Raw genomic sequence first — 60,948 nt, forward strand, 5'->3', positions numbered from 1 at the left:
GTCAGCTGTTTGATTTCAGTCCACTATAGGAATTCAAGTTTTTTTGTCTTATGAATCATGACTTCCTTATTTCCAAACTTATTCCCATTTCTTATTATAAAAAATTCTTCTAGGTTTCTAGGACTTGCTCTGGAATTTGGATTTCCATTTCTCCAGCACTACTGAGCATCACTTCTCTCTTTCACAGCTCATAAGCCTAGGAAAGAGAATGACATATGCAGAAGTATAAGGGCATAGCAGTTATGTGTTGGCAGGGAAATGGGAAAATCTCTATTGGCTGGGATGTCAGAAAACAGATGTGTGCACCTCTGCCCCTCGCACACCTCAAACCTGTGAAGCAGCTTGTGTGGTTTTGTGATGCTAAGGCTGTGAGGCTTGCCAGAAAGGAAAGAAGTGAAATCTACCCTTTTAAGATGGCCTACTCGCAATCTGCATTCTATTGAAGTACTTCAAAGAGGAAAAAAAAGTTTGGTGGTTCTTGCAGCAGTTGCATGGACATCTCTCTGATCACCTGTGAGGAGGCAGAGGCAAGTCCAAGGGCAGGATTTCTGGTTTGACTCTGGATTGGCTTTTCTGCAGCAGGTGAGTGGGAACCTGTTCTTGGGCTGGAGGTGAAGAACTGCAGGTAGTGGAATGCAGACTGGGGAGGAGGCTGCCCCTGCTTCCTGCTTCCTGCTGGCACTGCCTCTGGAACAAGAAGGAGCATGTTTACTAAGGGAGCATAGAGCTGCTCCAGCAGCCCAGGTTGCCCACCACAGAGTTAGGAATAAAAGAGCTGGATATCGGTGGCCACGTGTATGGTACACTGCACAGAGCCTGTAATTACTTACCTGACACCCACCCCCAGAGCAGGACATAAACATGTAACAGAGCAACTGGGGTCAGTGTCTCAGTTACTTTTCCCATCCCTCAGCCAGGGATCTCGTGGCAGTTTCACCTGCAGCATGTATCTCAAGTGCTCATGAAGCCAGTCATCGGGCTGGCTGCTGGGAACGAGTGGCAAGCTGCAGCAAGCCTTGTGGAGTGCAGCCAGCTTCTCCTTTCAGTGTTGTTATTTTAGCCCTGGCTGCTTGTACTCAGGAACTTTCCTATTATACATATGCCTGAGATGTGATGAACAAATGTTTCAGCAGCAAAGCACATACTTAGGCTTACACTGATCAGAAGATGTCTGAGTCAGAGTTATGTAGTAAATATTTTCTAGCCATTTTCTGCTTAAATTAGAAGTGTCCGGGTACAGATTTTCCTCTTCACCTTATCAAATCTTCTTTTGCAAAAGTAACTACATCTCGTATCAGACTGTTTCACCTAGCTCTGTGGTTTCCTTGGCATTGGCTATAAACAGTATCTTCCAGAGATTGTGTATCAAGAACTTATGTTATGAAAGCATTAATCAGAACCCAGAGTGTAACCTGGTATTTCCAGGGGTGTCTAGGTTTCAGGGAGATCACTTTACTTTGCAGGCAGAAAGCAACAGTTTAAAAAAAAAAACAAACTGGGACAGTCAGATGCCCCATACCACCGCCTCTCACACCAGAACTCCTGAACCAGAAAGTTTGCTTGGGCCAGTCCTGTAGGTTCCCAGGTCTACTTCTTTCTAATAATAATCCTACATCAGGTTTTGGAATATATCTGCAGAAGTTTTGTGTCAAGTGAGGCTGTGAACTACGACAAAAAAAAAAAAAAACAAAAAACAGGAACTCTGTAGAAGAGTGCCCTGTGTAGCTGCTAGGCTGAAAGTCCCAATGGGCCTCTTCCTGTCCTCCTGCCCCTTTCCCATGCTAATCAGGACATCCCAGTTGCCCACACACGGGCACTGAGCAAGCACTGAGACATGGCTTTAGAGCAATGCCTGGCTTACTCCAACCCTGCTTTCCTAGCACAAGTAAAGGTAGGTTTTCAACTTTGCAGAAGAGACTGGATGGTACTACTAAAGTAGCTTGGGGATGAGCAGTAACATACACTGATTGATACCCTGTTTTCTTTCTTTAGAGTCTATTTGCAATGTGAGTAGCTCTAACAATCTAAGTAAGCTCTCATTCATGTTCTTATTTAAGGACATAAAACTATTAAAAATGGGGAACAAAGATGGTGAAGAATCTGGAAAGGAATGTGAGTGAGGAGCAGGTGAGATTCCTAGGTTTGTTCAGCCCAGAGGAGCTGAGGGAAGGCCTCAGGGGGGCCAGAAGCTCCTCACAGGCAGTGGAAGGGCAGCACTGAGCTCTACTTTTAGGTGACAGTGACAGAACCCGAGTGAATGGCTTGCAACTGTGACAGAGAAGGGACAGGGAGGTGTTAGGGAAGGGTTCTTCACCAGAGGGTCGTGGGCATAGAGGACATAGCCCTGGTCATTGACTCACACTTCCTCACCAGATGATGCTGAAGCCTGCACACAATTCTTTCTTCTGGTATCTTACTGAGAATTTACCATCCAGCTTGGAAATGTGCCCGATGACATCACAGTCACCTCCTCTTCCAGACATGTGCCTAGGATACATGAGTGAGGAATCTTGCCCTGTCCCAAGCCTGCCAAAGGGAATATAGACCAGAGCCTTCAAGATCCATTTCAGTGGCCTATGAAGACACTGGGACAGGACCATGCCCACCACCATTTAGGAATGGGTCATTCGCTCAGTTTACATCTCCTGCATTTTGTCTATAGCTGTAGCAGGGAGTGGGAGAGGCTCCAGCAATGTGCCCATCAGTACCTTCATTGGGATCTATGGTTGGACCCTTTGCAAAGGCTCAGCAGATAGGCTCAGAGGTGATCTTTTAATGTCAGGTTTAGATAACAGCAAAAAAAAAAAAAAAAAAAAAAAAAGGTGGGAACTTGAAATAACTGGATTTTATTTTTATGAGCACAAGTAAAGGGATATTTCATAAGTCAGTATGGTGCACACATTACATTAACTTTGCAGATGCTTCATTCCCTAGATTTCAGATTTTGTTCTTGTTGGGAAAGTGAGAATTCCAACTTTGCATATCAAATAGAAATATGCATATGAAATGAACAACAAGCTTCAAGAGAACAAAATAGCATCTCAGTAAATACTCAGCAAGATTTCTTAAAGCAGTTATTTGTGGTGCTTCTTTCTGCCCATTGGAGACCAACAGTTTTCTAGAAGGAAGATGCACCTGGACATCTGATTTTTTTATTTCGCCATCAATCTGCCATAGAAATACAGGACTAACCTAAAGTGAAATTACTTCTAATGTTTCCAGCAGAAAAGAAAACCTGGGTGAAGAGGGAAAAAAAAAATCTGATCCCATACAAATCTATCATGGTTGATTGGGGAATTTCTAATTGAGAGCACATTAGTAGAAATCAGGCATAATTCACAAAAGCAGCACAGGGCTGGCAGCTCCTGTGTCCCCCAGTGAATACTCTTCTCAGTATATATTATGATGTGTGGTCTTCAGGAAGCTTGTTCCGTCAAATTCCAATTTCTCCAGCATACAATTCTTACAGCCAAGTGCTGTTTTCTAAACAAAACCTTATTTACTAAGGTACATAGTGTTTCAGGATTGCAACACAGTACTGGTTACAAATCAACAATCCCCCTACATAATGGGTATTTTTTGTTACTCATTTGATCCAGTGATTATTAGAAGAATTTAGAAAGATACTGCTTTGAAAGATTGATATTATTGCAACAAATTGCTGGCAGAAAATGCAGATCAGAGATCAGACATTGAAGACAGTCTAGACAGTGAGGACACTTGAGTGAAGACTGATTAAAAGTTTCATTAAATGAGCTCAATCAGTATAGCCCACTGTCTATCGGCAACTACATGCAGTACACCCAGAGCAGAGCATCCAGGCTGGTCTGCAGCAGAAGTGCATTTTCTTCTAGGCTTTGCTGCTGTTTAGCTCTGGCAGTATGATGAGCATCACTGGCTTCACTGGTGTTCTCACACACAGAGAAGTATTTGCAGGATTAGAACTTTAAACCTCAGTCACAGTACCACACATGCCTACATCCAGTAGACTCACAAACCTCAGTAGCTCCTGTTGCTCCATTACTCAAAGTAAGAAAATCTAAATATGTGTATACTTATCTGTAAGCTATCTGTAAGGCCTTCTTTAAATAACTAATTGAGGTGAGGGATGTGTCCTACACTATATTTAATAAAAAGAGGCATTTATAGTGCTGGACTGATTTTCAGAGTACAGAGCAGTGTATTCTGGTTTTGACTGGGATAATATTACTATTGCTTTATATCATGAGAGCTGGCATAAAATATATAGGTTGCTCTGAAAATAATGCCTCCTATTTATTCCCATGGAAACTAAAGCAGCTACAGCAATCATAAAAACACCACTTGATAGAGCAAATTCTCACCTACAAAATGCTATTTTTCACTATAGTCACCACCATTACCTATGCATTTTCACCAGTAATGGACAAGAGCTTGCGTGCCGTGCTTGTTATTGTGTAGCTATATCAAAAGCTTGTCCTTTGTGTTGCTGTCACCACAGCTGACCACCACCACCACCTCACTGTGCTCACACTTGCTGTTTGGGCTCTGTAAATATTCAGTAAATATTGGTGAATGTCGATGGGAGGTATTTTTTATGCATGGAGTGTGTAATGTTTTCCTCTGTATATAACTTCTTTTAAAGTTCTGAATGCAGATTTGGCTAATATACTCCTTCAATGACTTAAGCTCACTGGTTATACAAATGTCCATTCCAGCTGAGTAGCCCATTGAGGTGGCTCCATGAGGTGAGATACAACAGGCAGGCAAATGCTCCCTTGCTTGTATGAGTGGTGTGGATCTCATTGGGAGCCATTCCCTGGCCTCTGCCACAAGCTGGTATACCATCATCTCAGTTTAGGTTTTCCGGTCTCTGCGGTGCCGTAAGTGGTAGTTCATGGAGTGTTTTCCATGTTGGCTTTCCTGCAAGGTCAGTTTATTGCCAACAAAGCTTTCAGGATGATTAAATCTGAGATGCTAGCAGTACAGAGCACACCCCACTCAATAAAGCTTACTATTATAAAAGGGAATTTCCCTAGATCTCTTCCATTGAGAAGGAAACCGAAGTATGTGGAGCTAGTTCTTTGCTATCAGCTTACATATGTGAGATGACTTAAATATTGCCTGGCAGTAGCTATAATTTTGTCCTGTAGTCACCATGAAGCCTGAAATAAAGAGGCTTCAGCCTGCAGTGTTTTCAGCCATTCAGACTAGGTAAATTTATTAGCTTTGTTTCTCTTTTTTCTTCTTGGCACTATGCTACTTCTTGTTTTCATGATTTTATATTCTGGAGTGGAGAGCAATACAAGCTGATTTCTAAAAAAAGCATCTTTCCAATTTTTCTATTGCATTATCTAGTTTCACCTGAGATTTGTAGCATCACTGCTTGAAAAAAAAAAATTAAAAAATAATTAAACAAGTCTTTATCAGTTGTTTTAAATCCCCCAAGTTGTCAAGAACCAAGTAACGATGATCAATTATGTGAATAAGCAGTGTTTATGTCTTACACACATGATATGCTATACAAGTACTGCACAATGTTTATTTAGAAGTAGATAAAGCAGGCACAAACTGTTTCAGCTTTTTTTTTTAATTTGAGCAATATCCTTACATTACTTCTTTCCCCACCTTTGCTGCTTTACTTCATGGAGCCCATAGCTACTGTGCAGTTTGCTGCCAACATAGAGATCATTATTTTGTGAACAGCATTCACTTTTCACATGAGGGGTAGGTTTCAAAGTTCTTCATCTTCCCTGTGGTTTTACTATGAGAATTGTTGTAGGATACCAGTGAACAATCTACCCAGCAGCTGGGTAACAAAGTATGCAGCTAGATAAGATGGGTACGTTCTCATTAGCCTGCACCTCATATTCTGATGTTGGCACTGGCAATTCTTTAACATGTACTGGTAACTGTGTTAATTATACTAAGGGCAAAGCAGGCCCTTTCTTTCCTCAGCTTGCATTTTGTCACCTTCTTGCAGCAAATAGTTCCAGCTCTGGAGACCTGCCTTTTCAAGTAGCCAGTGCATGTTGCAGATGCTGCCACCACACACAAGAATGCGTGGGGAGCTGAGAGATGGAAACTGCATGCTGTGTGAATCAGGTCATACGTCTGTTATGGAGCCTGGTAAGTGAAGGAATCCACCAGTAGCTGATGCTTTTCAGATAAAACACTGACGATGGCAAGAAACTGCCCCTGTCCCCCAGCCCAGTATCAGGCTTACATGCCTTAGCAGTATACTCCTATCGTCCATACATGAGTGCTGTAGCTACATGGGGAGGAACATTAGCAAACCGCTCTGCAGTGTGTGGGACCAAGGCTGCTTTTTCCATCGTGTAACCATTCCTGTAATCTCCACAGCTATTACCTGACTCTGAAGGCAGCAGACCATTTGTTATGTGTACAACTTGTCCTTTGCTAAGTCTGGTAAAGAACAATGTGCCCACTTCTGCTAGGAGGATTTTTCTCTTGAGGCATGTTTTATTGTTGCTGAGGAACAGACCATTGTTGTAACTTGCATTTTGTACACTTAAGGAACATTTTTTCAAGTGACAGAAAAGCAAGCCTGTCCAAGTGATCTCTTGGCAAAGGAAGCCTAAATTGTGCCTACTTAAAGAGGCAAAACAGCATTTCCCATGTAAATAAGTACCTTCTTACAGGTCATGAAAATCCTACTGGTTAGCAAAATTAGGTGAGTGACTCTTCCCACCATCAAACAAATGTTATTGTACTTCTGCTGCCACTGCCTCACTGACTGTCTCACACTGCTGCCACTGCTGGGTGCTGGATTTATCTTGTTGTGGGCTAGCTGGAAGGTAAGAGTGTCCCTGATGACTAATTTGCTTTGAATGAGACTAAATGGCAGCCTGTGGAGAATGACAATGGAGCACTGGCTGCCAGCTTGCACAGGAACATCGCTGTTCCCTTACGTCCTTGTGGCTACGGCAAGCCTGGGTGCTCTGCTTGCAACCACCTAGTAGGGACTGTCTGCACATGGGAGAGGCACTACTTCAGCGCAGGCATGAAGCATAGCCAGCAGAAAAGGGAGAGAGAGCCGTTTTGGGTGGGGGAGGCAGCTGGACACTAGAGTCACACACACCTTAGAAAATAAAGGTAGATGTGCCATAAGCCAAAGATAGTCAGAGAAGAAAGAGGAACAGGAAAAGGACTGTTCTGTATCCATTGCTTGGCATGATCATCATTCCACATTGGAATGGAGAAGGTGAAAATAACAAGAAAACTACACAATAAAGGGATTCAAATATTTTTTTAAACATCAATAGTTATGTTAGTTTACAATGCAAGCAGTCAGTATAAAAAGTGGATGTAGTTTCAGTGAACAGAGCTAATCCAACCAAGAAAAGAACAGCATTGACTCAAATGCAGTGACCATGCATATTCACAGGATTATTTCCCATTGTCATGAGAGTGGAGCTGAGAGCAGCATCAACACTCCAGCATGATTCCAGGGGAGAACACTTCTTCCTGTTTCTGCAGCATAAAAATCTCAAGCTTTGCCCTGCTGGCCTAAAGGGAAGTGTGTAATGCACTGTTGGCTTCTTCCTGTCCTCAGATCCCTACACATACGAGGCAGTTGGCCGAGGTGTGCTGGGCACAGATGCAGCCACACCAAGCTGCCCGCCTTTCCAGCATCCAACGGCCTTGTCCAATTTGTGTAGCAGTTTTCACACTTCTTGTCCCTGGGTGCAGGCTGTGAGCCGCAGGACAGCTGGTCACTCAAGAGCAACTGTATACAAGTAGAAATGCCCTAACTCAGCACTGACTGGTAATGCTAGTTTCCACTCTCGCTTTTATTGACACAGAGAAGATACAGCTTTACAGGGGTTAAGGTTGTTACACTATCTACGATATCAGAGCCTACTCATATCACCTTAGAGCTTCCTTTTGATTTGGCCTATATGTCTTTATCATAGGTTGGAGACAGGGGAAAAGACTGATGCAGAGAAGGGATTATCACACCAGATTGACTTGCCAGGGTTAGTAAAGAAAAGATGAGGCATGACTGCCTGGTTGGCTGAGGGTGTCTTTCCTGTGCAGTGTTGAGAAAGACATCTTGGGTGCTTTCTCCTCCTGCTTTTCTGTCTTGGGCACAGGTCAGTGCTTCAGACTAATCTTGCAGTCAGCCCTTTGTGAAAGGTTATGCTCTTTATTTATTTTTTCCTATCAGCAAAGGGCAGAGCTTACCTTTTTTTAATCTTCCCTCCCCTCTACCCCCCACTAGCTTCCTGCTCTTTCAGTGTTGCATTCTGCACTTCTGGCAGAACATTTTGTTACTGCTACAGCAGATTGAATGAAAGCTCCCGGACATTGCCAATCTGCAGGGTGCTTGCAGCACGTGTGCAGGACTCTAAGAAATTGTATTACACTTATGGGAGGCCTCAGCTGATTTGGGAAAGGTTGGAGGGGGAGGCATGGAGGTGGAAGGAGGGGCAAAGCTAAGTCAAGATGGAATCCCAATAACCAGAGGACAGTGATCTTTCCAAAAACAGCTTCTGATTCCTTGGTACGAAGTGCTTATAAGCAAACTACCAACAGCAAAAGTGCATGCAGGCAGAAAACAACCTACCAGCTCCCACTAATTGATAACTGGGGCAGCATTTACTTACGAAATTTGGCTGGGCTTTTGCTTCTCTAAGGCTGCACAGTCCTGTTTATGTACAACCTGTCCCATGCTATTGCTTTCTCTCCAGTGAAAAAGAAGTTTTGGGCAGCTGAGGGGAATGATGGAATACTGTGAAAATTGCACAATTTGCATTGTTGTTTGTCCCTTTACTTAAGATCTCTGTGAAAACAGTGTCTGCCGATGATCTTGAGAAAATAAATCTTTTCTCTTAGCAGGAACCCAAGGAAGATGGAGTTTATTTTGTAACACGGTCTCTGCAAAACAACTCTGTAGTTACAGCAAGCATTGGCCGCCGACGCTCTCCAGCTTGGGGTGCTATGTCAATAGGCCCATGGTTATTCACTTTCCAATAATTGTTTTCAGTGCTGAATTATCTAGCTCAAAATGAACTGCTAGAGCCAGAATTTAGTATGTAGAGAACTATTTCTGAGTATTTGTTTTCTGCTTTAAATTCTTCACAGTTTAGCACCCTGTCATTTGCAGTAAGTGCTGAATCTACTGTTACGTGACCAGCATGTGCCATGGAGCTGCTTGTAATGGGAATTTTGCAGGTAATCCCTTCATAGCTGCCATAACACATTGCTGCAGTTTTGCAGTATTAGCTACAAAGCTGCACTCGTCGAAAAGCCCAGTTAACTCCTTGTTAGGCTGCATCTGTTTGCATGTGGTCCTTGTCAATCCAAGCCCATTCAAGGCTGACTGACCACATCCAACCCCTGGCTCACCTGGGCCTGGGGTGAGCTGCTGCAAACAAAGGCAGAGAGGAAAGCAGAAGTAGTTCCAAGAAACTCTAAACAGATAAAAGTCTTTTAATGTTGAATGCACTGACCTTGTATTTACCAGCTACAATAAAAAACAAAAACAAAAACAAAAATGACCAGATACAAGTTGTAATGTGACATTCAATTTAACCAGTGTTAAATTGGTTAAATCTATCAAATTTGGATAGACAGTAGACCAGCTTCTCAGACCCCTGCTGTGATCAGTATTTCTCCTGCAAAAAATCCATTTCACAAGGAATCTTCATTAATTGCATTGTGATGTTCATTAGTGTGTAGGCGCACATGTTGGTATTGCATGCATACGCATGTTTTAAGCCATAAGATTATTTAAAGGTTGCCTGCAGATGCTTGCTCAAATTGCAAAAGTGTGCATGCACGTGCCACTTTCGAATGTGCATGTGAAAACCTTTCTAAAAAGGTACAAATTTTGAAAACATACAGATGTACATCTGCTATGTGCAAATTGCATCAGAATTATGGGCAGATTCTGTTCTCAGTTATGCTTTTTCCTCTTTGATCCACGGGCTGACGTCCTACAGAAAATTCTAAGTAGAAAGCTTTTAGAAAAATTGATTCCTGCGAACTGTTTAGATTTGAAGGGTCTCCTTTTCCTGGAAATGGGTAGGCTATTCATCCTGGGAACTAGTGGGTTGAGAGTACATATGATTTTTCTCCTGGAAGATGACTGCAGTACTTTGAGTCACAGGGTAACAATATACATACAGATATCCTTTCCTTTTATTTGTTTTAAGGGAATGAAAAACAAGAACAAATCAACAAACTACCTTAGAGGAGATTTTGCGTCGAAAGGTTATATTTCTGGCCCAATTATTTTCTGACCTAATTACTACAGGCAGAAATTAAATGGAACGTCATTTCCCCTGCAAAGAGCCACATGAAAAAACATTTACAGGATTGATGATTGTGTTGATCTTGTTGCTCTGTTATCAATCATGGTGGGTCAAGGCAACCTTTTAAACAATGTGCTGTAAAGCCCTGCGCAGTGGCTACTCTCCTAAACTGCAGTGACCTAGGACTACATTTTCAGGATGGAATGCAAAGTCCTGTAAACAAAAGCACATGTGAGAGGTATGCCTTCATTTGCAGCCTCTGTTCCAAAGACACAACTGCAACTGATTTATATACACAAATAATTAGGACTGCCAACAGGCATTTGCCTGCACAAACACTTCATTTACACATAAGGTCATGCTACTTGAGTGGATGGTTTTCTATAGGGTGGATAAAACTTGACGTCAGCTTTCTCAGGCTGAGTGCAGGCTCATTTCAGACTCTTCTGAGGTGTTTTGTAAGGTATGCTCTGTGTGTATGTGCACAAACACATGTGCATGCAGCCCTTGACCTCATTCAAGGTTTTCAAAGTGGAATTTCATAGCTGTAATATGGAGCTTCTTTCATACCCAGCCAGGACTTCTGCCCTCTGCTCTTCACAGCAGTGAAGCACAGTGTACTACACAACTGTGGCATGGCACCCCTGGCAGCCAGCACCTCAGGGGGAAATATCAGTCTAAAGTTTGCCCAGCAGAAGAGCGGCAAAGCCTTGTAGCCCATGTTTACACCACAGCCATGTGCTTTGATTTTGTCCTGCCTCTTTTGTTTGCTAGCATTTGGGAATCTGCTGCAGGGTCAGAGGGCAAAGCTGCTGTCATCTACACTGTGCACTTGTCTCAGCTGAAAGACAACAATCTCCATGCTGGGAACACAGCATGAGAGCTGGGTGGGTTTTTTTTTCCACTGTTCTTCACATTCTGCAAGTTTCCACTGGCAAATGAAGTGTTTGACTTTTGGGCATTCCAGTCACACTGTTCAGAGAATTAATGTTGACATCAGGTGATAAGATGGGGGAACATGGGTACAAGGCTGCTAACTGGGCAGCTTATGGAGCCTGCAGCTCCTGGTGGTGGTTTGACTTACTGGGTTACTGTGAGCAGCAGCAAACGTTTTGGTTTCACAACAGAAAGGTGGGAAGATCTTCAGGGATCCATATCAAAAGCACTCAGACTCAACACAGTGGGCTATTGCACAGTAGAATATTCTCCTGTGGAAGAAGTATGACCATTTCTGATTCTCCATTTGCAAAACTACTCAGATTTCAGGAGGAGATTTGACTACCATTGGCAGATTTGTTGCAGAAACTTCTCATTTTGTTCAGAAACTTGCAGACACTGTGTCTAGTGTGTCAGCCAGTTGCAAAGACAGTCTTTTTACTGCTTTTACATTTTTTTCCTCTTGATCCTCTCACATGCTGTGCATACGTGTGTCATAATCTTCTCAAAAATCAAACATCCAATTTTTTCAGTGACTCTCTACTCACTGTATCTTTCATCCTCCTTATCATTTTGATGGTTCTTTGCAGGAGGACATGTAAGGTAGCATTGCCATCAGAGGTTAAACAACTGTGCACATACCTGTCTCAACAATTTCTCAGCAGCTGACATGGCCCTCTCCACACAATTGGGACAGTTTTTTCTATCAAGAAGCCCATAGACATGCATGTGATTCATAGACATGGTGCCCAAGGGGCTTCATTTGGTATTTCGGTGTTAACTGTGGGCTTCCTTTTAAGTTCATCATCTTTGGAATTGAAGGCCCATATATGTCTGCATCAAGCAGACAGAACTCTGCTGATCTTGGTGGAGGGAAAACCGCTTGCTTTGCTGTACTTTCACACAATGCCTTCAATGCTGGAATTAATTCTGGCTGTTTTCAGAGGTACTTAACATTTTTTTAGCCTTTGGATTATTTATTTATTTATTTATTTATTTATTTATTTATTTATTTTTTAATCTGAGGATTAGCTAATAATGGGATTGCATTGATAACAAGAAAGGTTTTTTGTCTTTCCTTGGAAGAGGTACCACGTCTGTCAACAGTTTCATGTGCAACCAGGTCTCCAAGCCCCCACAAGTTCATGTTGGAGGATCAGGTCTCTCCATCCATTTTCTGCTTCTTTAAATGAAGAGTAATTTTGTTTCTAGGTGGAAGGTTAGATACAACCATCCCTGTGTTTGTACAAATACATTTGACTCAGATATATGTGATACACAATAAAGATAATAATGAAAAAATCAGGTAAGATAAAAGAAAATCAGATGCAAGCACTATAGTGCAGAGAGGGAAAAGCTGTCTAAAGAAAGCCTGAACAGTGCTGCTTATAACAATGAGACCTTTTCCTGCATGCTTCACTGTAGCTGTCACCTTTAATAACCCTGCTGCCCCCAAAGAGTGTGTTGTGGAAAGCGTGTGCCCCACAGTGTGCCTGCTGATGTCTGCACACAATGATCTGATCAAAGGGTCCTGGCTCCTTCTCCTTCTTTCCACCTCTGTGTCTAAAAATACACTCCCCAGTTTCCTAAAATTATTTTTTCCATGGAAGCAAAGGCTCTTTGATAAGTGATTACATTCATGACCATGAACTGGAGGGAACACAGACCATGAAACAAGGGGAAGTTGGCCTGTGTAAGGCAGGGTGCCTGCTCTATGTGTCTGCGGTTGCCTGGGACTATGCCAAGCTGCTCATACAGAAGCTTGCTTTCAGGTCGTTCCTCTTCCAAAGAATATTGCACAACAGTGAAGTAAATGAGTTTGAGAAATCCAACCATAAAATTACACCTGCTTTAAACTATTTCAACTTCTGCTGGGATGTTCACCAGCACCTTCTGGCTGATCATTCCTGGAATGTCTAGGAAACTACTTTCCCAAATCCTGGCAGGTTTTTCAATCCAGCTGCCCAGGGCCACACGTGGGGAGAGGGAATGGTGCATACCTCTCCTGGCAGCTGTCAGTGTGTTGGCCAGAAGCCTCGATTGCCAGAACTGTTTCTAAGAGTCGAAATAATAGCAAAACTAGGAGGGTAAAATGGCTTTTTTTTTCGCCAAATTAGTAAAGAAAAAAAGAAATTGAAGAAAAATGGTCTGTGGCGCTGAGGTGCTTTTCAAGGACTGTGATAGGGCTAGACTGTGCCCAGCGGCCCTCCCGTCGAGGGAGTGACGTGACTCCACCTGCGGGCCGGGGATTCTACCTGCTTGTGTGGCGCTGCAGCACTGCCCCATGGCTCGGCTGCGCTTCTGCGCGGTGAGGGATTTCCTTATGCTAAAAGCCCACCGCGGCACAGAGGCCACTCCCTTCCCCCGCTGCCCTCCCGGCCCGTGTCTCGGCCCAGGCCGCTGTATCCCCGCCGAGCGCGGGTGGCCCGACCGCGACCCGCCAGCTGCCCGCCCACTCTGCCCGGCAACCCGGCTACTCCATCTGCTGCTTCCCAGCGCGCCGCGCCGGCTCCGGCACAAGCCAACTTTCTCCTATTCACCCGCGCTCTCCTTTCAGCGTCCGATTGTTCTTCCTTAATGGCCTTACAAAAGCCCTGCCTGTTGCCTTTGCAGCCGCAGTGAGGCCAGCCGGGGAAAGTCTTAATCTCTTCTTCAAATTAAAGGGACTCCTCTGAATTAATAATGCTGCCAGGAATGCGCTGGCTGATACAAGAGGATGTATACCACTCTTCAGCCCTTGGCAGCTGTGATTAGCTGGGGCTTGAAGTGTCCTGTCACAATATTTCATTCTGCTCCCCCGCCACCCCTCCCTTTGCAGGATTGCCACATGGCCTCTCTTGTGTGCTGCCTTTTCAAGCCTCCTGCCAATCATGCGGCAAAGATGCCTCAGATAGGGTGACAGATGGGACTGGAGTAGTTCGAGTCGAGGCTGGGGCCCCGGGGCACTGGCTGACGGTCCCATGGCCACGGATGGCCATGGGAGGAGAAAAGTAGGGCAGAAAGAGGATCCCAGGCTCGTGGGACCCATCTGCCTGGGTCTGCACCCCCTGCTCAAGATGCCAGAGCTGGGACTGGGCACACCTCGCTGCACCCCACAGCCTGAAGGGCTGGCTAAAAGCTCTGGGACAGGAATAGGCGTTGTGCAATGAAGAGAACCCACTGGCAGCATACAGTTCTGCAGCTGGGTTCTCTGCAGGGGCACACTTCAGATCTGGCGGGCCCAGTACGTTTGCAGCCGGGTTGGAGAAACACACACTGGTTTCACAATGATGGGGCACCCAGGCATGGGCAGCCACAGGGTCCTGTTGGCAATGAGGATGAAGGCATTTCCAGTCTGGCAGGCAGCTTCCATCCGTAGAATTTTTCTTTTCCGTAGCAGGAACTACAAATGTATAAAGGGAATAGCTATGTTTCTGTCAGTAATGTTCCCCTGTTTTCACCGTATGGTAAGTCAGCTGGCCAGTGTATTTCCTGCTGGAAAGTCTTTTGCAAATGCCAACATGAGGGCAAAAAGATCACTGCAAAATTTATTTCCTTTTATCTTGATGTGTGTTGAGAAGGAGTACCAGCAGGAAAAGGAAACCCTTTAAGCTAGGCAATTTCAAAGCCTGTGTCAGAGAATATCTGTAAAAGCAGTGCTAATGTCCTCTTCAGTGACGGTGGCATCATGACTGGCAGCAGCACTGTACAGGGTCTCATGCTGGCTCTGCTACAAAAGCAGGTCTGTTCCAGCCTGCCCACCACTCTTCAGAACATCAGCCAAGGGCCTGCTGCCCTCTCTGTCCCAAGCTCCCCTTTGCTGATCACATGTGGTACATTTTTCCTTAGTGAGCCCTATGAGGGGCAGATTCCTTGGCTGTCCTACTTTGTGTGTTTGCCCAACTACCTGGTAGTAGAGGCCAGGGCTCCCACATGAGTCTCTGACATGTCCCCTGAATTTTCCAGATACCTAGACTACCTCCTTGGCAGAGGGAATAAAAAGTCTCCCGAAGATAGCATCTTTTAACACTTCTGATTTCTGTTCCTCCTCCATGAACCCCACAGAGCTTTAAACCACAAACACAGGGCTACCAGCTCTATTTTGCACATAAGGAAAATGAAGTCATGGCAGACCAAATGCTACGGGAAATGCCTGGGCACATGTTTCCTAAACCCTCATGATTCTTAAAGTTTTATACAGTTTCTTTGTATTTAGTGCCTAATATTATTATTTCAAAGCACCTGCTTTTGACTGCATGTCACTTCCTGACTGTGCCTTTGGTGGCTTTGCAGTGGGTTAAGCCAGAACTGTGTCTGTATGTGTCTAACTGAAAGCAAAATACATAATCCCTTTGTGAATTCTCTGAACGCTTGCAGGAAAACTGACTGCATCCAAATGATAGGTGCCGACATATTCACTCAAAGCAAGTTACCATATTCTGAAGAGTCTGGGATTTCTCATGACTGCAGGGTCATTAGGATCCCCGAGATGTCTGTAGGTGTGCAAGTCTCTGCTGCTGCACCTCTGTCAATTAAGTCCACTGCTTTCTGCAGATTTGCTCATCTTGAAAGCACAGACATGCTGCGGTGTCAACTCTGCTGACAGTCCAGCCACGTGGCCTCCACCCAGCATGCAAGTACTTGGGTCTGCTCTGCCTCCTGGCCAGGTGCTGCCACAGCCGGCCTGAGTTCTGCAGAGTGGCTGGCAGGTGCTGAGATGGGGCAGGTGTGCCATGTGCCATATGGCCTGCTCAGTGTAGTGTTTCTGTTAAGTACTTAAAATTACAGGGCGGATGAGATAAAGCAAGTAAAAATACATGTATGCAGCAAATCAGGACATACACACAAATAATGCAGAAGTTGTTGCTTATCACACAAAATGACTTGACGCAGTTGCCCACTTGACTGCGAGAAGGTTATGGTAGCGTCAGGGTTGGGAGGAAGATCTGTTTGTTCCATTGCCTAGAGAGGAAACTATGCAATGGGCTGCTGCAGGAGCAACAGATGAGTCTGTCGCTGTCTAAGTGCTTGGTCTTTGGAAACGGCTGCATGTGGAAATCAGTCAGATTCTCATGATTAGCCAGAAGGCTGGAGAAACAAATACTGCATACTGCAAAAGTCTGCATGGGAAAAAGAAATGGAACAGTTTTAAATGTATGAGGTTTTTGCACATCCTCACCACGAGATGTGAGTTTGCAAAGTGAATTTTCTTAAGAAACTCCTGTGTGTCCCAGCAGATGCTAACATAGAGCAAAGAGGTGAGATTTGCTCAAAGCTGCATGCACCGTGTACAAATGAAGAGGCATGCATATTTACATGACCAATTGGAGTCGTACTGAACATAGTGAGCAAACTCACCCGAGGCAGTGCACTGGTAAATGTTTGTGATGTGCAATTTATCATCTGTGTGCATGCTTATAATTGTTACAAGTAGTAATTTGCCACTTAAATGTGCATATGTTTGCATAGATACAATTATGTCTTTCATTTTTCTGGCCCTGAATGACCACCTTTTTCTTCATAATGATGTGAAAAGATTGCACGTCAATGTTGCTGAGATTTGTTTTGACAATGAAGGAACAAGGCAGTGATCTGAGGAACCCTGCCTTCCGACCTGGGAGTTCTCTTCCTCAGTCAGCCAAAACCCAGGCTGGTGTGTGTGTGGGGCAGCGGTGGGGGAAGCAGGGTGGGCATTTCAGAGCACGTGCTGTCAGCTATTGTCAGAGGTACGTGGATGTGGATTCTAATTCTCTTCACTCGATGCTGCTCCCTCCTCATCGGGTACATACAGGCCGCAGGCCCCAGCGGACAGCTGTGCATTGTGTGTATTGCTAACAGCTGCCTTTTCCATGGGGGAAATTAAAAGATTAGGGGGATGTGGGCACGTGCTGGCTTCTGGAGATGGAGACAATGCTTGATTTAGGATGGAACTTGTCTGCGGCGGCCGACAAAGGAGGGAGGATGGAGCGAGGTCAGGGGAGCTCTTGCTCAGGGGGAGACAAAGGCAGGGAGGAAGGAGAGGAGGAGGAGAAGTGAAAAGCGGCTGCAGCGTGCTCTGAAAAGGCCGCCGCGGTCCTGCAACAGCTGCTCCCGCACAAGAAATTTGAGACGGTCCTTTCACAAACACAACGGCTGTCAGAAGAATAGGGAGGCCACACTTCGCCAGAATGAGTCGTTTGCAATTGAAAAAGGGGACTGAGAGCTCCCAGTGCTTTTAAAGGTCTGCACCTACAGCACTACAAAATGATTAGTCGAAGTACATCGTGGAACAGGAGGAAAGTGTGCCGCAGACCATAGGGGGAAGTAAATCCTTGCGCTGCTGTTGGAAGTTGACGCAACAGCCATTCTCTGCAGTGCGGGTCACAGAAGAAAGCATCCACGTACATACGCATGCACGTATACACTTTATCATGGCGTGTTGCTAGGCTGCCAAGCAGTGTTGGTACAGTTGGAGCTGTTTGATTGAAATAACTATGGGTTGCACCTGCTCAAGAAATGACAAGTTTGTTCTCGTCAGAAGTCAGGGATCCATGAAAAGTGTGGTCATGACCTGCCTTCTTCTGCAATTACTGCCCCAGATACTGTGGTGAAATTCCCATTAGGAAGGGCTGTTTGTGTGTGTCTTGGTGCAGCCATCCCGGGAGAAGCATCCCCAGGGACTGGATAGGTTCATATAAGAAAGGCATCCTCTTCTTCCCAAGGTCAGGTTCTAGACATTTAATGTTAGCAGTTCACACAGTAAATGTTATAGAGATATGAATATAGACCTTTCCAGAAGATCTCGGCTACTCAGTACGAACTGGTAGATGCACGTACAGTGAAGCTGATTTACCACCAAGGTCCTCTTCTGTGCTACTTTTGAATAGGATGGTACCTGAACGTCGCTTTTAAATCTAGTAGATACCTGCCAATGTTCAGAGGACAGTGGTGCAAGTCTTTTTTAGAATAGATCTTTGCAGTCACATTGAAGTTTTGCAACAGAGCTAGCAGGTTTGCACAATTTAATGTCAGAACTCCTACATCATCTGACTTTGAGATGGATCATATAATGGTCAAGGAGTGGTCTAACTGAAGTAGATGAAGTAGTATAGGAGATAGAGGAATTTCAGGAATGTAGACCAAACAGAGAAAGTACACAATATTAATAATTTATTAATAGTTTATAATTTGAAGATGACTTTGAAATTGACAAGAACAGTAGGAAAAATACCAGAATAGAGCTGGTTGACAATAGCCCTTTAATCACTGATACAGCCTCAAACAACAACAGTGATTTGACTGAATTTATGGTATATGGTGTTCAAAAGCGTGGCTGATCTGGGGCAGGATCCTGGCTTGCAGCTCACCTTGATGGGCTGGTTGCTGCTGGGTGGGTTGTGTCATGCACAGGGAAGGTTTGGGATCCTTAGAGACTCCTCCCTAACTTTGTATACTTTCTTTAGGATGGAGGTGGGGTGAGATAGAGGTGGATGTGGTCTGGGTTTTGCTAGCTGGATCATACTCACCTAAAATACTCTAATTGTGGTGAATGTTGGGTTATTGCTAGTGTGATGTAGTGTAGCACCTGCCAAGTAGATGTCTTTGTAGTCATCATTTGGAACATGATTCCAGATTTGGCTAGAATAAATGGAAAATATGGGCAAGAAAATACATACAGAAAATTCTGTGTATCACCTTGAAAAATCCAGGTAGCCAGTTGAAAAATGTCTTTTTTTTTCCCCATGGGATTACTGGTACTTTTTCTTATTAAATAAAACTGTTAGTTTTATTTAAATCTTAGTAAATAAAACTGTTAGTTTTATTTAATTGTATTAGTTTTATTTAATTAATTATTGTATTAATGTCATTAACTATGATTATTTAAGAATATTAACTTTGTTTTCGTTTTATTTAATTTTTTAATAAAACTGTAAGCTTTATTTACAGCATACATTTGCATTGTAGATTTTTTTCTTTTTTTTCTCTGACAAGATTTTGTGAACTCAATTGAAAAATATACATTTGTTTTCACTCAATTTATGAGTTTCTTTTCTAAATGATTTTGAACTCATTTGAATGTAAAAAAATTGGATTTATACTAACACACCAGAGGAATTGTATTCTACATATAGCATTTTGCTGTCCTTCCTAGTACATAAAGACAGCAATTTGGGGAGAGAGTGTCTGCAAAAAATATGGAGGATTGAGAATATATGCTAAGGATTAAAAAGTGATGCACTGGGAACCACTGGTAATATAAGGAGTAATATTTTGATCTTGTTTGGATTAGAGACACAAGAATGCCTGTTGATTGTTATGTAGAACAGGCTTCACTTTGTCAGAACAGAAAACTACAGCTGGTGTGGCACCATGGATACTGGTGGAAACAATTCAATGCAAAACGAGTGTAAAATGATAAACTGGATCGTAGTCACTCTGCAGTACAACTCGAATCACTCTTGGGCATGCAATCCAGGTGTCAAATTAATCTTCGATAGTTTGCCAAAATCACAAGTATACCGGATTGTTGTTACAGGGAATAAAAGAGTATAATCTAGTTTCAAATGTAAAAAAAAGAAGTTTGAGAAATTTTAGCAGTTTGAGACATTACTAGGTTAACCTAATAAAATACTGAGCTTACATGCAGTGTGGGAGTCCTTTCAAGCCAGCACTGGGTGAGCTGTCCTGCGTCCTCCCTGGTGTCTGCAGCTCACGCTGGCTCGTGTGGCAGCCCGCTCCAAGTACAGACAGGGAGACACTCAAAGCCCTGAAGCTGTGACCAGTTTCCTTCAAAGCACTCAGTAGAGTGAAAAGGCATGCACAAACCCTGCGAGCTGCACCTGCACTAGAGAGAGGAAATGCTTACTGTGCCTTGTGAAAATGATCCGATTTACCAGTGAATGTCAAAAAATGTGGCTCACCTAACAGCTTGCTCTGATCTGAAGTGGGACTGTTGCCTGGCACTTTGTCCCTACCACAACAGCTCCATTTGGTAGCAGGGAGAAAAAGAAAAGGAAAAAAAAAAAGTGAAGAATTTTCTCAAAGCAGCATGAAGTGTTCCTGGCATTTATGAGGTTTTTCTCTCTCTCTGTTTAGGGAGTAAAAAGTGCTATCACTACTGTTTCTAAATAAGGAGAGTAAGTGGCAATATCAGCTTGTAAAGCAGCACTCTTCACTTCTCACTGGATGTTATGACACAGTATCATTCGTGCTGAAGATCTGAAACTATTCCCTTTGTACATTGTGGTAGGGCAGGAAACACAAGCCCAAAGTGGAACTTTTGGAACAATTTGCTTTTGAAACTGGAAGTGAGTGACTGCTCTGTGCTTCAGAGCTGTTATTGTGTAGCAGGTCAAGTTGGACTCTCGATACCAATAGCCAGTATTTTGCAGAGAGAGAAAATGAGAAGCGAAAAATGGAGATTAATTTATTAGTGCTCTGGAATTAATGACTGCTTTTTGAACTAATAAGACTAACCAAAATGCAAGATTTCAAACTTGGGAGTGTGGCCACATTGTGCAGCTAGGTTTTGCTGCTTGTATCCAGAAGCGTCTTTAGTTACTTACTTCTTTTCGAAATATGGTAGCCTTAGGTCTCTGTATCCCTTCTTTGGTTTGCTCCCAGGGCGGACTGTCACCTTGAGATGATCTGAAACAGATTCTCTGTTCTGATGCCTTCAAATGTACTGTTGAGTCTAGAACTTAGCTTTTATTTTTCCATCTACAGATATATTCAAATGTGTATTAATTTCAGATTTTAGAAATCTGAGCTGAAAGCTGCAATCACCATAAAATTTTTCCTCCTTATGCTAGTACATGAAAAAGGTAGGGAAGGCTTTGTTTAATGTGAAATTAATTGTTTGGGGGACTGGGTTTACTTATTACTAGATGGCATTGTTGCATTATTATTACAAAAAGCCAAAGTCCTAGTAATTAAGATCAGGCAGTTCTTTACAATGTGCTGCAGAGACGGCAGCAATTCATCAGTGACATTTGCAAATTGTGGCACTGTGAGTTCCTTGCACAAAAGGTACAGCTGCCTGCAGATAACATCAGTTCAGCAGCGACAGTGTCCCATTTGTTCTCTCAATGTCACTCACTGTCTTATTTGGGGAGCAGGGGGTGGATATCAGCTAGCCCCATCTGCTCAACTTCTAAGACTGGTCTTTGGGGAGGTGCAGCTCACTAGGCTGAGCAGTGAGGCACTTGTTAGTGGCAGAAATCCTTTGTGGGAATGATCACAGAGGTAGGAGGAAAAATAAAATTATGGCTATCAAGAAGGTCTGTGGGGAAAAAAATTTTGCACTAACATGCACAGTTCTTTCAGAGGTATCCTACAGATTCACTGTATCCTACTGATTATCCCTACTTGCAAATGTTTGTAGTCAGTGTTTTCTAAGCTTTAAACATGATATTCCTCAGCTGTGTCTGCTGTGGTAGTGAGAAACCCTTAATGAGTGGTCCTCCCTGGCTTTTATGTCTCAATAGATGTCACATAGTGTGACAGTGTGCATCGTTATGCAGCCCTTCCCCAGCAACTATGTGAGTAGTTATGCTGGCCACATCTGCACAGACAGTTACATGCTACCCTTTTTCTCTCCAGTTTGAGGATAACGTGGGAAGTCAGAAAGGAGTACTGCGGCAGGAATGCAGGCTGGAATATGTGCGATGTTGGCAGAGAAAACTGTTCTGTACTTCAGCTGGACTTGTGCATGTTTGGGATGGCATGCTGTGCAACAGGGGCCATCCTCATGACAAGCAAGCAGGAAGTGACCCAAACAGTCCATGCAGACCAGAGTTCCAGTTTCACTGCTGAGCTGGATGGCTGCTATGTTGCCCGGTATAGGCAACAAAAGAGCGTGCAGGAGGGCAGACAGAAAGTGAGGCTTTTTATCTGAAGTGTAATTATGGATGCATGGCCACATGCAATGAATGGCACCAGCCTGGGGTCTGTCCTGTGGCAGGAGGGAACAGATGGAGAGTGGGGATCCTGGGGACAGCCGTGCACGTTCCCCTGCTCTGAGACTGCTGGGTTCTGGGAAGCCACACATTACTTGACATAAAATGCTACAGTGAATGTTAACATTGGTAGGATTTGCTTCCAGTGTCAGGAGCCAGACCAGGGTCTGAGGTCAGCATAGGCAACCATGGGTGTCCAAAGAGAGCAGGGGCACAGGATAGGCTGGCAGAGCTTATACCCAGTGCTGCTCTGCAGGCTGTGCCAGGTGCTGAGGGCTACACAGGATGGTGTCCTGTGCTCTGAACATGCTGCACCCATAATCCTTTCTTAGTATCTCTGGAGAAACCCTGGTGATGCAGTTTCAGTAGAAACTGGCTGACTGAGTGGTATAGCTGCAATAAACACTGTTACATGTGCAGTTTCTGTTTGAACTTGCACTACCTGTCTCTGCTCAGTCATGGTGTATGGGAACAGTTGAGTCATGGCCTAAACCACTGATTTATCACCTGGGGAAAGGACTGGGTCAGCCCTGGGAGCACAGGTGAAGGCAATTCATCTATGTGACTGGAAGGGGTTGAGTTTGGCTCCCCCTCTCTTAGACCCCATTTAAGGGCTGACCGCCAGTCTGGAAGGATCTCTGGTTGGAGACCTCTTCCTTGTGGAGGTTTTGTGGAACCTAGATCCTTAGAGGCAGGTGAGCATTCCTTTCCTGTTTGTCATTCCACTCTTGTACTGCCTTTCCACCATGCTAATCTTTCTAACCCTTACACATGGATAAGGAAAAAACTGAGAGGAAACATACAGTGAATGGCAAAGAGTCCATGGAGACCAAATGCCAGTTATAACATGTATATGCTGTGAACGAAGGTGAAAGAATATTCTGGTTTGGTAGCATTGGGCTTCAAATGAGTTTCCATTCCAAAAAAACCCAAACCTAGTTACTATGTGACCATGCTGAAAAGCCTATATTTGAACTCAAGATCTGAAGAACAAAATTTTTACTTCTGCATCATACACATAGGTCATGTAGGAGTAATTTCTAGGCACTGGAGAGAAAAACAGGTGTATCTATTCCCAAATATAGCAAATATATGTTGTTTAAGGACACTGGCAGCTATTCTCCTAGCTATGTTTTTGGCATGTTTTTCTCAAGGAACAACAAATGTGCAACTACAGTACATTTTCAACCAAAAGAGGTAGCTGCTATGAACAGCTCCACACACACAGGCTATTTCTGAGCTCTGGAGGTAATCTACATGAGGGAAACCCACCCTCCAAGCAAAGTCTTCAGGCAGCAAGCAGCATTGTCTGACTGGTACTAATGTGCAGAATTGGTTTCTTGGTGGTTACTGTGGTGTCAGGCCACACATCATGGGTCAAGGCACAGACTGGGGAAACCTTTGACAATGTATGTGGCTCATGAGGTGAACTTCAGCACACCGCAGTTTTATCAGTGGGAGGAGGGATTCTTAAACTGTAATGGGAAATCTTCAGCCCACAAAGCCAATTCTGGAGTAAATGAAAGCAAAAGTAGTTGAAGAGAGCTCTAGAAACTCAAGGCTGGTAGAAGGGTGCATGCTCATGATGAGCCTTGTGAATTAGATGCTTATTGTTTTATAAAAGATAATTATAATTAATTAATATTTGAATCCAAATAGTGGAAAGCATAGTATCTCAGCTTGAAGAGTAGCACTGAAACATGACTGTCTATATGTACAAATGAATATACAGATGATATAGTATATCAGGAGTTTGGCTGATGTAATTATTATACTAGAGTAGGAAAAAAGGACACTCACCCTATCCTAGGCTCGCATAATAGACTCCGGTGGAGCAGATCTCTAGAAGAGATCCTTCCCTATTGACAGTCAGCTCTTAAATGGGTCTAGGAGTGGTGGAGCCAGGCTCCACCCCTTCCTGCAGCACAGGTGAATTGCCTTCCCCTGTGCTCCCGTGGCTGACTCATTGCTTGCCTCAGGTGATTGATCAGAGAGGTTCAGGCCATGATTCAGCAGCCCCATACACTATATGTATCCATTTAGACCTGTTGGGTCTTTTTTTATGTCATAATGAATTAAGTCACATTCTAGTTCCTTGTAAAAACACACATTTTTTTCAGCAATGCCCTACATCTCAGTGCTATGCGTTTACTGACAGCAAAAACAGTTTTACCTGGGCTCCCTATATCACAGCAGCTGGCATAGCGCTCAATGGAACTGATCTGAAAAACTGATCTCAGAGCCTTTGGTCATAGAATTCTGGCTCTCAATCAATCTGCTGCTTTTCCTCAGGTGTGGCTACTAGAACCTTCTACAAATTTGTGTGACCAAAATTTATCTTTACATTTACATATATAAAAAGTGGTGTGTGAAATACTTCACTGGGCTATACTGCTAGTGTTCAGATAAAGGGAATTTTAGCTAAGAGAAGGTGGGGGGAAAAAAAGCATCTTATAGCTGTGCTAAAGAAAACTATAGTCTGCAACTTTCAAATGTCAAGCGAGTAGGCTAGGAAACACCATTCAGCCAGTTTCCATCCCTCTCTTCTGCTGAAGAGAAGTTGGTAAGGCACACATGAGGGTAAGTGCCATGTGCAGCATTAGAAATTTCCAATTTCTGTCTTGAATTGAATCCTGGTTGGGCATGAGGGTTTCCCATGGGAAGGAACAATCCTCTGCCAGAGTTCTGCTGGGCTTACCCAGGATTTTATCACTTTGATTTTTGTGAGTGTATGTCCTAATAAATGCATTTGCGCATGTGCAGAGCCTGGTATTTTAACTCTCAGGTTCAAGGGAAATAGAGGGAAATATCATCTATCTCTTTGTAAGCATCTACATTTTTTTTTTTTTCCCTGCAAGCTGGCTCTTGCTTTTCCAGAAACCAGGGTGAAAAAGTGAGAAGAAAAGAGAAGGGGAAGGAAGGGAAAGAAAAAGGGTAAGGAAAGAATACAGTGGAATAGCAGAAACCAGTACAGAACTTTCCCAGCTTGTGAGGTGCTTGGAATGAACTTTCTTTTACTGCTAGTTTTGTCAAATATGTTTCTGTCTGTGTTGTACCAACTCTGCTGAAACTTTTTTTTCTTTTTGTCTGTCTTTCTTCTCTCCCCATGACTGCGAGGAATGGACTGAGAGGTAAGGGAAGAAGAAAAATAAGCAGAAGGAAAGGCACAGACTCTGAGCCGTATGATTTAGGCCTGCCACTGCTCATCTCAGCATTTGCAATGGGACCAAGTGACCGCATATGCTGACTACACATTTCACCAGTTGGCAACAGCTTGTCCCTTTCCTGTTATTGCATATCACCTGGGTGTGGCTGGGCTGTAAACACCAGCTTCTGTGTTTCTGATGTTACTGAGGTGTGCATGCATGCAGCAAACTGGCTCTGCATTCAATGAGTCAGTGCCTGGCTCTGGGTGCGGGAAACTCCTGTGGTTGTGGTACTTCTCTGACACTCAGAAGAGTAGTGCTGTCATGGTTTTGTGATTTATTTATTTTTTTTTTTGGTCACCAGTATTCCACATCATAACATCGTGTAGCACACCAGGAATTAAAGAGTTAATGCTCCAGTTTCAGGTACCTGTCCCAGAAGAGAACAACTGCGTAATACATTCCCCAGAGGACTGTTTGCTGTTCTGTTATCATTTCCATTCAGGGAGAGAAGATAAAAGGTCTTCAGAGGTCATTTCCCCTTCCCTTTTGATCTCAGCATCCCATGAGTTCCCTAGATCGTCTTGCCTCAGCATTAAGAGTAATGCCTTCCAATAAAATGAGAGAGTGTCCAAAAACTGATTTGTTAGCTTCAATTATGATATACAATATGATATACAGTATCATAGTATACTGTATTATAGTGTGTTATCTTGCATTTCAGTATCTTATTTAGTAAACTAGTTTGCTTCTCCTCAGATTGCTTGCAGCTGTTTTGTTTTTTGACTCATCTCTCTATACTTTTTCCCTTTTTCCTGGGGCACATATCCATGAATCCCTCTGCCCCGCTAGTCATGGGAGTGGGCTGAACCAGCCTATAAACCATTGACAAGATCAGCCTCATCTGCCATGTTGCATCTCTGGTTCTGGTTCAGCAGAGATCTTGGGAACACCCTTTTCTGACAGTGTGTTTGGCTGCTCTGCAGAATGCTTGAGCCTGCTTCTGGATTTGACTCAAAGGAAGCATAAGGCAATGAGAGCAGTGCACCTGCTGGAGTGCCCTGGGGCTGAGCTCCTGGTGTCCATCCAGAAATCAGAAAGTAGGAGGAAGGAAGGATAACACAGGCTGTCAGGAGGGTGATTAGTCTGAATACATGTTGGAGCTATGGGAGAACGGGCAGCAATGGTGAGGAGATGAGGCTGCATATATGCACTTTAAGTGCCTTGGGAATATTAAGTCCTATCTGAATATAATTATATAAATGTTTTATGCCTTTCAACAGTGTGAGAAATGTTATATCATGATGGAATACTAAGCCGACAAATTCAGCTAAGTTCAGGGTTAGCAAGATTTTGCTCCTTAATTGTGAATCACTGTGTGCATCTGATGTAGGTTGGTTTCTTTAGCAATATGGACTAGTGCATTAGTTTAAGAACCAATATATTAGTTTAGCAAAAGGAATTGCTAAGTGATTGTTCTAAAACTTTCCTTTTCAGCTTTAGTGAATCACAGAATCACAGAATGGCCTGGGATGAAAAAGACCATAATGATCATCTAGACTCAATCCCCTGCGGTGTGCAGGGTTGCTAACTGCTAGACCAGGCTGCCAAGAGCCACATCCAGGCTGGCCTTGAATGCCTCTAGGGATGGGGCATCCACAACCTCCTTGGGCAACTTGTTCCAGTGTGTTACCACCCTCTGTGTGAAAAAACTTCCTCTTAATATCTAACCTAAACCTTCCGTGTCTCACTTTAAAACCATTCCCCCTTGTCCTATTGCTATCCACCCTTGTAAACAGCCATTCCCACTCCTTTTTATACGCTCCCTTCAAGTATTGGAAGACCACAATGAGGTGTCTCCAGAGCCTTCTCTTCTCCAAGCTAGACAAGCCCAGTTCCCTCAACCTTTCTTCATAAGAGAGGTGCTCCAGCCCTCCGATCATCTTAGTGGCCCTCCTCTGGACCTGCTCCAAGAGCAGTACTCCAGATGGGACTTCAGAAGAACTGAGTAGAGTTCTTCTCTACCTCCATTTTCCTGCTTGCCACTGCTTTTTTAATGCAGCCTGGAACATAGTTGGCCTTCTAGGCTGCAAGCGTACACTGTTTGCTCATGTTCAGCTTCTTGTCCACCAAGTCCTCCACAGGGCTGCTCTCAAGAAGATCTTCCCCCAGTTTGTATAAAACCTGGGATTCCCTGACCCAAGTGCAATACTTTGCACTTGGCCTTGTTGTACCTCATTAGGTTCTCATGGGCCCACTTCTTCAACCTGTCCAGGTCTCTCTGGATGGCTTCCCTTCCCTCCACTGTATAGACCGCAGTGCTCAGCTTGATGTTGTCTGCAGACTTACTGAGGGTGCACTCAATGCCATCATCTGTGTCATTGATAAAGATGTTGAAGAGCCCTGGTCCAACCTCTGAGGGACACCACTTGAGACAGGGGCAGAGCTGGGGCTGTGGCTTGGGCTAGGGAGAGGCACGGCCTCCGCACAGGCTGAGCAGGCGGCAGGGCCAGGCAGAAGAAGTTCCCATGGCCACTCCCGTCTGGTGCCATTTTTGTGCCAGCTTCTCAAAGGTCAATTGCTCTTCAAAGGCGTGAGAGCAAGAGCCTGTGCTTGTCCGAGGGCAGGAGGAGCAAGCCTTGTCCCTGGCAGCACAGCTTGGTTGTTCTCAGTGATGTGAGGCTTCTGTGTTGGGGCCCAGCCTGGCTGCTGTGCAAAGCATCTTCTGCCAAGGCTTACTTTCAGACCCTCCAGTGCTCGTTTTTCTACCAGCATGAGGTGCCACAGCAGAAATGCGGAGCCAAACAGGCAGCGAGTGCCTTGAAGGCATTGCTGAGGGCTAGCCCTGTCTCACCTGCGGTGTGGTGCCTGGGAAGCTCTGCTTTGGCCTTGTGGGGTGTCTGGGGGAGCACTCTGAGGCACAGGCACCCCGTGCTGGAAACCTGCTGCAGTGCTATGCACAACTGCACAGCACCTTTGTGCAGAATGTGACTCCGAAGCATTTACTTTTGCATCAGCAATAGCAGTGGCTGGGGGGCAAGCGGCTGCAGTGACAGCAGCATTCTCCCCGTGTTCTTGCAACAGGTGCCAGAGATTCTGGGGTCCATCCAGAGAAGCCTGGAAAAGAGCAGTGAATCGCTTCAGAAGACACTCTTCTCACTGCTGGACATTCTGACCTTCCAGTTTCCCGGAGATGTCCTGAGGAGTGTTTTGATCGACCTCCCCCAGTGTGACAGGTACCAGCCCAGACAGCCTCGCATGTTTGTTCTATGAGAAGAGCAGGGCTCAGAGATGCTCCTGTTGCCAGAGCCAAGGAAAGCTGAAGGACACCCCCGAGGAGCAGGACTTCCATCCCACTGTGCTTTCCAGTGCCGGTGGGCTGCTCAGGGCTGCAGCAGCCAATGTTGACCATGGCAGCCCAGAGCCTCCCATCAGGCTCCTGCCCTGCCCCTCGGGGAAGGCCATCTCAGCCTGGGGCCAGGCCGGGCCCCCAGGCCTCCCCAAGCACACGCGGTGGCAGAGCCTGGGCTGCAGCACAGCCTGGGGCCTGCCGGGCCTGCCTGAGCCATGGCGCTATGGCTGAGGCAGCCCTGATGACACAGCACCGCTCTTTGTTTGCAGCGTTACCCTGGACATTTGGAACAGGATACTTCCCATGCTGGAAACTTCAGAGAGGATCTTGGATGAACTGAGCAATGTTCTCCAGGACCAACAGTTGTGCGAGATATTTAACATCACCACAGCGGAGTTGGGCCTCCTTCACTTGACTGTGAGTTACTGGACAAGGCATTAGTGCTCGCCTTTGGGGCTTTCCTTGCCCAACTCCCTGCCTCCCCCAGCCTTCCTCCCCAGACTGGAAACCTGAGACAGGGCTGTTGCAGAGTCAGAGCCACGGCTGGGGCCGGGGAGAGCCATTGCCTCCATGCAGGCTGAGCAGGCTTTAGTGCCTGTGGCCACCCACGGCTGGTGCCTCTTTTGTGCCAGCTCCTGCTGGTCAGGCACTCCTCAAAGGCTTCTGAAGGTCAAAGGACAGGTGGAGCAGGCCAGAAAGTCGTCTTGCATAGTGCTAGGCCTGGGCCGCAGAGGGATGGTGGGGCCTTCCAAAGGCGCTGCTGCCCCAGGCTAGGCTGTGTCTCCCCATTGCCCAGCCCTGCACTGCAAGAGGAGCCAGGAGCTGCAAGGTGCAGGGAGTCCTGCTGCCTCTGCCTGGTTCTCATTGCTGCCTTTGTTTCAGATGATGCATCCTACTGAAGAGATCCTGAAAGAGCTGTGTAAGCCAGCACAGCTCCAGAGACTTCTGAAGATTGAAAGCCCGCCACTGCTCTGGCTGGTGCTCAGAAGCCTTGTCCTCCTCCTGTCCAAGGAACCTGACATGGTGAGCAGGACCTAGTCAAATGAAGCCCTCCTGTGGGCAGCCTGGCGCTGGGGCGGTGGGCAGCATTGTGCCTTGGCCTTGCCCGAGGCTCAGGAGTTGGGGTGATGGCCATGGTGGGGCCTGGTGGCTGCCTGGGGAGATTTCCAGGAGTTTTCCAGATGGGGCCTGTTGGAAAAGGGGGTGGCTGAGCCATAGCTTTCCCATCACTATAAGTGGTGTGCCTGACCAGAGTCTGCCGCTGTTATTCCTGTGGCAGCTGCCAACAAGCAGAGCGTGTGGCTGGTGCTCTGTAATCAGAACTTCTAGGCCAGGGTGGCCGCTGTCCTCTTGATGAAAAGGAAACTGTGTGTTTTGTACAGGCAAGAGAAATACGGACCCTGCTTCCAGCCGTCATGGAGGCCTTGCGGTTTGCCAATACCTCCATTACTCTGAAGGTGCTGAAGATCTTCAGAAATATAATGTGCCATCTGGGGAAATGGCATGCCAGTTCCATTGCTCTGAAGCTGGCTGTGAAGATTCTGCCTCTTTTTAATCATGTACGTCTGCTGTGGGAGGCTGAGCTCCATGAGTGGGTGCTCGACCGGAGGGCCTTCTCCTTTCTTTGCTTCTCCGGTTCTCGAGAATGAGATGTCTTCCGGGCTCTGCAGCCCAATGGGCCTTGTCCCTGGCAGCATAGCTTGGTTGTTCTTGGTGGCGTGAGGTCCCTGTGCTGGGGCCCAGCCTGACCGCTGTGCCAAGCATCTTCTGCCAAGGTTTATTTTCAAACCCTCCAGTGCACCCTCTTCTACCAGCGCCAGGCATTCTCTCCAGGTGCCATAGCAGGGAGTTGGAGGCTGAGTAGGCAGCGAGTGCCGTGAAGGCAGTGCCGAGGGCCAGCCCTATGTCCTGTTTGTCCTGGTGCTTGAGGAGCTCTGCTTTGAGCTGGTGGAGTGGCTGGGGGAGCACTCTGAGGCACAGGCACCCCATGTTGGAAACCTGTTGCACTGCTTTGCACGGCTGCACAGCGCCTTTGTGCGGAGTGTTGACTCCAAAGCATCTCCTTTCATGCCAGCCACGCCTACGCTCGTGCTCACCATGGGCAGTGAGAGTGTGTTGCTGAGGTCCGCCTGTTCTCCTCCCTCAGGTGTCAAGTGAAGTGCGAGACAACTCCATCCACCTCTTCAAAGATCTGATGGACGCTGTGCTGTGGTATAAGAAGGGAAACATGAAGAATGTTGTGTGCAAGGCCCTGCTTCCTCTGCTATTTCAGATGAGTGACAAGACCACGAGCGTAGCACAGGTATAAATTATAGACCTGACCAGCATGCGGGCAAGGGTGTGCTGACACCTCAGCGGTGACAGCGATGGTCTGGGAATTGAGAGCGAGTTCAGCAAGAACTCAAATGCTGAGAAGTGTGTCTGTGGTGCCACCTCCTTGCATCTGTTGTTCCTTAGGCATCTGGGGAAGCCCTTGTGGCTTGTGCAAAATTCCTGAAGTGGGAGGAGCTCGAGCACTGGGCCCAGGAGGAGAACACAGTGGGGATCAGGATGTGTTTGGTAAGGACAGTCACACAGCCCATACCTTTTTGCTGGGGGAAAGGGGATGCTGTCAGGAGGGGTTGTACCAGTGGCTGGGGAGGCTCTGCAAGCTCCATGCCTTTCTGCTCTTCTGCAGCTGCACCAGGACAAGATGAGTGTGAAAGGATACCTGAGACAGAGCCTGCCATACCTGAAGGATTCTCAGGCCTCCTTGCGATGCGAGGCTGTCAAATTCATCGGTGAGCCCAACCGCTGGGTTCTTCTTTGGGCCCTGCCCTGGCAGCAAGGTGCAGCCTTGCAGACCCCAGAACATCCTGCCCATACCAGTAGCCCCGATGGGTGCCTTGCTCAGGTCCCGCCTCGGGCACTGTCCCTGCCTGCGACACGGGAGGGGAAGCAGCTGGGCTGGCTGGGCTGCACTCTGTGCTCCGTGGGGAGCGGGGGTCTGATGGGAGCTCTTTCCCTAGGGCTGGCTGTGCAGTACTCCAGGGAACAAAGTAAGGAAGTGCTGGATGAAATCTGCAGTGGTGAGTGAGGGCAGTGCTGCACGTGCTGGGGCTGGGGGCCGGGGGGCAGAGCCCGGGCAGTGTGCAGCTGTGCCTTGCCGCAAGGCAATGCTGCAGGGGCAAGGGAGCATTCCTGGAGCAGGTGGGGCACTCCTGAGCAGTGGCTTCCAGCTGATCCCTCAGTCTCACATGCTCCTCTGGGCCTAGAAGAACAATGAGTGAGGCTGGTAGGGTCAGGAGGGGATGCTGGTGGCTCTGTGCAAGTCAGTGGGTTTCATCTCAGCTCTGTTTCCTTCTGTTGCAGCCCTTCAGCCTTTGGAAGATGACGTCTATCTGTCAGTCCGTTTCCTGGCAGCCCAGACAATACAGACTCTGACACATCGAAGGCAGCAGGCACCATCAGCAGGGAGCAGGCTCTCAGCACTTTGCTGCTGGCCCTGCATGGCCATCTAAAATTCTTGTGCAGTGACATTGCTATGACACGCATTCCTGTCATGCAAGACAGATCCCTTCAACAATGGAAGGAACCCAGGAGCACGGACATCCTGAAACAAAGAACAGGAACCGAGCTGGTTAGGACTGGGTCTGTAGTTGGTGACTGACAAAGGTGAAAAGTACACCAGAAAGCCTTTGTGAGGAAGACTTGGAGAAGACCTCTGCCTGTGACCACCAGAGAGCAGCACGCATGCACGCAGAGGTGGAACGTATCATAACGATTTCCCCAACCTAATTGGAACGATATGATGAGATCTTGGAACAGTTTGAGCAAGCTTAACCCACCTGGTAACCCACCTGATGTGTCATCTTATCTATATGTATGATTTTGTATGCTAAATAAGCAACCAACAAGTGTTTTGTTGTGCGAGTTAGGAGTCACCCTCGCACCCACCACCATAATAAACATACCAACTTTATAACCTTCCATGCCTTATGGAGTTTGATTCTGTATGTTGCATCCGTCCTTACAAAGAGGATTCTAATTAAAACTCAGATTGCAAGGCGGCTCCCTTGGTGTCCTCCTGTGTTGAGCTTATGTGCAAAGTTTCTGTAGCAGTGGGCTGCAGGAGTCAGCACGTAAGCTGACAGTACTCAGCTGGGAAATGCTATTGATTCTCTCCAGGGGCACAAGAGGCCTCGGGTAGGGATACAGATCCTTTGGAGAACTGGACAATCAGCAACAGCATGCAGTTCTGCTGAAGAAAATAAAAGAATTCCCAAACCGGCATTCATCATTCCTAAGAACCTCGTGGCCTTTCTTTGAGGTCTGTCAAGGCCACTTCCCGCTCTGTGTACAAAATAAGACTAACTTCATGGCGGACACATACGTAGCCTTGAGCAAGATACCTGCTCATTTAGCTGGGCCTGTGACAGATACAAAGCAGGAAAGTAATGGTTCTCCTAGCTTCTTGCAAAACTGAAGCAATACTCCTGCTTGCTCAGTAATGCTGTGTGTCTGGGTATGAGCGTCATGTGGAATAAGACAAATGGGTTTGTATTTCAAGGGGGAAAAAACATCTTTTCTTTTCTTGTATCTTAGAGACCCAGAAATCCGGACTCAGAGATCTTTGCATTTCAAAACGGGGGAAGGAATGATTCTGCAAACCTTCTTTGCTGACATACAACTCTTAAAATAACAATAGTATTATTTTTACTACTAATAATAAAATCAGCTCAGCAACAACAAAATGGATAATGAATAAATGTGTAGGGAGAAGAGTCACTTGAGGAAATTTCTCATGAACTGAATTGGTACTCTGGCGGGAGGGCCCTTGTGCACAAGAACAGAGGAAGGAGAGACTGAGTTGGAACACTACAGCACTGGTAAAGAAATAGAAAGCAGGCAATACAGGAGAGCAAGGAATTTGGATGGCGTCATGGGCCACCTACATGGCAGATGATCAGGCATTTGCATATAGATGACGTTTGCTTGGCTATAAAGCATAGAGAGGGAAGGGGTTGGTAGGCTGTGGCTGTGACTGCCTAAGCGAAGACTGCCACCAGAGATACACGGAGCTGCACGATGTACCAAACATTCAAACACAGCATGCATTGAATTGCAGGGCAAGATTTTGCTGAGCTCTCATCTACCCGTGGCAGTAACCTACTTTGTAACAGAAATCCTCACTCTGTGTCTTTGTGCTACTGACTTTCCTACTGCTCATCCTGACTTTTTCTTTGTGCATTACTTTGTGAAATAATCCATTCTGTCTGGAAGGACATTTCCTATCATAACGGCACTCTGAGAAGAGACTTTTTAAAAGTCAGCTATTATGATTCTAATAACAGTAACAAAACATAACTGGTGCAAGTCCTGCCTACTATGAAGAGGATCTTCTTTCAGGACATGCATTACCTTTGGCATTTACTAATAAGCATTTGCTCTTACAGATGAAATGTTTAAATGTGTGATGTTAATACTGTCTATTGTTTAATTAGGATTTGTGAATGCACATTTTGCATTCAAATGAGCTATGCATTAAAAAAAATAATAATAATTTAAAAAAATACAAAAACATATATGGGTAATATAATCAGTTTAAGTACTGAAGCCGTATTGAGCCCACGGCCCCAAGTGCCTGTCCTACATCTTGGTGCTTCCCAGCACTAGGAAAAGCCAGGGTGGAGCAGTGATACAAAGGGATTGAGAAGCAAGACTTCCTGCTGCAATACTGCACAAAGAATGCAGTTTTCTATGAAAGTTTCTTGTGAAGAGGATGGTCTCAGTTTTAACTGATTTCTCCTTGGATGTCTTGAAGCTCTGTAAAACTATATTTAGTAACTCCTCCTGTTGTGGTGTCGGTGATGGTGCAGTAGAAGATCCTGAGAGGAAGAGGCAGAGCAACTTGCCCAGGGCTGAAGAGCTGGTGTCAGGTTGACTCAGTGTGACTCAGGTTGACTCAGTCCTTGGCCATGCAGTCTGCAGAACATCTCTCCTGCCAAGGGAGGGCAAAGCAGAGTTGGCCTGTGGGATGGGGATGCCCTTCCAGCAGCAGGGCTGGCCTTTTAACTGAGGACTTCTCAGCAATACAGTGCTTCAGTCCATTTTGTCAACACCGTCCTTCCTAACATGACCACCTCCATTCTGACTGACAGTTCTTCTAAATCAGAAGACAGAAGCGGACTGAGACTCTCATGGCATGAAAGAGCAGGTTTTAAATGCCTTGCAAATCATACTGTAAAGATGCTTAATTTTGTAGCTGTGTCAGGAGAGGAAAACAAATATTTTCTGGGAAGAAATGCCTACTTAAAAGTGGTGTTTCACTTGGAGCCTAACAAATAGTTTTAGGCTATTTTACTTTTTCTGTCATTTCTCAGTGGTTTAAACTGCAATTGCATAAGGATCACTGTAGTGATGTTGGCTTACATTTACTGAAGGCATCCGGATTAAAACTCATTCAGTGAATTCACAGACTGAAAATGCTGCTTATTTTATTTTGTTGTAGTGTGCACTTGAAATGTTTTGCCTGAATTCACAGACTACTTCTACCGGGTATATGTTTATAGCTACATTGTGTGTATAGTTTAAAAGGAGGAAAAACACTATTACAGCCAGCCACTCTTCAGGCATCATGTCACTGTGTTGAAACCAGGTCTTTTCTTATTATAGGAAAGTCACTATAAATCACTTCCCTTGCTGACAGAGTGCTGCTGGCAGAAGTTCTTACGCATAGTGCAGACTTGGCCTTTATTCCCCTCACCCTCCATCTCTGCAAAGCCGGAGGTCAACTCATATCACAGTGAAACTAGTCAGTTCCTAGCTCCAGCAGCTACCAGATTTCTACTAGTTTTACTGTATCCAGCTGTCAGATAAAGGCAATTAATTAGTCTTAAGTGGTTAAATGGCAACTGGAGTTATTTGTCTCACCTGCTCTATTATGTTCTATGTTCCAGAAAAAAATTTCATTTTTTTATGTTTGGCATACATAAAACTTTGTATTCACCACAGCACTAGCGCTGTACTTACGGAATACTTACTGGTAAGATCATAACATGGAAAAACGAAAAATAATAGATGAGGATCTATTAGGCCTTCGTTTATTTGTTATTTTTTAATATAAGCATGTAAAATTAAGCCTGAAAACTGCCTTCAGTATGAAAAGTGTAATCTTTTTAGAAAGTCTGATGTGATGGAACAAACACCTCAGCTCATTTCTCCATAAGGATTGGCAAGTCTTGCAATACAACTCAGACGTTTTATTCAGGAACTTTCCTCAAAGTTGAAAAATTTTTGGTGAGTTTTGTAGCTAGCCGAACAGTTGAGGCTTGTCTTTGGAGATTATGTATCTGAGATTCTCTTTCTGCTTCTTTTGCTTGAAGGTACATGTTCACTTCTTTTTGCTTTCTCTATAATACAACCATACATATTTAAGAAGGAATATTTGCACTAGGTTAGATCTAAATTTTTACTCTCACCTGAAATATAATCCATTTGCTTTTAGCCATCTGTTGAATCCTGCTGTCCTCTGGATAGTGATAATGAACATGGTAAAAAAATCACTGTAGGAAATGGGTGGCCATGGCGGTGCCAGGTAAATTGTGCTTTTGACCTTTTTTTTAGCAGCAATTCTAGATAGCTTCCTGCTGCTTCCTTTGTTTTCTGAACCATGACACAGGGTTCAATATATGATGTTTTATTTTATCAGAAGTTGATTGAAAGAGAGAGAGAGGTCTCGCTTTCTAAAGGTGTAGGGTGAAATACGATCTCTGAATTTCTGTAGACCTGCATTGTCTGTTCTGATGTGTGTGACTGAGAGGATTTGTAACTGAGCTCTGCTTCCTGAGAGGACAGTTGCAGTGCAGATTGGGCTCTGAACTTGCTTCTCCACTCTTTCCTGAAGAAGGGAGAGAGACAAGTTGTCTTCCTGAGTCAGGGCAGGGGACCGAGAGTCCTCTTCCTCTTGCATGCAGCTCTGTGAAGAAGAAAGAGGAACGTTATCTTCCCTGTACTGTTCCTCCTCTAGCCAGCTGTCAAAACAGCTTACAAAACTCAAATCTCTTCCAGAAAGACCTGGATAATATTAATTGCATGGACTAGGCTATGTCCCACTGGCTGTTGGTAGTTTCTGTCCAAGCAGCACAGAAGGATACCTGTAGTTTTTACTATTCTTCTCATTCCTACATTAGGGGAAAAATGCAGTTTTAGTTTTAGAGCAGGTATTTGAGAAGCCGCATGTCTACCATCACTGAGCCAGACTTAAGGCCATGGTTTATCTGTGAGGCCTGCACGACGGCCAGTGCTTGAGGCCTGTCCCTCACAGTCAAGCCATGCTCACGTGGGGGTGAGAGGCAGTGCACAGCTATCCATGCTGGCTGCATCTCTGTTTGTAAGCTAAAGGGTGCAAGGAATGTTCCAGGACACTGGAACAGAGCTATCTGTATGCTTTCATTGTTAAAACAGTCTCATCTGCAAACCTTGCCCCTGCCAACTGTGCTTCCCTTGGCAGTTGTCAGACACATTTTTCAAGTTTGCATAGGCCATGGCCTACATGCAGCATATTCCCTTCAACATATGAGCATGGAGCATGGTGAATACCTTCTGTCTTGTAGAAATGAACTTTACAGGAATAAATCTAAAGATAATAGAATCATAGAATCATGGAGTATCCAGAATTGGGAGGGACACATAAAGATTACTGAATCCAATTCCTGGCTCCACGTAGGAACACCCATGACTTGAAAGTGTTGTCCAGATGCTCCTTGAGCTCTGGCAGCTTGGGGCCAAGTGCGTTGCCCTGGGGAGTCTGTTCCATGCCCACTGCCCTCTGGTGAAAGACCTTTCCCTAACACCCCCTGACTGTCCTCAGGTGCAAATCCACGTAGTTTCCTTGGGTCCCTCCGGTCCTTGTTACCAGAGAGCAGAGCTCAGTGCTGCCCCTTCACTCCCTGTGAAGAGCTGCAGGCTGCCATGAGATCTCCCCTCAGCCTCCTCTGCTCCAGGATGAACAATCTAGAGGACCTCAGCCACTCCTCACACACCTTGCCCTCCAGACCCTTTGCCATCTTCATAGTCCTCCTTTGGACAGTCCGTAATAGGTTTATGCTCTTTTTGTACTGCCGTGCCCAAACTGCACGCAGTACTCAAGCTGAGGCTACACCACTGCAGTGTAGAGCAGGACAGTCACTTCTCTTGACCTGCTAGCAATGCCATGTTTGATGTATCCAGGAAGTGGTTGGCCTTCCTGGATACCAGGGCACACTGTTGACTCAATCAAACAGCACAGTCCCTTGCTTGTGAGGTTTTTTTTTTCAATCTTGTCCATTACAAAGCATATCACTAATGCAGTAAAGAGGGATAGAGGGTAATGCAATAACTAATGGTGTGCCTTGTGGTTAGAGTTAAATCCTCAGTATTTGCATTTTGTTTGAGAGGCTTTGAAAAAATAGAAGCAGGAATGAATATTCCACTATAACTTTAAAAACAAACTGTCTTCACACTTCTTGCTTAAAGAATACAAACAAAATACATGCAAAAGTGAAGGGATTTTCTGTGAGAAGCATGTTTGTGCCATTCTAACTCTTTGGATATTGAGCGAGTTAAGTTGAATCGCTTTTAGCAGCATCATATCTATGTGTATAGACGACAGGAAAAAGACTATCCTGAGTTGAATTTACTTTTATAAAGCCTGTAAACTCTAGTAGAAGTCTGAGTAGCAAAGCTCTTAGAGTTGTCAGCTCTTTATTCCCCAGTACCTAAAGTTACCTTGATTAGAGATGTATATTTTACATGTTATTTATTTCTATCTTAAATGAATTCAATGTAAGTGTAAACCTTTGTTTTTCTGTGATATTCTTCCAGGATTGTATTTCTGACAAATGTGATGCCCATCTTCAAAAAGGGCCAGAAAGATAATCCTGGTAGCTACAGGCCTATCAGTCTCACCTCAGTGGAACAAATAATCTCGGGAACCATCATGGACCAAATAAAGGTCAACCAGGGGATCAGGCCCAGTCGGCACGAGTTTACAAATGGTAGATCCTGTTCGACAAACCTGATTTCATTCTGTGACAAGGTGACTCGCTTAGTAGATGAGAGTCAGGCTGTTGACGTGGTCTGACTGGACTTCAGTAAAGCCTTTGACACTGTCCCCCACAGCATTCTTGTGGAGAAGCTGGCAGCCCATGGTTTGGATGGGCGTACGCTCTGCTGGGTGAAACTCTGGCTGGATGGCCGGGCCCAAAGAGTTGTGGTCAGTGGAAGTAAATGGAGTTGGATCCAGTTGGCGGCTGGTCACGAGCAGTGTCCCCCAGGGCTCAGTACTGGGGCCGCTTCTGTTGAACATCTTCATTGATGATCTTGATGAGGGGATTGAGTGCACCCTCAGTAAGTTTGCAGATGACACCAAGCTGGGAGGGAGTGTTGATCTGCCAGAGGGGAGAAGGGCAATGCAGAGGGACCTGGACAGACTGGATTGATGGGCCAAGGTTAACGGCATGAGTTTCAATAGGGCTGAGTGTCAGGTCCTGCATTTTGGTCACATCAACCCCAGGCAACCCTACAGGCTTGGGGAGGTGTGGCTGGAAAGCTGCCTGATGGAAAGGGACCTTCGTGTTCTGATGGACAGTTTGCTGAACATGAGCCAGCAGTGTGCCCTGGTGGCCAAGAAGGCCAATGGCAATCTGGCTTGGATCAGGAATGGTGTGGTGAGCAGGACTAGGGAAGTCATCCTGCCCCTGTACTCAGTCCTGGTGAGGCCTCACCTCGAGTACTGTGTTCAGTTTTGGGCACCTCAGTACAGAAAGGACGTGCAGGTACAGGAAGCAGGTCCAGAGAAGGGCCACGAGGCCAGCGAAGGTCTTGGAAAATCAGCCCTATGAGGAGAGGCTGAGGGAGCCTTTTGATCGCCGAGGTTTGCTGCTTCGGAGCTGCCCCAGGCAGAGCTGAGGCGGCTGATCGCGGGGTGCATAGGGACTCGCTCGCTTTTCCCTCATCCAGGGATTCTCGAGGCATCGGTACAGCCCGGCACCTCTCGCGAGAGCGGCTCTCGTGGCGGGGGCGTTGCCAGAGAAGCGGCTCTCCGTTCCCTCCTCCCTCCTCCTCCCTAGTAAGAGCGTTGAAGAGGACAGTGGCGTGCCACTGCCCACCCAGACGAGGAGGAGCAACGCTGGCACACAGATGCTGCTGTCCACCTCCACTGCTGAGGTCTCAGCAACACCTGGAGTCCTATCAGGGGCACATCGGTGTCTATGCACAATTTCCCTGCCTCCCTCTCCCCGTGCCCTGTCCTCGTCAGGAGTGCAGGTACCCGGGTGCCATGTCTCCTCACCTCGATGTTCTGTGGCACATCGTTTAGGAAGCAGAAGACATCCAGGCTCTCTGTCAAGCCCTTCTTTCCAGCCGTGCTGCACAGTGTGCAAATACTGTTCAGGAACTGCATCTTCTGCTCCAGATTCTGGCGGACACACAGAGACCAAGGAATGTGAGCCGGGAGAGCCACGGCCAGGGGGACCGAGCGTTGCAGGGTGTGGAGCAGTGTGGGAGGCCCGCAGGGCAGCAGCCCTCCTGCAGCCTGAAAGCAGAGCCAGAGGGACCATCAGCAGATGCAGGCACAGCCATGATGGAGACGGCTGCTAGTACCTTTTCCTTGCTGATGACATAGGCTTCGATGCAATCAACGGCCTCCTTTTCCTCTTCACACACAAGCAGCCAGTCAGCATCTAACCAAGGAAGAGAGTGAGCAGTGCTGTAGAGGGGTCAAAGGCAGGCGCGAGCAGAGGAAGGAGCTCTGCCCTCTCCAGCCCTGGGCCCACTCCCCTGGCACAGTCTGCTCGTGCCACTGCCTACCCAGACGAGGAGGAGGGGTTTTTGTCTCTGTTTTTGTCTCTGTGAAGAGGGTGATAATTGCGGTTGCACCCATCAACGACCTGTAAAAGAGCGTGGGCAGATCCAGCACTTTCAGTAACACGGCGGAGCTATTAGTCACACTTGGTAACGCTACTCTGATTGTGCTGGTGCTAGTGGGTCTGCTGGATTGCCATGGCTGCGTCCCGGCGGAAGGCTACTGCCAGGAAACATGTGGAGACCCAGACAGAGGTCCCCTGCACACGTAAGAGGAAGGCTGTAGCCAAGAAGAGCGTGGCGACCCAGACTGAGGTCCCAAAACAGCATGCTAGCGTTCAGGTTGCTGGCTGCAATGAGTGCCAGAGTCTGGCCCTTGAAGTGCCAGGCGATAGAGGCAACGCCTGTGTAAGGTGCGACCAGGTAAATGACCTTCTCAGTCTGGTGGCCTGCCTGAGGGAAGAGGTGGAGAGGCTGAGGACCATCAAGGACTGTGAAAAGGAAATTGACTGGTGGTGCCAGGCCCTATCGGCCCCGAGGTCCCGGCATGCAACTGTGGCTCCCTATGGGGCACGTGGCCTCCAGTCGCCTTGCAAACAGGTGACGGAGAGGAATCGACAGACAGACTGTGCTCCGGATACAGTGAGCCCCCAGTCTGCTCCTTCCCCTCACAATACTTATGTAGAACTAGGGGGTGTGGGAGTGGGACAAAACTCTCTCCCTAGAGGGCAAGGTGATATCCACTGCTCAGTGGCGGAGCCTCTGCCCTTTTGTTGCCGAGCAGAGCAAAGCTGTTTGAGAGAGAAGGACGGGTGGAAACAGATACCTACTCGGCGTTGTGGGCGTCCCCACCCCCCAGACCATGCTCGGCTCCCCAGGTGCTTCTGCGGAATAGATTTGAGGCCCTGGAATCTGAGGGAGAGGTGTGTGCAGGTGTGGAGGGAGGCCCACCCGTGAGGGTGCCTCGGGGGAAGCGGTCAACCCCGCGCCTCAAGACTTCCTCCACCCGGAAGGACAGAAGGGTGGTTGTCATAGGCGACTCCCTGCTGCAAGGAACCGAAGGCCCTATATGCCGGCCCGACCCTACCCGCAGAGAGGTGTGCTGCCTCCCTGGGGCTCGAGTCAGAGACATTGCTAGGAGACTTCCCAGACTGATCTGCCCTTCTGACTACTATCCACTATTGATAGTACAAGCTGACAGTGAAGAAGTTGGTAAGAAAAGCCTGAAGGCTATCAAAGATGACTTCAGGCGACTGGGGCGGGTAGTTGAAGGAACAGGTGTGCAGGTGGTTATTACATCTGTACCTTCAGTGACAGGAAACGATAGTGGGATGAGCCTAAAAACCCATCTCTTGAGCAAATGGCTTAGGAGTTGGTGCGAACGCAGGAGTTTTGTTTTTTTTGATCATGGGGCAATTTACTCGGCACCTGGCATGATGGCTGCAGATGGATGCAGCCTGTCTTCACGGGGAAAGAGGGTTCTAGCTGAGGAACTGGCGGGACTTATTGACAGGTGTTTAAACTAGGTATGAAGGGGGAAGGGGACAAAATGACGACCGCTGGGACTGAGGGGGCAGTTCGAGGCTCCAAACAGGACTTGATGGGTGGAGACAGTGGAGTTCAAAGGCTTGGAGAGAGGTGGAGGGATGCTGCTTCTCTTAAGTGCCTGTATATGCGCGTAGCATGGGGAATAAACAGGAAGAGCTGGAGTTCTGCGTGCGGTCGCAAGGTCATGATCTCATTGCAATCACAGAGACGTGGTGGGACAGCTCGCATGACTGGAATGTTGTCATGGAGGGCTATGTGCTTTTTAGGAAAGATCGGCTGGCTAGGCGGGGTGGTGGAGTTGCTCTTTATGTGAGAGAGCAGCTAGAATGCATTGAACTTCACTTGGGGGAGAGTGATGTAGCAGTGGAGAGCTTATGGGTGAGAATCAAGGGGCAGGCTGGTAAGGGTGACACTGTTGTGGGTGTGTACTACAGGCCCCCTGATCAGGATGAGGAGGCTGATGAGGCCTTCCAAAAGCAACTGGATGTAGCGTCACGTTCCCAGGCACTGGTGCTTATGGGAGACTTCAATTATGCAGATATTTGCTGGACGACCAACATGGCCAGGCACGCACGGTCCAGACGGTTCTTGCAGTGCGTTGAAGACAACTTTCTGATGCAGGTGGTGGAGGAACCGACGCGGGGAGGGGTGTTACTGGACCTTATTCTCACCAACAGGGATGGACTTGTTAAGGAAGTAAAGGTTGGGGGCAGTTTGGGTTGTAGTGATCCTGAGATGGTGGAGTTCAAGATCCTGAGTGGAAGAAGCAAAGCAATAAGTAGGATTGCTACCCTGGACTTTAGGAGAGCCAACTTCGATCTCTTCCGGGACCTACTTGGAGCTATCCCGTGGGCTCGGGTGTTAGAAGGTAAGGGGGCCTCTGAGAGCTGGTCAGCATTTAAACAGCTCTTCTTCCAAGCTCAGGATCGGTGCGTCCCTGTGAGCAAGAAGTCGGGAAAAGGTGGCAGGAGACCTTTGTGGATGAGCAAGGAGCTCATGCGCAAGCTCAGAGGAAAGAAGAAGGTCCATGAAATATGGAAAAAAGGTCTGACCACTTGGGAAGAATATAGGAATGTAGTCAGGGCCTGCAGAGATGCAACGAGGAAGGCTGAAGCCCGTCTGGAATTGAATCTGGCTAAAGTGATAAAGGATAATAAAAAAGGCTTCTTCAAGTATGTTAACAGCAAAAGGAAAACTAGAGAGAATGTGAGCCCCTTACTAAGTGAGGGGGGGGTTCTGGTAACGGGGGATGCTGAGAAGGCAGAGATACTGAATGCCTTCTTTACTTCCGTCTTCAGTGAAAAGGCTCTCCCGCAGGAATCCCACACCCTGGAGGTTAGTGAGAGGGTCTGGGGAATGGGAGACTTCCCTTTAGTCAGGAAAGAGGACGTGCGTGAGCGCCTAGGCAGTACTAAGGTCCACAAGTCCATGGATGGGGTGCATCCACGTGTGCTGAGAGAGCTGGCGGAGGTCATTGCCGAACCGCTCTCCGTCATTTTTGAGAGGTCTTGGATAACATGGGAGGTCCCTGAAGACTGGAGGATAGCCAATGCCACTCCGGTCTTCAAAAAGGGCAAGAAGGAAGATCCGGGTAATTATAGGCCTGTCAGCCTCACCTCTGTCCCTGGAAAGGTGATGGAACAGCTTGTGCTGGATACCATCTCCAGACAACTGGGAGATAAGGAGGTTATCAGGAGTAGTCAGCATGGGTTCACCAAGGGGAGGTCGTGCTCGACCAACTTGGTGGCCTTCTATGATGCTGTCACATGCTGGGTGGATGGGGGAAGAGCGGTAGATGAAATCTACCTTGATTTTAGAAAGGCATTTGATACTGTCTCCCATGACATCCTTATAACAAAGCTGAGGAAGTGTGGGATAGATGAGTGGACAGTGAGGTGGGTTGAGAACTGCCTGACTGGCAGAGCGCAGAGGGTCGTTGTTGGTGGTGCAGAGTCTGGCTGGAGACCTGTGACCAGTGGTGTCCCCCAGGGGTCTGTGCTGGGTCCGGTCTTGTTCAACATCTTCATCAGTGACCTTGATGAGGGGATAGTGGCCACCCTCAGCAAGTTTGCTGATGATACGAAGTTGGGAGGATTGGCTGACACGCCTGAAGGCTGTGCTGCCATTCAGCGAGACCTGGACAGGCTGGAGAGCTGGGCAGTAAGAAACCGGATGAGGTTCAACAAAAGCAAGTGTAGGGTCTTACACCTAGGGAGGAATAATTGCATGCACCAATACAGGCTGGGGGATGAGCTGCTGGAGAGGAGCTCTGCAGAGAGGGACCTGGGCGTCCTGGTGGACGACAGGTTGGCCATGAGTCAGCAGTGTGCCCTGGTGGCCAAAAAGGCCAATGGCATTCTGGGGTGCATTAAGAAGAGCGTGTCCAGCAGGTCGAGGGAGGTGATCCTCCCCCTCTACTCTGCCCTGGTAAGGCCTCATCTGGAGTACTGTGTCCAGTTCTGGGCTCCCCAGTACAAAAAAGACAGGGATCTCTTGGAAAGAGTCCAGCGGAGGGCCACAAAGATGGTGAAGGGCCTGGAGCATCTCCCCTATGAAGAAAGGCTAAGTGAACTAGGTCTGTTTAGCCTTGAGAAAAGAAGACTGAGAGGGGACCTGATCCAGGTTTATAAATATCTGAGGTGTGGCGGCCATAGTGGTGAGGCCAGTCTCTTTTCAGTGGTACGTGGAGACAGGACGAGGGGAAACGGACATAAGCTGCAGCATAGGAAGTTTCGCACGAATGTGCGTAAGAACTTCTTCACGGTGAGGGTGACGGAGCACTGGAACAGGCTGCCCAGGGAGGTTGTGGAGTCTCCTTCTCTGGAGATATTCAAGTCTCGCCTGGACACCTACCTGTGCGACCTGGTGTAGGGAACCTGCTTTGGCAGGGGGGTTGGTCTTGATGGTCTCTAGAGGTCCCTTCCAACCCCTACAATTCTGTGATTCTGTGATTCTGTGAGCTGGGGCTGTTTAATCTGGGGAAGAGGTGGATGAGGGGAGACCTTATTACTCTCTTCCAGTATCTGAAAGGTGCTTACAGTGAGAGTAGGGTAGGTCTCTTCTCACTGGTGGCAGGTGACAAGATGAGGGGAAATGGCCTCAGGTTGCGCCAAGGTAAGTTTAGGTTGGACGTTAGGAAACACTTCTTTACAGAAAGGGTGGTTAAACATTGGAATGGGCTCCCCAGGGAGGTGATTGAGTCATCGTCCCTGGATGTGTTTAAGAGTCGTTTGGATGCGGTGCTCGGAGAGACGATTTAGCAGAGGGTTGTTAGGGTACTATGGTTAGGCTGCGGTTAGATTTGATGATCCTTGATGTCCCTTCCAACCTGAGTAATTCTATGATTCTATGATTCTATTATTCTCTTTCATAGAAGAATATCTTAATCATGGTTAATTGATTGCATATTCTTTGTGGTAGCTTTTTACTGTGATTGGATTATAATAGGACAAAGTGTCACTGACTTTTAACATAACTGAATTAAAAAATATATCAGTTATAACAATGTAGTGATATGATAAAAAAACTTTTCGTTAGCACAGTTATCTAAATATTCCTACTTAGATAAATATCTAATATCCTGCAAGTCAGAGAACATTAGAAACGAAGTATGCTAGAAATAATGGCCCTTGAATAGATTCCTTCTTAAAAGAAAAACGAATGCGGATCTTCTCCCATATGGACTGACAGAGGACACCTTCCAAATGCCATTATTTTTCACAGTCTGACTTTCATAAAATACATTATTGGACCTAGAGAATAAAATTTCCCTCTTCCTGCATTCCCCCTCACCCTCCCCCCATACACACACTCTTCAGATAATTTTAAAAGACAGATTCTTTTCTTTCACATGTGTTATTGCCAAGTCTCAAAACAGTCTTCAGTTTTCAAAGTTTGTGGGCTTTTTTCTGGTTTGTTTAAGTTTGTGGGCTTTTTTTTCTTGTTTGTTTGTTTTTGTGGTTGTTTGATTTTGACTTTGTTTACAGCACCTAATGTAAGGCACCCCCCAAATGCCTCACAGTCCTGAGCACCCCCTGATGTGTGGCAGCCTTCCTAAAGTAGACCTTCTTTTGGTGTAGGCACACGTGCTGCTAAAGCACTGATAAACAGATCACTCAAACACTGACTTAGAGTGTACCCACTTACTGTTGAGTAGAAATCCCTGTGTTTATAGCACTGAGTTTTTAAGGCCTTCCTATCTGGTGAAGTTAGAACATTAACCTGTCTGTGTGTTCTGGGAATTTAGACACAGTAGCATATAACTTCATATGACAACAAAATGATGTGTTCAAGGGAAAATGCAGGCAGAAAACGCAATGCAAGTGTCATATTCCAAGTAACCAGAGCATTTTTTTTCTATGTTTTCTTAAAGCAAATGTGATTTTGTTTGTTTGTTGACAGCTATATTCTAAGTAAGAATGTTTGAAGGCTTTTGAAAAATATAATAAACATACCAGTATTCCAGAGGGCATTTACTTGTAGTCACTTAAAAGCTATTGGATGAAACTGAAATAAGCAACTAATGACTTTTCAGAACTCTCTAGTGCATTTTTCTTGGTAGTATTTTCCCCTCTCGTGGTTCAGCAGTGCAGCAAGTTATACAAGGAAATTCCCTTATGGCATTTCATTTGACCCTGAGAGCCTGGCTTGTGAGCAGCTACTGTTCTTAACTTTTTGACATGCCGCTGCCTGGTTCCTCTGAAGAAGAGATGCTGCAGGTGGCTATGGAAAGGTCCAGCACCTTGCCCCCATTTCTAAGTGTGATGATGGGCAGACAGATAGCGTGTGTTATGCTGTCTAAATATTGGAGTGGCTGTATATAGAGCAAGGAAGCCAGGAGACTGAGGTTTTGTTTTAGTGATCCTCTAAATGCACAGACAGGGAATAATACTCTGAGGACTGGAGCAGTCGCCCTTGAGAAGAGGGAGAGGCAAGAAGTTGAAGGAGAGCACTGAGAGCATCTCATTGTGTAATGTTCATGCTATTTGTAACTGCTCAGAAGAAGGGTCCTGAAATTATTAACACCTGCTCCAGGTGTTGCAAAAATTAAAAAAGCAAACAAGACATGGCAAACACAGGGGAAAAAAAAAAAGGAAAAGCTTCAGCTAGGAGAAAAACTGAAGCCAGAAAAAGGTAAGTTTAAGAGATAGCAGTTCTTGGCAGAAGAGATAGCACAGGACACATTTAGAGGACAGATTTTCTGGGCTGGAAAAGGCTTTGAAGGAAATGTGAAGAAAAAAAAATTAAAAGGAGGGAAAAAAGAGAAAAAGGCCTTGTTTGCACTGTAAGTCACAGAAGTGGTAACCACATCCTCTCTTTCCCCAGCTGCTTTTCTTTACCTTCCCATGCCACTGCGGTGAATACGGGCAGTGCTTGCACTTGGAGTGTGAATCTTTTACTTGGCAATGATGAGGAAGCACTTCCTCCTGACTGTTGTCTTTGAGTGTTTCAATAATTTATAGCTGTGAAGTTTGTTCAACTGGTAGGCTAAGGTGTACCACCTCCCAGCCCTGATATGTCCTAAATTTGGCAGACCAAATAGAGGGCTGATGTATAACACTGCAATCAGCCAGGCAACACTGCCCTCCTCTCCCACCCACAATTACTTGGTTTTGGGGATAATATAGAAAATAACGTATTGAAAACTGGATTATATGCTGGCCTCAACTAGCAGAGTAAGAGCACGTAATAAAAATCCTCATAAAAGATCTGATAAAAGGCAGTATGCATTTAATACTGCTTCTGTGCCTGAGCAGTGGAATGGAGCTGGGACCACAGCCTGGCTCAACTGCAGGTATCCCAGATAATCATGAGTCTCTAGAAGATGGGGTCTGCCCTCAGGAAGGGCAGGCTGGCCAGGGCAGCATGCCTGTGGCAGCCCTTGCTTGCTCTCTCTAGCAGCAATAATGCAAATGGTGGGGCTTGTATTTTCAAGACTGCTGGGAGTTTTATTGCAGGTGTATGAGACAGCAGTTGCAGAACTTGCACAAAAATACTGCACAAGGGAGAGGCCCCAGCTCACTTGCAGCAGCAGGCTTGCTTTTCAGAAGACGGCTTGTTTACATATTGGTGGCAGAATTGCAGAAGCCTGTGTGTGAAAGCTACCTTTCACACTCCTAGTTGTCAGGTGATATTGCCTTGCAGCTGCATTGCTTCGGAATAGTGCAGTGAGGGAGAGTACAGAAGAAGGGAACTATTTCTCTTCTGAGAAAGAAATAATTGACATAAAGCTTGATATAAAGCATAAAAATGCAGCTGTCTTCGGATCTCGAGAAGGAACTTGCTGGTTCTGGCCAGTGTTGCCTCTTCTTTGTTTTTAATGTTTTCCTGATTATTTAAACACATAAACAAACATGAAAGATTTAAATAAATATGAGCATGTTTCTTTACTGCTGCAAATATGTGCATTTTGTAAAACGCACCAGAGCAGAACAAGGAAGCCAAAGGTTTCCATTAATAAAAAGGACGATCTTCAGACCCTGCTGATGTAACTAGGCCAGTTTTTTTCTGAGGAAAACCAAGTCCTACGGAACCTGGCCAGTTGCCCAGCAGCTGTCACGTAAACTTCTGAAGACATCTACTTTCACACCACATCAAATATTACCCCCCAATCATCTCTCTCCATATTTGAATTTTCCATTACTTTTCCTTGATTTTCCAATCAAATGTAAAAAGAAGTAATCCGTTACACAACTTGGTGGAAACTCACAATAACTAAAAATGCAACAAAGTGGATAAACAGTGTCTACTTCATTGGCTTTGAATTCAACTACTAACAGTTGAATGGAACAGCAATTTAACACAGGCCTGCACATAAAGGTATAACCAAAAAATGACATGCATCATCAAAATTACATCATCAAGATTTCTTATTAGAGCCATCACTATTTAGAATATTTTCTTGTGAGAACGTGCCTTTGTGTGACAGGCCTTCACTATTTGTGGCTGCAGAATTTACATGTCTGCAAGCTCAAATAAAAAATGATTTGGACGCTCAGGATATACAGAACCCTGCTATAGCATCCCTGTTCACAAAAAACAAACAAACAAACAAAACCAACAAATAATAGTCATCTAGTTTTCAAGCAGACCATCTGAGAGTATGAAAAATTGCCCCACCCCACACAAATTAGAATCCAAAGAACCAGAGTTTATGTATGTTCTGCAAAGTTACCAGATCTTCAGTTAAAACCTTTCATTACTGTCTTCTGCTTGTTTTGTGGATCTATAAGGCTTCTTATGGATATCAGTATTAACAGTTCAGTTTAACTTGATTTCTATGTCTGTATGAGGAACGGTGAAGACTAGTATCAAAGCCGACTTAATTGCATTGTGGAAGTCTTGCCCAGGTGGCATCAAGAAAAGGCCAAATCTCTAAAAGACCACATTCCCCAGGGTACTGTTTAGAGATTATAAAACAAAAGAAAAAGAAGAAGAAAAATATCTGATGGAGTATAGGGAAATGCCTTACTGGAGTGCGGTGTTCCCAATTATTTGACAGTGTATTGTCAGCTAATCAGAAATAAGGGCACAGAACTGTATTTCCTGTGTGAAATTTATAATTTACATCTTTATGATTCAGAAATAAATGCCTTGGAGCTCACAAGCCTGTGAGCAAAACAGCTGCTGAGCTGACAGTGAGTCTTCGTCTTCCTCCTCTGCTCTGCTGCAGCCACCTCCACTCTCCCAGCAGAAACACGAAAGCCTGGGTAGTCCGGTCCCTCTCAGGCCCACTTCCAAGGCTTTCTGGGTAAGCAGGTGCACACATCCCTCCCGCTGAGGAGTTTGGCCTACGCCATTTCAACCTGGAACTAGCTCCACCCGGGCGGGGCCCTTTGTGACCTGTCCCTGTGACACCCAGGGATAGCTGGCACCGACATAGCGGCCCCGCAGTGTCCGGCAGGACAGCGAGGCTATAGGTCAGGAGCGTGCGGGTCTGGCGAGGAGCCCCCGAGCGCACTCCACGTTGTTTCCCTATACCCTTGGCAGCCCCACATCTGCCCCCACCCCATCCTCAGTCCTCATCCTGCAGGATGGAGGGGAAACCCCCTAGACACCCCAAGGTGGCCTGGGCAGAGAGTGAGGCTCCCCAGGAGAGGAGAGCTCCACTGGAGCCCTACGAAGTGACCGAGGTGCAGCCACTGCATGCTGGTGAGTGAGGTCCCCAGCGGGCTGGGCAGGGCTGGGGCAGCGAGTGCCCCCTGCTCGATACCAGAGCTCCTTGTCCTGACAGGCACGAGCTGACTGTGCCAGGGGAGTGGGCCCAGGGCTGGAGAGGGCAGAGCTCCTTCCTCTGCTCGCGCCTGCCTTTGACCCCTCTACAGCACTGCTCACTCTCTTCCTTGGTTAGATGCTGACTGGCTGCTTGTGTGTGAAGAGGAAAAGGAGGCCGTTGATTGCATCGAAGCCTATGTCATCAGCAAGGAAAAGGTACTAGCAGCCGTCTCCATCATGGCTGTGCCTGCATCTGCTGATGGTCCCTCTGGCTCTGCTTTCAGGCTGCAGGAGGGCTGCTGCCCTGCGGGCCTCCCACTCTGCTCCACACCCTGCAACGCTCGGTCCCCCTGGCCGTGGCTCTCCCGGCTCACATTCCTTGGTCTCTGTGTGTCCGCCAGAATCTGGAGCAGAAGATGCAGTTCCTGAACAGTATTTGCACACTGTGCAGCACGGCTGGAAAGAAGGGCTTGACAGAGAGCCTGGATGTCTTCTGCTTCCTAAACGATGTGCCACAGAACATCGAGGTGAGGAGACATGGCACCCGGGTACCTGCACTCCTGACGAGGACAGGGCACGGGCAGAGGGAGGCAGGGAAATTGTGCACAGACACCAGTGTGCCCCTGATAGGGCTCCAGGTGTTGCTGAGACCTCAGCAGTGGAGGTGGACAGCAGCATCTGTGTGCCAGTGTTGGTCAAGGGGCACTGGGGCTACTCAGGCCCTAGCAGGGTTTGCTGGTGCTGGGTGCCGGTGGCTGCCAGGTGCCATCCCGGTTGTGCTTTGCAGATTCTACTGTGTGAGGAGCCCAGGGAGCAGCTGAGCACAGCACTGATATACCACTGCATCAATGCTATCGCTGCCTTGAGGTAACTGTCCAGCCCATGGTTTTGCCAGCACATCCCCTGGGCACGATCCTGGTGGCCCTGATGCAGCTCCCCACAGGGTCTTGGCTCTTGCCCCAAAGCTGGTGGCATCAGGACTGTCCTCTGACCCAGGCCAGCCCCATGGAGGAGGAGGTGCCTTCCGGCAGGGCTCCCCATCCATCCCAGGGAGTCCTGCCTGGGGGAGGACCTGTTCCACCCCTGCCTCAGCACAGAGACACTGCTCCTAACATCAAGGTCTCTCTATTTGCAGTGAAGTGAACGCAATTTCAGAGGACAAAATACTACATCTCTTAAATGTGTCCTGCAATGTCATCTTCTACCTTCCTCCAACGAGCGTCTTGAACGCTTACCTCTACAACCAAGTACGTAGTACCAGGTGCAACTACTGAACCTCAGGCCTCTGGGCTGCTTCCTGGATTCTTTGTGTCCAGAGGTTAAGAAAGATCCTTGCAGGGCGGGCTCTCAGCCTTGCTGCCCCTCACCCCTTACCCTTCAAGCCCTGGGCCCGGCAACACCCTGTGCTTGCAGACTGGTCTGCGCACAGCAGCTTTACAGCCCCAGGGTCTCCGTGTGTGTGGATGTGTGGGTGTCCTTCCTTGGCAGCCTTGGCAGAGGAGTTCAGAGCAGTCTCCTGGCGGTGAGAGCAACCTCTGAAAGACTTCCACAACCCACTCTACTCTTTACAGACCCTGACAGCTATGAACAACATGCTACAGATCGTGCTAGACAGCCGTCTGTCTATAACCACTGTCAATAATCGGCTGCAGAGTATCTTCAAGGTGTGTCTATTGTAGAGCTCTGCCCCCAGAGGTCCCTTTAGTAGAATTGGAGCCCTCTCCTTGGAAACGGCACTGGCAGCAGCTGGAGCTGGCAAGCCACCCCAGCGGCAGTAGCCCCATGATGGGCTTGGCTCGAGCTCAGGGGAAGCGTGCATGGAGGCTGTGGTTCCAGCCAGGAGCTCGGCAGACCTGCTTCTGCTGGAGTGGGCATCAGCAGCTCCCAGGCTAACCAGCAGCTCCTCTCCTCACAGTTGCTGCTGTCCTATACCTATTCTGGGATCAGAATTGTGCGTGAGAGGACCATGGAGCAGATCTGGAAGCTTTGTGGTTTCATGGCCAGCACTTTCAGGCAGCAGGTAAGGAGGCCTGCTCCCTCCTCTTCTTTTTGCATCCCAGAGCTGCCTCTACGGCTCAGGGGTACCTGAGAAACGAGCTTGGGCACGGGTGGGGGAGCCCTCAGCACGTTTCTGCCCTGAAGCAAGTGTCTTCTTTTGCCCTTTTCCTCTGGTCTTCCCCCTCCAGACCGTGTTCTCATACTCAGTTTGACTTGTCTTCCCTCCCTTTTTTCCTTCCTACCATAGCTGCTTAGAAAATTCCTCGACCCTCCTCAGACTACAGGCATCGTCTTTATGACCCTTGAAAAGACCATTGCTGACTGCAGCTCTGAGGACAAGGAGTATGCCAGGATTATACTGGACTTGGTTTTGAAAGACCCTGGCACCTGGCTAACAGAAGTAAGCACTCAGATGCTCTTGGGCATCTGTGGCCATTTTAAGCCAGCACAGAGCACTGGGAAGAGCAGTAATCTCAGTGGCAGCAGGGCAAATGGCTGCAGTACGGCTGCAGCAGTATTCTCCTTCTGTCCTCCCAACAGGTGCCAGAGATTCTGAAGTTCATCCGCAGAAAGCTGAAAAGCAGCAGCGCGCCTGCTCAGGAGATCTTCCTGTCAGTGCTTGACGTGCTGGCATGCCAGTTTCCCACAGATGTGTTAACAAGCGTGCTGATCCATCTACCACACAGTGACAGGTATCAGCCCTGACAGCCCTACACGTTTGTTCCACGAGAAGGGCTCAGAGGTGCTCCTGCTGCCAGAGCCAAGGAAAGCTACAGGACACCCCCGAGGAGCAGGCCCTCCATCCCACTGTGCTTTCTAGTGCCAGTGGGCTGGGCTGCTCAGGGCTGCAGCAGCTCACACCCACCAAGGCAGCCCAGTGCCTCCCATCAGGCTCCTGCCCTGCCCCTCAGAGAAGGCCACCTCAGCCCTTCCTGCTTGCCCAGGCCAGGCCCCCTAGGCCTTCCCAAGCATGTGGGGTGGCAGGGCCAAGGCTGCAGCACTTGCAGCACCATAGCACCGTGGCTGAGGCAGCCCTGCTGACACAGCATTGCTCTTTCTTTGCAGCACTACCCGGGAGATCTGGAAGATGATGCTTACCATGCGAGAACCTTCAGAAAAGATCTTGGATGAACTGTGCAACCTTCTCCAGGGTGAAGAGCGATGCAGTATCACCACAATGGGGATGGGCTTCCTTCATCTGACTGTGAGTAACTGGACAAGGCACTGTGCTGTCCTTCAGGGCTCTCTTTGCCCAGCTCCCTGCCTCCCCCCGCCTTCATCCCCAGACTGGAAACTTGGGGCAGGACAGGGGCAGAGCTGGGGCTGTGGCTTGGGCTAGGGAGAGGCACGGCCTCCGCACAGGCTGAGCAGGCGGCAGGGCCAGGCAGAAGAAGTTCCCATGGCCACTCCCGTCTGGTGCCATTTTTGTGCCAGCTTCTCAAAGGTCAATTGCTCTTCAAAGGCGTGAGAGCAAGAGCCTGTGCTTGTCCGAGGGCAGGAGGAGCAAGCCTTGTCCCTGGCAGCACAGCTTGGTTGTTCTCAGTGATGTGAGGCTTCTGTGTTGGGGCCCAGCCTGGCTGCTGTGCAAAGCATCTTCTGCCAAGGCTTACTTTCAGACCCTCCAGTGCTCGTTTTTCTACCAGCATGAGGTGCCACAGCAGAAATGCGGAGCCAAACAGGCAGCGAGTGCCTTGAAGGCATTGCTGAGGGCTAGCCCTGTCTCACCTGCGGTGTGGTGCCTGGGAAGCTCTGCTTTGGCCTTGTGGGGTGTCTGGGGGAGCACTCTGAGGCACAGGCACCCCGTGCTGGAAACCTGCTGCAGTGCTATGCACAACTGCACAGCACCTTTGTGCAGAATGTGACTCCGAAGCATTTACTTTTGCATCAGCAATAGCAGTGGCTGGGGGGCAAGCGGCTGCAGTGACAGCAGCATTCTCCCCGTGTTCTTGCAACAGGTGCCAGAGATTCTGGGGTCCATCCAGAGAAGCCTGGAAAAGAGCAGTGAATCGCTTCAGAAGACACTCTTCTCACTGCTGGACATTCTGACCTTCCAGTTTCCCGGAGATGTCCTGAGGAGTGTTTTGATCGACCTCCCCCAGTGTGACAGGTACCAGCCCAGACAGCCTCGCATGTTTGTTCTATGAGAAGAGCAGGGCTCAGAGATGCTCCTGTTGCCAGAGCCAAGGAAAGCTGAAGGACACCCCCGAGGAGCAGGACTTCCATCCCACTGTGCTTTCCAGTGCCGGTGGGCTGCTCAGGGCTGCAGCAGCCAATGTTGACCATGGCAGCCCAGAGCCTCCCATCAGGCTCCTGCCCTGCCCCTCGGGGAAGGCCATCTCAGCCTGGGGCCAGGCCGGGCCCCCAGGCCTCCCCAAGCACACGCGGTGGCAGAGCCTGGGCTGCAGCACAGCCTGGGGCCTGCCGGGCCTGCCTGAGCCATGGCGCTATGGCTGAGGCAGCCCTGATGACACAGCACCGCTCTTTGTTTGCAGCGTTACCCTGGACATTTGGAACAGGATACTTCCCATGCTGGAAACTTCAGAGAGGATCTTGGATGAACTGAGCAATGTTCTCCAGGACCAACAGTTGTGCGAGATATTTAACATCACCACAGCGGAGTTGAGCCTCCTTCACTTGACTGTGAGTTACTGGACAAGGCATTAGTGCTCGCCTTTGGGGCTTTCCTTGCCCAACTCCCTGCCTCCCCCAGCCTTCCTCCCCAGACTGGAAACCTGAGACAGGGCTGTTGCAGAGTCAGAGCCACGGCTGGGGCCGGGGAGAGCCATTGCCTCCATGCAGGCTGAGCAGGCTTTAGTGCCTGTGGCCACCCACGGCTGGTGCCTCTTTTGTGCCAGCTCCTGCTGGTCAGGCACTCCTCAAAGGCTTCTGAAGGTCAAAGGACAGGTGGAGCAGGCCAGAAAGTCGTCTTGCATAGTGCTAGGCCTGGGCCGCAGAGGGATGGTGGGGCCTTCCAAAGGCGCTGCTGCCCCAGGCTAGGCTGTGTCTCCCCATTGCCCAGCCCTGCACTGCAAGAGGAGCCAGGAGCTGCAAGGTGCAGGGAGTCCTGCTGCCTCTGCCTGGTTCTCATTGCTGCCTTTGTTTCAGATGATGCATCCTACTGAAGAGATCCTGAAAGAGCTGTGTAAGCCAGCACAGCTCCAGAGACTTCTGAAGATTGAAAGCCCGCCACTGCTCTGGCTGGTGCTCAGAAGCCTTGTCCTCCTCCTGTCCAAGGAACCTGACATGGTGAGCAGGACCTAGTCAAATGAAGCCCTCCTGTGGGCAGCCTGGCGCTGGGGCGGTGGGCAGCATTGTGCCTTGGCCTTGCCCGAGGCTCAGGAGTTGGGGTGATGGCCATGGTGGGGCCTGGTGGCTGCCTGGGGAGATTTCCAGGAGTTTTCCAGATGGGGCCTGTTGGAAAAGGGGGTGGCTGAGCAGGGGGCATGGCGTCCTTGCTCGCCTGCCCTTCTTCTCCTACCTTTCCCATCACTATAAGTGGTGTGCCTGACCAGAGTCTGCCGCTGTTATTCCTGTGGCAGCTGCCAACAAGCAGAGCGTGTGGCTGGTGCTCTGTAATCAGAACTTTTAGGCCAGGGTGGCCGCTGTCCTCTTGATGAAAAGGAAACTGTGTGTTTTGTACAGGCAAGAGAAATACGGACCCTGCTTCCAGCCGTCATGGAGGCCTTGCGGTTTGCCAATACCTCCATTACTCTGAAGGTGCTGAAGATCTTCAGAAATATAATGCGCCATCTGGGGAAACGGCATGCCAGTTCCATTGCTCTGAAGCTGGCTGTGAAGATTCTGCCTCTTTTTAATCATGTAAGTCTGCTGTGGGAGGCTGAGCTCCATGAGTGGGTGCTCGACCGGAGGGCCTTCTCCTTTCTTTGCTTCTCCGGTTCTCGAGAATGAGATGTCTTCCGGGCTCTGCAGCCCAATGGGACTTGTCCCTGGCAGCATAGCTCGGTTGTTCTTGGTGGCGTGAGGTCCCTGTGCTGGGGCCCAGCCTGACCGCTGTGCCAAGCATCTTCTGCCAAGGTTTATTTTCAAACCCTCCAGTGCACCCTCTTCTACCAGCGCCAGGCATTCTCTCCAGGTGCCATAGCAGGGAGTTGGAGGCTGAGTAGGCAGCGAGTGCCGTGAAGGCAGTGCCGAGGGCCAGCCCTATGTCCTGTTTGTCCTGGTGCTTGAGGAGCTCTGCTTTGAGCTGGTGGAGTGGCTGGGGGAGCACTCTGAGGCACAGGCACCCCATGTTGGAAACCTGTTGCACTGCTTTGCACGGCTGCACAGCGCCTTTGTGCGGAGTGTTGACTCCAAAGCATCTCCTTTCATGCCAGCCACGCCTACGCTCGTGCTCACCATGGGCAGTGAGAGTGTGTTGCTGAGGTCCGCCTGTTCTCCTCCCTCAGGTGTCAAGTGAAGTGCGAGACAACTCCATCTACCTCTTCAAAGATCTGATGGACGCTGTGCTGTGGTATAAGAAGGGAAACATGAAGAATGTTGTGTGCAAGGCCCTGCTTCCTCTGCTATTTCAGATGAGTGACAAGACCACGAGCGTAGCACAGGTATAAATTATAGACCTGACCAGCATGCGGGCAAGGGTGTGCTGACACCTCAGCGGTGACAGCGATGGTCTGGGAATTGAGAGCGAGTTCAGCAAGAACTCAAATACTGAGAAGTGTGTCTGTGGTGCCACCTCCTTGCATCTGTTGTTCCTTAGGCATCTGGGGAAGCCCTTGTGGCTTGTGCAAAATTCCTGAAGTGGGAGGAGCTCGAGCACTGGGCCCAGGAGGAGAACACAGTGGGGATCAGGATGTGTTTGGTAAGGACAGTCACACAGCCCATACCTTTTTGCTGGGGAAAGGGGATGCTGTCAGGAGGGGTTGTACCAGTGGCTGGGGAGGCTCTGCAAGCTCCATGCCTTTCTGCTCTTCTGCAGCTGCACCAGGACAAGATGAGTGTGAAAGGATACCTGAGACAGAGCCTGCCATACCTGAAGGATTCTCAGGCCTCCTTGCGATGCGAGGCTGTCAAATTCATCGGTGAGCCCAACCGCTGGGTCCTTCTTTGGGCCCTGCCCTGGCAGCAAGGTGCAGCCTTGCAGACCCCAGAACATCCTGCCCATACCAGTAGCCCCGATGGGTGCCTTGCTCAGGTCCCGCCTCGGGCACTGTCCCTGCCTGCGACACGGGAGGGGAAGCAGCTGGGCTGGCTGGGCTGCACTCTGTGCTCCGTGGGGAGCGGGGGTCTGATGGGAGCTCTTTCCCTAGGGCTGGCTGTGCAGTACTCCAGGGAACAAAGTAAGGAAGTGCTGGATGAAATCTGCAGTGGTGAGTGAGGGCAGTGCTGCGCGTGCTGGGGCTGGGGGCCGGGGGGCAGAGCCTGGGCAGTGTGCAGCTGTGCCTTGCCGCAAGGCAATGCTGCAGGGGCAAGGGAGCATTCCTGGAGCAGGTGGGGCACTCCTGAGCAGTGGCTTCCAGCTGATCCCTCAGTCTCACATGCTCCTCTGGGCTTAGAAGAACAATGAGTGAGGCTGGTAGGGTCAGGAGGGAATGCTGGTGGCTCTGTGCAAGTCAGTGGGTTTCATCTCAGCTCTGTTTCCTTCTGTTGCAGCCCTTCAGCCTTTGGAAGATGACGTCTATCTGTCAGTCCGTTTCCTGGCAGCCCAGACAATACAGACTCTGACACATCGAAGGCAGCAGGCACCATCAGCAGGGAGCAGGCTCTCAGCACTTTGCTGCTGGCCCTGCATGGCCATCTAAAATTCTTGTGCAGAGACATTGCTATGACACGCATTCCTGTCATGCAAGACAGATCCCTTCAACAATGGAAGGAACCCAGGAGCACGGACATCCTGAAACAAAGAACAGGAACCGAGCTGGTTAGGACTGGGTCTGTAGTTGGTGACTGACAAAGGTGAAAAGTACACCAGAAAGCCTTTGTGAGGAAGACTTGGAGAAGACCTCTGCCTGTGACCACCAGAGAGCAGCACGCATGCACGCAGAGGCGGAACGTATCGTAATGATTTCCCCAACCTAATTGGAACGATATGATGAGATCTTGGAACAGTTTGAGCAAGCTTAACCCACCTGGTAACCCACCTGATGTGTCATCTTATCTATATGTATGATTTTGTATGCTAAATAAGCAACCAACAAGTGTTTTGTTGTGCGAGTTAGGAGTCATCACCCTCGCACCCACCACCATAATAAACATACCAACTTTATAACCTTCCATGCCTTATGGAGTTTGATTCTGTATGTTGCATCCGTCCTTACAAAGAGGATTCTAATTAAAACTCAGATTGCAAGGCGGCTCCCTTGGTGTCCTCCTGTGTTGAGCTTATGTGCAAAGTTTCTGTAGCGGTGGGCTGCAGGAGTCAGCACGTAAGCTGACAGTACTCAGCTGGGAAATGCTGTTGATTCTCTCCAGGGGCACAAGAGGCCTCGGGTAGGGATACAGATCCTTTGGAGAACTGGACAATCAGCAACAGCATGCAGTTCCGTTGAAGAAAATAAAAGAATTCCATCTACATGCTAACCAATCGATCATGGAGGCGTTATGCATGATTCACGCCTGCATCCAATCAGAAGAACGCTTTGTATTATTTAAGAGTTGTATTTTTTCCAATAAACTGTCTTTTATCGCTTTCATAAAGTGCCAAAGTCCATTCTTTTTCTCTTGACAGACAAGCAGTAAAAAAAAAGGAGAGCTCCAGCTCTCTCAGCTTGTCCTCACAGGGGAGCTGCTCCTCTGATCATCTTTGTGGTCCCACTCTGGACCCATTCCAACAGCTGCATGTCCTTTTTGTGTTGGAGGCCCGTGAACTGCATGCAGGTGGGTTCTCATATGAGTGGAATAGAGGGGCAGAATCACTTCACCCGACCTCCTGGTCATGCTTTTTAAAATGCAACCCAGGATCCAGGTGGCCTTCAGGGCTGCAAGAGCACACTGCTGGCTGATGTTAGTCTTCCATCAACCGACATCCCCAAATCCCTCTCCTCAGGGCTGCTCTCAAGCTATCCTCTGCCCAACTTGCATCAGTGCTTGGGGCTGCCTTGACCCAGGTGCAGGACCTGGCACTTGGCTTTGTTGAACTTCATAGGGTTGGCATGGGTCCACCTCTCAAGCCCATCCAGGTCCCTCTGGATAGCATCCTTTTCCTCTGGTGTGTCAACTGCAGTACTCTGCTTGGTGTCATCTGTAAACTCACTGAGGGAACTCTCAATCCTGTCCACATTGCCTACAGTGATGTTCAACAGTGCCGGACCCAGCACAGATCCCTGAGGAATGCCACTCATCACCAGTCTCCACTTGGACACTGTGCTGTTTACCAGAACTCACTGAGTGTGACCGACCACCCAATTCCTTATCCAAGAAGTGGTGCAACAGTCAAATCCATTTTTCTCCATTTTGACAGCCAGAATGTTGTATGGGATTTCTACTGCAAATCAATGGTTTCTTCCAGTGCTGGAGTAAAAATAATGGTAAAAGCCTTCTGATTGGGCACTTCTCTTAAAAAATCTGGAAAAGAAACTGCTAAGAAAGTATATATTTCCGGTAATTTTAGGAATGAGTCAAGCATCTTCTAAGAAAGATTGCTTTCCCGTGTTGTATTTCTTTGTCACTGACTTCAAAGATTAACGTGGAAAGCGTCCGCATTTCTTGCTTTGCAACCTAGCTTCCTTTTGAACAATGGCTGTTATCTTCTTCAGAAAGCACACTGTTCTTGTCTTCATTTTAATATCAGCGTGACCCATAAATTGGATAGGACCAAAAACACGTTATTTCCAGCCTTGCAGTAACTTTTTAACAACAGTTAATTCTTCAGATGTAAGAAAGAACTAAAGAACTTCTACAGACTTATTTAGTTTAAGTTTTCCCATACTGAAATATTTTTGCCACTCCTGCTTCTGATCACATGAAAGTGGAAAAACTGAACCTGAAGATACTTTTATTCTGTTCTCCTGAATGTGTGTGTGTTGCTTGTGTTTGTTTGAATGGCATCTGCTCCCCCTCATGAAAAAGGCTTTGACTGGGAGCATAGTCTAAGATGCTCAGCTGGAAGGTGCAAAGAAATTCTGCTGATCTATGGGAGCCAGATAACAGGGAACGCACATGAACATCGAAGTTGATCCATACAAGCTGGAGATGCCTAGGAATTTGCTTTGCTTGCCAGCAAGCACTGAAGTCTATCCTGCTCCCTTTTGGCTTGAAACTTACAGTTTCAACTAGTTCCAGTGTGCTGGATGAAGTACTTGCCTTTATCTTAAAGGATTTTCATGCATTTAGAAACCCAACTTTTTTGGTCTCCTTATATTAAAAACTAGTTTTGTGAACTAAAATGACTCTTAGTGAATCCAGTAGATCTGCTGGAAGGCGTGAAAACAAAGAAATAGAGACCGCCTATAGCCAAGGTACAGAGTCCTTTTTCACAGAATCACAGAACCCTTAAGGTTGGAATAGACCTCTAAGTTCATCAAGTCCAACCCCATACCATCCCCACCATTCCCACTAGCCAACCCCGTCAGAGCCACCTCTATGTGCCTCTTGAACACCTCCAGGGTTCGTGACTCCACAGCCTTCCTGGGCAGCCTGTTTCAAGGCATACATTTCTCTGGAAGACTAGGTTTATGAAAGTCCAGCAGAGAGACATGATCAAATTTTTGAGTTGAAGGTCTGATTGCAATATTCCACTTGAAAATTTGCAGTTACGTCAATTGAAAATGGAGTTGCAAACAGAAATGGATGATTTTTTC

At 47.5% G+C, this 60,948-nt stretch overlaps 2 protein-coding genes across 2 annotated transcripts; both read left to right on the plus strand.

Moving 5' to 3' along the window:
- The first annotated feature begins 26,411 nt into the window (after window positions 1–26,411).
- LOC104916879 (maestro heat-like repeat-containing protein family member 7) lies at window positions 26,412–32,593 on the plus strand. Its single transcript, XM_085214072.1, has 10 exons — window positions 26,412–26,443; window positions 28,275–28,493; window positions 28,879–29,026; window positions 29,492–29,632; window positions 29,992–30,168; window positions 30,756–30,911; window positions 31,067–31,168; window positions 31,287–31,389; window positions 31,618–31,677; window positions 31,961–32,593. Exons 1-10 carry the CDS (start codon window positions 26,412–26,414, stop codon window positions 32,107–32,109), a joined length of 1,287 nt encoding a protein of 428 aa, XP_085070198.1. The 3' UTR covers window positions 32,110–32,593.
- A 17,420-nt stretch (window positions 32,594–50,013) lies between these two features.
- Window positions 50,014–58,776, plus strand: LOC109363762 (maestro heat-like repeat-containing protein family member 7). Its single transcript, XM_085213059.1, has 19 exons — window positions 50,014–50,131; window positions 50,331–50,410; window positions 50,596–50,721; window positions 50,982–51,061; window positions 51,330–51,441; window positions 51,766–51,858; window positions 52,110–52,214; window positions 52,440–52,592; window positions 52,733–52,884; window positions 53,258–53,396; window positions 54,148–54,299; window positions 54,685–54,832; window positions 55,298–55,438; window positions 55,835–56,011; window positions 56,599–56,754; window positions 56,910–57,011; window positions 57,129–57,231; window positions 57,460–57,519; window positions 57,803–58,776. Exons 1-19 carry the CDS (start codon window positions 50,014–50,016, stop codon window positions 57,949–57,951), a joined length of 2,346 nt encoding a protein of 781 aa, XP_085069185.1. The 3' UTR covers window positions 57,952–58,776.
- The last annotated feature ends 2,172 nt before the right edge of the window (window positions 58,777–60,948 follow it).

This window comes from Meleagris gallopavo, chromosome Z (genome assembly GCF_905368555.1).
Source record: "Meleagris gallopavo chromosome Z, MGAL_WU_HG_1.1, whole genome shotgun sequence".
In the NCBI taxonomy this organism is placed as follows: domain Eukaryota; kingdom Metazoa; phylum Chordata; class Aves; order Galliformes; family Phasianidae; genus Meleagris; species Meleagris gallopavo.

Excerpts from the sequence above, each read along its gene's own strand:
- LOC104916879 (XM_085214072.1), top strand. The coding sequence starts at position 26,412 with ATGTTGGAGCTATGGGAGAACGGGCAGCAATG. Across the intron at positions 28,494-28,878 it reads GACCTCCCCCAGTGTGACAG|CGTTACCCTGGACATTTGGA; the intron begins GTACCAGCCCAG and ends CTTTGTTTGCAG. Across the intron at positions 31,390-31,617 it reads CGAGGCTGTCAAATTCATCG|GGCTGGCTGTGCAGTACTCC; the intron begins GTGAGCCCAACC and ends CTCTTTCCCTAG.
- LOC109363762 (XM_085213059.1), top strand. The coding sequence starts at position 50,014 with ATGGAGGGGAAACCCCCTAGACACCCCAAGGTGGCCTGGGCAGAGAGT. Across the intron at positions 51,062-51,329 it reads AATGCTATCGCTGCCTTGAG|TGAAGTGAACGCAATTTCAG; the intron begins GTAACTGTCCAG and ends CTCTATTTGCAG. Across the intron at positions 57,232-57,459 it reads CGAGGCTGTCAAATTCATCG|GGCTGGCTGTGCAGTACTCC; the intron begins GTGAGCCCAACC and ends CTCTTTCCCTAG.